This window comes from Bidens hawaiensis, unplaced genomic scaffold (genome assembly GCF_021521415.1).
Source record: "Bidens hawaiensis isolate Kalapana, Puna unplaced genomic scaffold, B.hawaiensis_p1.1 tig00015613_1, whole genome shotgun sequence".
Classification (NCBI taxonomy): domain Eukaryota; kingdom Viridiplantae; phylum Streptophyta; class Magnoliopsida; order Asterales; family Asteraceae; genus Bidens; species Bidens hawaiensis.
This window is the reverse complement of record NW_027492397.1, coordinates 179,844-251,932: the sequence shown is the minus strand read 5'-3', so window position 1 is coordinate 251,932 and position 72,089 is coordinate 179,844. Positions and strand designations below refer to the sequence as shown.

At 37.6% G+C, this 72,089-nt stretch overlaps 2 protein-coding genes across 2 annotated transcripts; one reads left to right on the top strand and one right to left on the bottom strand.

Annotated features, from left to right (window-relative positions):
- Positions 1 to 36,540: 36,540 nt before the first annotated feature.
- Positions 36,541 to 39,308, bottom strand: LOC143549508 (transmembrane 9 superfamily member 11-like). Its single transcript, XM_077040408.1, has 2 exons — positions 37,687 to 39,308; positions 36,541 to 37,487 (listed from the first exon to the last, which is right to left on the bottom strand). The coding sequence occupies exons 1-2, from the start codon at positions 38,855 to 38,857 to the stop codon at positions 36,694 to 36,696; spliced, it is 1,965 nt and encodes a 654-aa protein (XP_076896523.1). The 5' UTR covers positions 38,858 to 39,308; the 3' UTR covers positions 36,541 to 36,693.
- An 8,100-nt stretch (positions 39,309 to 47,408) lies between these two features.
- LOC143549507 (uncharacterized) lies at positions 47,409 to 50,091 on the top strand. Its single transcript, XM_077040407.1, has 3 exons — positions 47,409 to 47,855; positions 49,061 to 49,198; positions 49,630 to 50,091. Exons 1-3 carry the CDS (start codon positions 47,562 to 47,564, stop codon positions 49,822 to 49,824), a joined length of 627 nt encoding a protein of 208 aa, XP_076896522.1. The 5' UTR covers positions 47,409 to 47,561; the 3' UTR covers positions 49,825 to 50,091.
- Positions 50,092 to 72,089: the final 21,998 nt, after the last annotated feature.

Below are 72,089 nucleotides of genomic sequence, written 5' to 3'. Positions count from 1 at the left end.
ATCATCTTTTAGATTGTGATACATCTTGTCACTTCCCGGATGCATCATATACTTTGACTTGTTTGCTTCTTCTAAAATCTTGTCTCTTAAACTCCGACCATCGATACCCAAATTCTAGTACCGAGTCTAAGTATTTCATCACTTCCTTTGACTAACTGATCGATTGTACCATTCTCTTTTTCAGCTTTAATATTTCCTTCTTCCAGTGCCAAATTCTGAGCTTCTTTGATCGGACTAGCTAAATCAACTTTGAGTTCCAATCTAAGTGCTCGGGCTCTCTTTGGTTTCTCATGTTCTTTTATACTTAAGGAGTCAGCCACAAGATTCGCCTGTAACATCCTAAATATTCTAATAATAAATAGAGAATGTTGAGTTAAATTGTCGTGCGTTTAATATTACTAATTAACGTCTAACGAGGAAAAGATCATGGACTTGGACTAATTAAGATGGATTAAAGGGAATGAGCCTTAGGTCCATGGGCTTTAAGGGATATAAATATCCCCTTAAACCATCCTAAAACCCTAACTATCATTTCCATCTTTCATAAATCTCTACACACTCAAAACACACACATCCTACACCACCTCTTATACGGCCGAGAGAGAGAGAGAGACGTCCGAGGCCAAAATCAAGCCAACCATTATTAGACCTTCAATACACGAGCTAGTTACGAGATAACCGAGCAAACCGAACACATAAAGGTATGATTTCGATCTTAGAGTTCACGTCTTTATAAACGATTAGTCACGAAACTTGAACCTAGAGTAGATCGGGTATAAACGATTATTAAATTTGTAAACTTGATGCTAAAACAAAGCTAATGGATCCATAAACATGTGTGGCTCGATTAAATGAACCCTTAAACATAGTATCGAACGATTTTAAGCTTAAAGGTCCAAGCTTTATAGTATGTACGGGTTATATATGAACGAAAATGGTTCGGAAACGTTATTGGGCGATGTCGAGCCATAACAAGGGTATTAATAATCGAAAGATGCTTGTTGAGGGTGATGAAAATCATCCCGTCGCTGGATAACTTCGTTGTAAGCAAGTTCGCCAGTAGGCAACTTCGCTGTGAGCAAGTTCGCTAGAAGGCAACTTCGCCTAAGGCTAAGTTCGCTTAACACATAACTTCGCCGCAGCTATGTTCGCTGAACAAGTTCGCCACTTTAAGTTCGATGTGGTTCAAGTTCGCCTGCTACCAAGTTCGCATACTGTTAACTTCGCTGATGATAAGTTAGCCAAGTTAACTTCGCTGAACGTTAAATTAGCTTAAAATGATAAGTAAAAGTAATCCTGTAATAGACCAAGAATGAGTAGGTGAAGAAGATAATAACTTAAAATCCTAAGGGAAAATGCGTTAAGACAGTTATTGAAAATAAAATTTTTCCAAGCTGACCTGGCAGCTTTAACCAGTTCGTTAAAGGGTTCAATTCGCTGCATGGATCAGTTCGTTAAGATAACACAATTCGTCAAGAACCAAGTAACGAACCACAAGTTTGATGGAATGACAAAACAGTCCCTGGACTTAGAAAAGAATGATTTAATTACAAAGAAGCCCTTAAACTTTTAAGTAGCAAATTATTTAATGATTCAAAATCCTAATGGAAAATGTGTTAAGACGGTTAATGAAAATAAAATTTTTCCAAACTGACCTGGCAGCTTAACCCCAGCCAGGGGCTCTGCCCCTTGGACCCCGCTAGGGGCTGCCGCCCCTAGAACCCCGCTGCCAGGGGCGCTGCCCCCGGACCCCCGTTCGTTGCGGGTTATATAAAGATAGAAATACAATATACGAGTAGTAATAGTTAATTGATACGTGTAATTGTTATACAGTTAGTCGTGCACAGCTCAAGAAAGGGATTACCATAAACGGTGAACATAATCGCATTCAGGTGAGTTCCTAGCCCCATTTCCTTGTTATGTTTTCGGGGATGTGTGCATACTCGATGTGATAGTTAATACGCTTACCTCAAATGGTAAGTGTATGCCATGTATTATTTATGTGATAGATATTATGTAATGATTGTGAATGAAAGCTTGTCAATACATGAATGACCTTCGGATATTGCACGTGTTGACAAGGGAGGTATGTACATTGTGAATGAAAGCTTGTCAATACGTGAACGATCTTCGGATATTGCACGCGTTGACAAGGGAGGTATGTATATGAAAGATGAATGTGTATGATATAAATATATGAACGATATATGAGTATGTAATAATGATTAAAGAAAGTATATGTATGAGTATGTAAAGATGGAATGAACGAAGAAGAAGAAGAAAGAGGGATTAGACCCTAATAATATCTGAGATAGAGAAGATGGGATCAGACCCGTAATAATATCTGAGATAGAGAAGTAAAAAGGGATCAGACCCTAATAATATCTGAGATAGACAAGAAAGGGATCAGACCCTAATAATATCTGAGATAGACAAAGGAAAGAGGGATCAGACCCTAATAATATCTGAGATAGAAAAGGAAGGGATCAGACCCTAATAATATCTGAGATAGAATGGACAGTAAATATAAAATATGAATGAAATAAAGTATGTACGTGTATGAAAGTATGAAATAATGTAAATTAGTAAAGTAATTATTATGTATCTTCGGATGCATGATTGAAGGTAAGTGAATGTATTGTATGATGTATGATTAACTAGAACTCACTCAGCGTAGCTGAATTTTAGTATGCACGCAGGTGAGTAGGATGCGACAGCTGGCGTGAGCAGGACACATGGCAGAAGAATAAAAGCCTGGCATCTGAAGATCTGCTATGTTTTATAAGTTATGTTTTGATTTGAAAAGACAAGAAGAATGGTTTTAAGACCTGTTTATGATTTAATATCTAACGTTTATGAAAGTTTTATGTTCCGCGTCAGTTTTTAATTAACTCTGATTTTAGAACTGTGTTTATGAGTAAATCCAACATCCAAATGTAGGGCACCGGTAATGGGGCCTTACAAGTTGGTATCAGAGCAAAGTTCGAGAGATTTAAACATCCTACATGCTTAGACTCTAACAGAGAATGGGATTTAAATAGGAAAAGAAAGAAGATGTCAGTCCAAGAATGCCATGTTTCGCTCAAGCAAGCTCAGTAAATGCAAGATGTACGATCAAATGATGTATGATAACTGATAAAGAAAGGATATGTGAACATAGGGATAGGATTAATTGATTGTTTGGATTGACTAACTGTTTAAGTAGAATCAGCACAAATGGACTCATAAAAGGAAGTGTATAGGACATGGAAAGTAACGTGATTAGCTAATCACAGCTGGCCAATGTTATTACCTGTTAGCCTTACTATCCTTGTACTAAATAGTTCTTTGATTGATGATGTTTGTGTTTTCCCTTTTTAGAATACGATGGCTGGAACGGGAGGAAATGTGGGAGCTGGAGGTCGCACTGGACGTCGTGGCAGGCCTCGTCGTGTCCGACAACTTTAGGTTGAAACAGCTTCCAACACCGGAGATGAGGGAAGCGCAGCTGGAGGGAACCCTAACAACATTGAAGGGGTTCAACTGGATCCCGCAATCCAAGAAGCTATTGTTCAAGCTGTAGCCACTGCTTTGAAGAATATGACTCCTGGAGGGTCTGCTGGAAGCTGTGAAAGAACTGCTGAAGGGGGAGGAGGTGATGGTAGGAAAGACGAAGAAGAAGAGAGGGAGGCCTCGAGTGGGGTTAATTATGTGAAAGCCGATGACGGGAAAAGAGGCCGAGATGAGTGCAACTATAAGTCCTTCAAGGGTTGTGACCCGCCGAAGCTGACCGGTTTGGAAGACGCAATCGCTACTCTTCAATGGATAACCGCCATGGATAAGATTATCCGTGTTAGCGAGTGCCATCCCGACCAAGCTGTGGGTTATACCACTCAGTCATTCGGTGATGAGGCTATGTACTGGTGGGAATCTGTTGAACAGCGGAAGACCCGAGAGGAGATAAAAGCTATGCGGTGGGATGATTTAAAAGATCTGGTGATGAAGAAGTTTTGTGCGGATGCAGAGGTTGAAAGGGTTGAAATGAAGTTTTTGAGTCTGAAGGCGGGTAAGATGACACACCGTGAATACACCACTGAATTCAACCGCCTGTCTCGGTTGGTGCCAGACATGGTGAACACTGAAGCCAAGCGAATCAAGTGCTACCTGAGGGGACTGCCGCAGAATATTCGCGTCTTGGTCAAGGCGGGAAGACCAGGTACTTTTGATTCTGCTGTGGGGCTCGCAGAAACGGTTTATGAGGACTTGGCAGATGAGGTGGTTATGGAAGAGAAGAAATATAAGAAGTGGGTCGCTCCTGCCAAACGACCTGGTACTCAGTTATGGAACCCTAAGAACAAGCAACCAAGAGTTTGGGAGAAGAGATCGTGCAAGACGTGTGGAAAGATGCATGGGGATGAGTGTAAGTGGGGTAAAGGATCTGATGTGTGTCATAAGTGTGGTAAGGCTCATGGTGGGGAATGCAGGCTGGGATCGAATGCCTGTTATAAGTGTGGAAAGGTGGGGCATTATGCTCCCGATTGTACTGCAAAATCTGCATGTTACAAGTGCGGTAAGCCAGGATATTTTTCTAAGGAATGCACTGATGGTGGTGCCGGAGGGAGTGGGAAGAATGATGCTGATCTTACTAGGCCAAGAACTAGAGCCTACATGCTAACCCAGGAGCAAGCTAGGCAGATTCCTGATGTTGTGACCGGTACGTTCTTAGTAAATGGTATTTCTGCTTCAGTATTATTTGATTCGGGTGCGAATAGAAGTTTTGTAGCTATGACATTTAGTAAACTGGCTAAAATGAAATGTTGCGGAGTGTCTGAAACCTTCATAGTAGAAACTGCTAGCGACACTTCGGTGAAAATAATGAAAATGGTTAAGAATTGTAAGATAGAACTAGAGGGACACGAGTTTCCTGTTACTTTGTACGTTATGACCTTAGGGGGGTTCGATGTAGTTTTGGGAATGGATTGGTTGTCAGAATACGAAGATCAGATAGTATGTGAGAGTAGGATAATAAAGCTAAATTCCTTGGATGGTAGTGCCGTAAAGGTTTATGGTGATAAGGAAAGTTCAGGGCTTAACGTCATTTCAATGATAAAGGCCGAAGGGTTATTAAGACGAGGGTGCGGTGCCTACCTGGCGTATATTGTCAACGCTACGGCTGAGACGAAAGAAATGAAGGATGTTCCTATCGTGTGCGACTACCCAGAAGTATTCCCAGAGGATCTTCCGGGGTTGCAACCAGAGCGAGAGATAGAATTTCAGATAGATTTAGTACCAGGAGCCCAGCCCATCGCGAAAGCGCCTTACCGTCTAGCGTCGTCCGAAATGAAAGAACTGATGTCCCAACTGCAAGAACTCCTCGACAAAGGTTTCATTAGACCAAGTGTTTCCCCGTGGGGCGCGCCAGTGTTATTCGAAAAGAAAAAGGATTGGAGTATGAGAATGTGCATAGACTATTGCGAGCTGAATAAGCTTACGGTAAAGAATAGATATCCTTTGCCAAGGATCTATGATCTGTTTGACCAACTGCAAGGTTCAAGTTGGTTCTCACGGATAGATATCAGATCAGGCTATCACCAGTTGAAAGTGAAAGAGGCAGACATCCCTAAAACAGCGTTTCGGACGCGGTATGGACACTACGAGTTTCTCGTGATGTCATTCGGTCTAACGAATGCTCCTGTAGCATTTATGGACATGATGAACCGGGTGTGTCGACCAATGGGATAAGTCAGTTATCGTCTTCATCGATGATATATTAATTTATTCTAAGAGCGAGTCTGATCATGCTGAGCATCTGAAAGAGGTATTGGAGACTTTGAAGAAAGAGAAGTTGTAAGCTAAATTTTCGAAGTGCGCGTTCTGGTTGCGAGAAGTGAAATTCCTAGGAAACGTGATTAATCCGGAAGGGATTATGGTGGACCCAGCTAAGATTGAAGCGATAATGAATTGGAAGACACCGCAGAATCCGACTGATATACGAAGCTTCCTGGGGTTAGCTGGCTACTGTAGGAGATTCATCGAAGGTTTCTCCAAGATAGCCGCACTGTTGACCGGTACGACCCGAAAGTCGGTGGTATTCAGTTGGGGAAAGTTCCAAGAAGAAGCATTTGAAGAGTTAAAGAAAAGGCTCACACAAGCACCAATCCTTGCTCTGCCCGATGGCGACGAGGATTTAGTTGTTTGTGCTGATGCCTCGCATCAAGGATTAGGTTGCATGTTGATGCAACGAGGAAAAGTGATAGCTTATGCATCTAGACAGTTGAAAGTCCATGAGAGTACTTTTCCGACGCATGATTTGGAACTAGCGGCAGTTGTACATGCTCTCAAGATTTGGAGACACTACTTATATAGTACTAAGTGTACTATCTACATCGACCATAAGAGCTTGAAGTACTTCTTTGAGCAGAAGGAACTGAATATGAGGCAGAGAAGGTTGTTAGAGCTGATAAAAGATTACGATTGTGACATTAAGTATTACCCCAGTGAAGCTAATGTGGTCGCTGATGCGCTAAGTCGCAAGAATGAAGAAGTCATTGCAACAGTGAAGTCCTACCAGCTGATTATGAACTCAAGCATTTTTGAAGAAATCATCAAAGTGCAGACAGAAGTACTAGCTGAGGAAGGGTTAGTGAAAAAGGAAAGAATTTATGGCCAACAAGGTGAGTTGATGGAAAACACTCATGGCGTTAAGACTAGATTTGACCGCATGTGGATCCCATGCTATGGGGATCTCAGAGGTCGAATCTTAGATGAAGCTCATAAGTCAAGATACTCGATTCATCCAGGATCCAACAAAATGTACCAAGACCGGAAAAGAGACTATTGGTGGCCAGGAATGAAGAACGATGTGGTGGATTATGTTAGTAAGTGCTTAACTTGTTTACAAGTCAAGGCCGAACATCAGAAGCCTTATGGGAAGATGCAACCGCTAGAGATACCTGAATGGAAGTGGGAACACATCACCATGGATTTCATAACTAAGCTACCCCGTACAGCTAAGCATCATGATACCATCTGGGTGATTGTGGACCGTTTGACCAAGAGTGCTCACTTTCTGCCTATACGAGAGGCCATCTCGTCAGAAACGTTAGCAAGTTTGTTCATAAAAGAGGTAGTATCTAAGCATGGAGTACCGTTATCGATCGTGTCTGATAGAGATACTCGGTTTACTTCAAGGTTTTGGATGAAATTCCTCAAACCGATGGGCAGTCTGAACATCAGTACCTAGCAGAATTCTCCTACAACAACAGCTACCATTCAAGTATCTATGGGAACAAGATTGAACATCAATACGGCGTATCATCCTCAAACCGATGGGCAGTCTGAAAGGACGATCCAAACCCTTGAGGATATGCTATGTGCTTGTGTTTTAGACTTTGGAGGAAGTTGGGATGATCATCTGCACCTAGCAGAATTCTCCTACAACAACAGCTACCATTCAAGTATTGGTATGCCACCGTTTGAGATGCTTTACGGGAGACGATGTAGAACCCCGGTGTGTTGGGGAGAAATTGGTCAGAAGGAAATGGGAAGCCTAGAGGTTGTGCAAGAAACATCATCAAAGTTTGATCAGATCAAAGCAAGAATGAAAGCCGCTCAAGACAGACAGAAGTCGTATGCTGACAAGCGGCGACGACCGATTGAGTTTAACATGGGTGACAATGTGATGCTCAAGGAATCGCCTTGGAAGGGAATTATTCGTTTTAGAAAGAGAGGGAAGTTGAGTCCAAGGTACATTGGACCATTCAAGATTTTAGATCGTGTGGGTGAAGTAGCTTATAAGCTGGATTTACCTGATGAGTTAGAGGGAATTCATTCAACCTTCCATGTTTCTCATCTGAGGAAGTGTCTAGCTGATGACACGTCTCACGTGCCATTAATGGACATCGAGGTTGATAAACAGCTGAACTACATCGAGCAACCGATAGAGATAGTTGATCGCAAGGAGAAACAGCTTCGTCACAAGGTTATACCTTTGGTGAAAGTGATATGGAAACATCGCAAGGGATCGGATGCTACTTGGGAAGCTGAGGATGAGATGCGCAAGTTTTACCCCAATTTGTTTATGTAATAGTTAGGTTTCGGGGACGAAACCTCTTTATGGAAGGAAGACTTGTAAAATCCTAAATATTCTAATAATAAATAGAGAATGTTGAATTAAATTGTCGTGCGTTTAATATTACTAATTAACGTCTAATGAGGAAAAGATCGTGGACTTGGACTAATTAAGATGGATTAAAGGGAATGAGCCTTAGGTCCATGGGCTTTAAGGGATATAAATATCCCCTTAAACCATCCTAAAACCCTAACTATCATTTCCATCTTTCATAAATCTCTACACACTCAAAACACACACATCCTACACCACCTCTTATACGGCCGAGAGAGAGAGAGAGACGTCCGAGGCCAAAATCAAGCCAACCATTATTAGACCTTCAATACACGAGCTAGTTGCGAGATAACCGAGCAAACCGAACACATAAAGGTATGATTTCGATCTTAGAGTTCACGTCTTTATAAACGATTAGTCACGAAACTTGAACCTAGAGTAGATCGAGTATAAACGATTATTAAAGTTGTAAACTTGATGCTAAAACAAAGCTAATGGAACCATAAACATGTGCGGCTCGATTAAATGAACCCTTAAACATAGTATCGAACGATTTTAAGCTTAAAGGTCCAAGCTTTATAGTATGTATGGGTTATATATGAACGAAAATGGTTAGGAAACGTTATTGGGCGATGTCGAGCCATAACAAGGGTATTAATAATCGAAAGATGCTTGTTGAGGGTGATGAAAATCATCCCGTCGCTGGATAACTTCGTTGTAAGCAAGTTCGCCAGTAGGCAACTTCACTGTGAGCAAGTTCGCTAGATGGCAACTTCGCCTAAGGCTAAGTTCGCTTAACACGTAACTTCGCCGCAGCTATGTTCGCTGAACAAGTTCGCCACTTTATGTTCGATGTGGTTCAAGTTCGCCTGCTACCAAGTCCACATAGCTCTTTTTTCTATCTCTTGCCATTTTCAATCGTTCACGAATTTGTATAACTTGATCAGTAGTCCTTTGAACAATTTCTGGTCCTGACAACTGACTATCAACTGTTTCTGACCAACATACAGGTGTTCTACACTTACACCCATACAATGCTTCGAAAGGTGCTGCTTGGATGCTTGTATGATAACTGTTGTTGTACGAGAATTCCATCAGCGTGAGATGAGTGTCCCAACTTCCTCCTAAGTCGATAACACAGGTACGAAGCATGTCTTCTAAGGTTTGAATTGTACGTTCACTTTGGCCATCAGTTTGGGGATGGTATGCAGTACTTAAGTTTAATCGAGTCCCCATAGCCTTTTGAAAGCTTGACCAAAAATTTGAAGTGAAACGACTATCTCTATCCGAAATGATGGATAGCGGCACACCATGTAAGGATACTATGTTTTCGACATATAAGTGTGCTAACTTATCCATGCTAAATGTTTCTTGTATCGGAATAAAATGAGCAGACTTAGTAAGTCTATCTACAATAACCCAGATCGCATCATTTTGACGAGAAGTTTTTGGTAACTTCATGATGAAATCCATTGTTATCATATCGCATTTCCAAATCAGAATTTCCGGTTGTTGTAGTAATCCTAACGGCTTTTGATGTTCAGCTTTCACTTTAGAACACGTTTGGCACTTAGCTACATACAAAGCAATATCTTTCTTCATCACAATCCACCAATAATCATCTTTTAGATTGTGATACATCTTGTCACTTCCCGGATGCATCATATACTTTGACTTGTTTGCTTCTTCTAAAATCTTGTCTCTTAAACTCCGACCATCGGTACCCAAATTCTAGTACCGAGTCTAAGTATTTCATCACTTCCTTTGACTAACTGATCGATTGTACCATTCTCTTTTTCAGCTTTAATATTTCCTTCTTCCAGTGCCAAATTCTGAGCTTCTTTGATCTGACTAGCTAAATCAACTTTGAGTTCCAATCTAAGTGCTCGGGCTCTCTTTGGTTTCTCATGTTCTTTTATACTTAAGGAGTCAGCCACAAGATTCGCCTGTAACATCCTAAATATTCTAATAATAAATAGAGAATGTTGAGTTAAATTGTCGTGCGTTTAATATTACTAATTAACGTCTAACGAGGAAAAGATCATGGACTTGGACTAATTAAGATGGATTAAAGGGAATGGGCCTTAGGTCCATGGGCTTTAAGGGATATAAATATCCCCTTAAACCATCCTAAAACCCTAACTATCATTTCCATCTTTCATAAATCTCTACACACTCAAAACACACACATCCTACACCACCTCTTATACGGACGAGAGAGAGAGACGTCCGAGGCCAAAATCAAGCCAACCATTATTAGACCTTCAATACACGAGCTAATTACGAGATAACCGAGCAAACCGAACACATAAAGGTATGATTTCGATCTTAAAGTTCACGTCTTTATAAACGATTAGTCACGAAACTTGAACCTAGAGTAGATCGGGTATAAACGATTATTAAATTTGTAAACTTGATGCTAAAACAAAGCTAATGGATCCATAAACATGTGTGACTCGATTAAATGAACCCTTAAACATAGTATCGAACGATTTTAAGCTTAAAGGTCCAAGCTTTATAGTATGTACGGGTTATATATGAACGAAAATGGTTAGGAAACGTTATTGGGCGATGTCGAGCCATAACAAGGGTATTAATAATCGAAAGATGCTTGTTGAGGGTGATGAAAATCATCCCGTCGCTGGATAACTTCGTTGTAAGCAAGTTCGCCAGTAGGCAACTTCGCTGTGAGCAAGTTCGCTAGAAGGCAACTTCGCCTAAGGCTAAGTTCGCTTAACACGTAACTTCGCCGCAGCTATGTTCGCTGAACAAGTTCGCCACTTTAAGTTCGATGTGGTTCAAGTTCGCCTGCTACCAAGTTCGCATACTGTTAACTTCGCTGATGATAAGTTAGCCAAGTTAACTTCGCTGAACGTTAAATTAGCTTAAAATGATAAGTAAAAGTAATCCTGTAATAGACCAAGAATGAGTAGGTGAAGAAGATAATAACTTAAAATCCTAAGGGAAAATGCGTTAAGACAGTTATTGAAAATAAAATTTTTCCAAGCTGACCTGGCAGCTTTAACCAGTTCGTTAAAGGGTTCAATTCGCTGCATGGATCAGTTCGTTAAGATAACACAATTCGCCAAGAACCAAGTAACGAACCACAAGTTTGATGGAATGACAAAACAGTCCCTGGACTTAGAAAAGAATGATTTAATTACAAAGAAGCCCTTAAACTTTTAAGTAGCAAATTATTTAATGATTCAAAATCCTAATGGAAAATGTGTTAAGACGGTTAATGAAAATAAAATTTTTCCAAACTGACCTGGCAGCTTAACCCCAGCCAGGGGCTCTGCCCCTTGGACCCCGCTAGGGGCTGCCGCCCCTAGAACCCCGCTGCCAGGGGCGCTGCCCCCCGGACCCCCGTTCGTTGCGGGTTATATAAAGATAGAAATACAATATACGAGTAGTAATAGTTAATTGATACGTGTAATTGTTATACAGTTAGTCGTGCACAGCTTAAGAAAGGGATTACCATAAACGGTGAACATAATCGCATTCAGGTGAGTTCCTAGCCCCGTTTCCTTGTTATGTTTTCGGGGATGTGTGCATACTCGATGTGATAGTTAATACGCTTACCTCAAATGGTAAGTGTATGCCATGTATGATTTATGTGATAGATATTATGTAATGATTGTGAATGAAAGCTTGTCAATACATGAACGACCTTCGGATATTGCACGTGTTGACAAGGGAGGTATGTACATTGTGAATGAAAGCTTGTCAATACGTGAACGATCTTCGGATATTGCACGCGTTGACAAGGGAGGTATGTATATGAAAGATGAATGTGTATGATATAAATATATGAACGATATATGAGTATGTAATAATGATTAAAGAAAGTATATGTATGAGTATGTAAAGATGGAATGAACGAAGAAGAAGAAGAAAGAGGGATCAGACCCTAATAATATCTGAGATAGAGAAGATGGGATCATACCCGTAATAATATCTGAGATAGAGAAGTAAAAAGGGATCAGACCCTAATAATATCTGAGATAGACAAGAAAGGGATCAGACCCTAATAATATCTGAGATAGACAAAGGAAAGAGGGATCAGACCCTAATAATATCTGAGATAGAAAAGGAATGGATCAGACCCTAATAATATCTGAGATAGAATGGACAGTAAATATAAAATGTGAATGAAATAAAGTATCTACGTGTATGAAAGTATGAAATAAAGTAAATTAGTAAAGTAATTATTATGTATCTTCGGATGCATGATTGAAGGTAAGTGAATGTATTGTATGATGTATGATTAACTAGAACTCACTCAGCGTAGCTGACTTTTAGTATGCACGCAGGTGAGTAGGATGCGACAGCTAGCGTGAGCAGGACACATGGCAGAAGAATAAAAGCCTGGCATCTGAAGATCTGCTATGTTTTATAAGTTATGTTTTGATTTGAAAAGACAAGAAGAATGGTTTTAAGACCTGTTTATGATTTAATATGTAACGTTTATGAAAGTTTTATGTCCCGCGTAAGTTTTTAATTAACTCTGATTTTAGAACTGCGTTTATGAGTAAATCCAACGTCCAAATGTCGGGCACCTGTAACGGGGCTTTACATCGTCTTTCCTTCATGATATATGATCTCACAATCATAATCATTAATTGTTTCCATCCAACGCCTTTGCCTGATGTTTAATTCTTTTTGGTCGAATATATGCTTCAAACTTTTATGATCAGTGTATATAATGAACTTAACACCATACAAGTAATGTCGCCATAATTTCAACGTGAAAATTATAGCACCTAATTCAAAGTCGTGTGTGGTGTAATTCTTTTCATGAACCTTTAACTGTCTCGAAGCATAAGCAATTACTTTATTTCCTTGCATTAAAACACATCTCATTCCCGTATGCGAAGCATCACACTAAATGGTAAAGTTTTCCAGTCCTTCTGGTAAAGCCAAGATAGGTGCATTGGTTAACTTTTGTTTGAGTGTTTCAAATGCTTCTTCTTGTTTCGGTCCCTATTCAAACTTAATTGATTTTCTTGTGAGTGAAGTTAATGGAACAGCTATTCGGGAGAAGTTTTGAATAAACCTTCGATAATAACCGGCTAAGCCTAGGAAACTTCTGACTTGAGTTGGCGTTTTAGGTTTCTCCCATTTAAATATTGCTTCAATCTTTGCTGGATCTACTTGAATACCCTTTTCATTTATAACATGACCAAGAAATTGAACTTCGGTTAACCAAAATTCACACTTGGAGAATTTGGCGTACAATTTCTCGTTTCTTAGGGTTTCAAGTATGATCTTGAGATGAACTTGATGATCGTCTTTGGATTTTGAGTAAACAAGAATGTCATCAATGAAAACAATAACAAACTTGTCTAAGTATGGTTTGCAAATTCGATTCATCATGTCCGTGAAAGCTGTTGGAGCATTAGTGAGTCCGAAAGGCATCACGGTGAATTCATAATGTCCATATCGGGTTCTAAAGGCTGTTTTTGGTATATCTTCTTCTTGCACTTTCAACTGATGGTAACCCGATCTTAGATCAATCTTTGAAAAACAAGTCGCTCCTTGGAGCTGATCAAACAAATCGTCAATTCTTGGAAGTGGATACTTATTCTTGATTGTAACCTTATTCAGTTCTCTATAATCTATGCACATTCTCATCGATCCTTCCTTCTTCTTTACAAATAGAATTGGAGCTCCCCATGGTGACGAACTTGGTCGTATAAACCCTTTCTCCAAAAGCTCATCTAAATGCTTCTTTAGTTCTTTCATTTCCGTAAGTGCTAGACGATAAGGAGATTTAGCTATCGGTGAAGTTCCTGGTATAAGGTCGATTCTAAACTCTACTTCTCTATCTGGCGGGGCTCCTAGTAACTCGTCAGGAAATACATCTTGAAATTCGGACACAATTGGCACCTCCTCCATCTTCTTGGGTTCAGGTTCTTTAGTTACATAAGCCTGAATGCAAGGCATTCTTTACCTAAGCAACTATTTGCTTTTATTTTAGAAATGATTCCTACCCTTCCCGCTTCTTTGTCTCCAGTGATACGAATGGTTTTATTGTTAGACGTTCAAATGTCAATAGCCTTTTCATTACATAAGATACAGGCTTGATTAGACAATAACCAGTCCATACCTAAAATAACATCAAAACCTGCCAATGTCATGGGTAACAATCGCACAGGTATGATGGAATTGGCTAAAGAAATTGTGGCATTATCTAAGGCTTCGGTTATTCTACTTATATTTCCATCAGCAGTCTCGACTTCATAATATTTATCTAATTTAACTAAGGGCTCATTTAATAGACTACAAAATTTATAATCTATAAAGCTTTGGTTTGCACCTGAGTCAAATAATACTCTAGCATAAACATTATTAATAGGAAACGTACCGGTGATCACTTCCGGTATATCTGCTGCCTTCTGGGTGTCTAACATAAAGACACGTGCGTTTCCTTTCTTGGCATCGGTCTTGACACCGCCGCCACTTGCTCCAGCCACCATTGTCGTCGGCTTTTTCTTTGGGCACTCATTAATATAATGCCCCCTTTCCTTACAATCAAAACATACCACTGCTTTCCTCGTGCAGTCGGCTTCCACGTGACCAGGTCTCTTGCAGAAATTACATGTGACCGTGTTATTTGGCCGAAGACATCTTCCGAAGTGTCTCCTACCACATGACTTACACACAGGGCGATTATATACAAACTCCCCTTCCCTCTTTTTCTCAGTTTTCCTCACTTTTCCTCCAACTGGCGTCTTGCCATCATCCTTCTTTTTCTCATCCCAATTTCTTATCATCCCATCCATCAAATACCCGGCCAACTCCATAGCAGATTCCGTCGAATACGACATATGTGAAAGGACTAAGTCACGGATTTCTATTGGCAATCCGTAGATATAGCGCGTCACTTTATTGATTTCAGGAGTGACCAAATGAGGTACAATTCTGCAGTACTCAAGAAATTTGGTGTCATATTCCTTGAGATTGGTTCCACAACCTTGTGGTTCCACAACTTGGTTTGTATTTGATCTATTTCATTGATTGGGCAAAACTTCTTTAATACCCTGGCTTTAAACATTGCCCAGTCCAGATTGTATAAATTTTCTCTACCCTTGATTCCGATCAGGGTATTCCACCACTCTAATGCCTACCCCTTGAACATCTGGGAGGTATATTGCACCTTCTCACTTTCCGTACACTTGCTAATCAGCACAATCGATTCCATCTCCTCCAACCATCGGAGGGTGTGTATCGCTCCCTTATCCCCATGGAACTCTTTGGGGTTATACACTTTGAACACCTTGAAATCACAACCCTCGTGTATTTTTAACTTTTTGGTTTTATCACGGAGGTCATTTTCAGCAGTCGAACTTTCATCACTTACTTCTTTCTTTTGCTTACTTTCTTTCTTTTTACTTTATTTCTTTTCCGACTCCTTTTTAGATTCTTTCTTTGATTCTCTTTTTGAGGTAGCAGATTCGCTTTTACTTTGACTTGCCCTTTTATTAGAATGAGAGGCGGTTCGACTTTGATCATTTTTCATTAAGTCATAAAGTGGAGTTACAGGTTCTTTGATTAAATCGCGAATACCGAGCACGTAGTCTTTTGGTATCACTTGAATATTTGCTGCTACAGTCTTTTCTTTATCGTTGATTATGTTTTCTTCGACGTTCTTTTCATTATTTATTTCTTGATTAGCTTTAGACATGCTGTAACATGAATAAAAACAAGATTCAAAGAAAAGACAAACTTTCTTTATATTACATTATTTATTTTACAAAGAAACATAGCAGTATACACAGTACTTAACAACGATTTCTAATCCTTAATCCACTTTTTAACAAGATTCTTCATCTTGTCACATTTCTTAACTATTTTCTTTCTCGTTCTCTTTTTGTCCACTTTCTCATTCCTTAGCTCATCCATCACTGAATTTGGCGGGTTAGGATATCCCGTTGGTGCGGATGCAGCTGGGAAGAGAAGCGTTTTCCCGTGGATAGAGATGCGGGCAGGAAACATATGTATGCATTTCTTCATCGGGGATATTGGTAGTGTAAAATTCCTCGATGAGATTTGCTTCCTCGTGGATTTCATTAGCTTGTTGTGATATTGAAGGTCTTCGTCCATTATAAGGAGGAAAACAAAGATTCTTGTTCTCTTCATTTTCTTCCTCTGGATCCTCCTCTTCCTCGGGTTCTTCCTCTGATTCATAAGGATTCTTGATTGGTGATTGAACTAATCTCTTTTTGTAGGGTAAGATGACCCTCATCTTTGGCTTACGACTTGGTTCTGCAGTGGTAGGTGGAATTTGGTATTGATAACCTAATGGTGGTGATCCAAATTGCCATCTCATTTGATCAGAATGACAATTCATTCAGCTTGATGATTCTGATTCAGTCTCCTATTTGATCTTACTATGCACTTCCTGTTCCTCGGAAGGATGATACGTGGGAATATCAGATAGGTACTACTGAGGATTATTGTCAGCAGTGTTGTCAGAGATTTCGATTGGGCATTGCTGACTTCCTGGGAGATACACAGGTTGGCTCCCATATGGTAACATCGGAATGATCGGTTGATTGTGATTGAAAAAGCTAGTATAATAACTATTACTACTCTCCATATCAGATGGTTCGTAGTTGATTGTTGGTTTTGATTGGATTGCTACTCGTTGTCTATGACCAAGGTAATTAATATAAGACATCTGCACTTTAGTTAAATTTAGGGATAGGAAGTTTACCAATCCTATCTTATCCCTACGAATAATAATAATAATAATAATAATAATAATAATAATAATAATAAAAATAATAATAATAATAATAATAACTTTAATGTTCAAGCTTAGGTACCAATGTTTAAATACCTAATTTGCTGAAACCGATGGCTCTGTTACCAACCTGTCACACCCCGACTTAGGGCCTAGACGTGTGACCACAAGTTGGTACCTGTTTTGTAAATATATCAGAGTTTATGGGTTAATTTTAGCGGAAGACTTTAGGTTTGAATATAATATTAATCTACATTGAAAATTTATTCGGGAATTAAATACCCGAGCATTAGTTTACAAAAGATACGTATCATATTACAAGGATTTTTAGTTATAAAAAACGGAGCCATCTTGTACGCGCTTCTATCTTCATTAAGAATCCAATCCTTGTTAAAGCTACTTATACTTAATTACTTGCAATGGTTTGGAAAAATACGTCAGCTATATGCTGGTGAACACGTACGACTCTATAAAACATTTGAATGACATTACAATACAAATATAGTTTTCTCTACAAGCTCAGCAGAAGCATTTCTACTTCTGGTCTATGTACCACTGCCCTACACACACAATTATTCCCGAGCCACGTAGCCCTTAATGGGAAGCTAGTTATGACCATTAGCCCGCGTCCACGTAGCCTTTGAATGATTAGGCTGAACGGTTATGTTTGGATCCAGACACATGTGTATTCGGTCTGAGTTGCTTTTATTTTCTATCTTGTATTATAACGTTTTAGAGATCACATAATCTCATGTAAATATTGACTGACTCGTTAAGACAAACACCCGTTCATCTTATCGAGTATAAATATTTTTTGATTGATTAAAAAGGTTAACATATTCACATGTACCGTCGGTGTTGGAAACCTTGACTGATTGATTGATTGTGAATGGTATTTAACCTATACATAAATAGGTTCGTATGAATGTTTTGAATGATTAAGCTATGATTGTAAGCTTAACCTTGAAATCGTTTATCTTTGATTTGTGAATGAAAAACACTTAGTTTTTATGTGACGTTTGATGTAGCATGCTTTGGCTTATAGGTCATAACACATTGGTAAGTTTCTTCAGGTAAGTAAACGGGTACCTCGGTTGATTGGGATTTGTACGAATTACTTTTCCTTAGGCAAGAAACTTATTACCCTTACAGTTACTACATGCCCGTCAAAATATATCTTTGATTGACATTACTTAGTTATGAAGTAATGTTTATGAAAACTCGTTTATGAATGTTGATAAAACCTTTCAAGGTTAAAGGCCATAGCCTTGACTGATCGTTCTAAGCTATAATTCAAATAACTTAAACATAAATCCTACCTTAGATTGGATACTTAGATTATAATAAGAAAAAGGTAGGATCTTGATCTACTCGATTATACGATTGCTAGCTTGATTATAACTTCGTTCCTTGCACGAACTATGAGAAAATGGCACGTCGGCTTGTCACGGCTATTGGGCACGCTTCCCTAGGCTATGTGTGTGAAAATGAAGGTGAGTTTGGGATGAATGGAGCTCATACCCGTCTTCCCCTTTTATAGCCGTTTTTGGATCCCATCGCGATACGCGATGGGTTCCTGGTGACCCGTCGCGTATCGCGACGCCGCAAAAAGACGCCGCCTTATCTGCTCGTGACACGTGGCCTGTCATATCGTGCCACGTGTTAACACGTTGTTGGACACGTGTCCAGTGACTCATCAGGGTCATCGCGATACACGATGACCGTTGTGATTGGGCCGTAGCATATCGCTATGCCGCCCATTTCTGGGTTTGTGTGCAAGGCCATCGTGCTACGCGATGGGATTAATGCCTGCCACATTGCGTATCGCGATGGATGAAGATTTTCAGATTTTGCAAGATTGGTCCCCTATACTTTATAAGTTAGTATATTTAGGCTTAAATTTATAGAGTAAAAGACGCGGTGTTACAGTTATGCCTCAAATTGATTGCGTGCACGAGTGTTTATTTTAGTGTTGTTGTTGAGCCTCATTAAGTATGATCAAACGCTCTCCTAACTATTTTAGCATTGTGCTAACAAAATAGGGTCTCATTATCTGAGTATTTTGGGTGTTACAAAATAGAAAGGATCCTCAATTATTTACTTTACATTTACAATTATTGTTGCGTTATTCTATTTATACATATGAATTGTGATTTTTGCCTCATTATATACATATAACAAAAACTAGTGTATTGCTCGCCAACATTCGTGTTGATCAAATCTATTTTTATGTATGCTACAAGTTTAGTTTTAGGTTGATCATGAAGATTGAAGACTCATCACTTAGATTATACCTTTTGGATTTTAATGAGTGTTGTTGTGACAACTGCCAATTTTCAGGTTAACTACGTTAACTAAACCCAGTTAAATCTTGTTGACTATGTCTGTAAACCCAGTTAATTCTGTTAACTACGTTAATAAACACTCATGCATGTAGTGTCATGTATGCATACATTGAGTTAGTCGTATCGTTGGTGACCTAAGTACGAGTAACTAGTTGTTGGTAACTAGAATAATAAACTTGTCACACATGTTATAATAAATATGATATGCTATATGTATAATATATGATGGGTATAATTGTGTTACATGCTTAATATGTTATATGACTAGTTGTTATATGCTTATGTGATATTATAAGAAAGTTAGGTAATTAAAATGATACCATATATGGTGTGCTACATGTTAATTAGCTAGATGAACTATTAAACTTTAGACTAAAGAAATAATTAGAAAATGTTTTTAAAAGTTGTAACATGTCACACATGAAATGAAATACTTAGATTTTGTGATCTAGATTGTTAGTTGTATAACTTGTTGATACGATGGTATTTCTGATATATTCTTGATGCTAAGGTTAAGTACTTTGAGTCTATTTTTCAAAAAGTCAGAAATCATAATTTTTGGACTCTGTTTGACTACTGTTTATGAATTTACAAAATCGGGTATCAATTATGGTTGAACAGGTAATTTCTGGTCTTTCTTGTAAAGTGTATAACTTGTTATTGAAAATTAATATTTGAGTGATTCCACTTCTGGAGTGTTATATATAGAGTTATGAAACAAATCCAATTGGCCTTGCATTGATTGGACATACATGAAAATTTTAACAAATAATTACTTTCTGTTGCGTAGATAGAGTAGCTGAAGGTAGGTTGCTATAGTATATGAATTTTCTTGATTATTATTGTGAGTGTTGAAAAAATACAAGAAAATTTTTGGAGATACCTAATACTTGATAGTTTCGGTGGAAATTGTTTGGTAATTTAATTCCAAAATTTAGTTGGTTAGAAAAATGGACTATGGTGATTAGAAATCTGTCTGAATTTGTCTAGGTTGTTGTTTTGGTAAAATAGTTATAGTTTGTGCAAAGATTGTTGTGTTAACTTGGAATTTGACTTTAGTCAACTTGAAACCATTTTACTAAATGGTTATCTTACTTATGATTTATAAATATTGATTTAGTTATAGGACTTCATGAAAAGTGGTTAAGTGCAAGTTACATGATTGATTGATAAATCGAGATTAAGGATATTATACGACTAGGCTAAGTCTAGATAATTGGTCAAAAGTCACCAACGGGCCATCGGTCAATATTTTGGGTCAAAGGTCAATATTTTGGTCAACGGTCAACAAAACTCAACTTTAGACTTCGGTCATCGAGACTTGGACTTTTCAGTCAACGATTTGGACCTTTTTGGTCAAAGTCAATGAAAAGTCAAACTTTGGTCAAACTTTTAATAAACAATGGGGTTTTTTGAATACTAAGGGTTCTAGGGGTCGCTTAGCAAATACTTATAGTGCTTGTATGATTTAGGCACTAGAACAACTTTGACTTAAGTAGCTGACTCATTTGAATCGCATTCGAGGTGAGTTTCAATGCCCCTCTTTTACTTACTCCTTTTGGGAGAAAGCGTGCAAACAAAACTTTTTGGATATTGTAGACTTTTTTTAATACCACAAGTGTACATAGTGAACTTAAACTGAAGTCCCTCATACACATTGAACCGTTAACAATTGTACACTGGCTGGGTAATGAAAGGTAGTACTACTGGGTTTGACGAACCCCACCGGGGCTCTCGGGAGAGGGAGTCGCCGGGTGTCTTCATTACTAGAAACGCAATATGCACTAGTCGTATTAGACTCCGTGGGTGGCAACAAACTAACAAGTCAACCTCGGTCACTTACACTAATGTAACATGATTACTAGCGTAATTAACTGGTGGTATTACTGATGCATACATTATCCATACTTTATCCATTACAATGTTTACTTACTTATTGGTTTGTTTGACAAACTTGTTTTAAACTTAAACATGTGAACTCACCAACCGTTGTGTTGACCCGTTTTAACATGTCTTTCTCCGATCGCTAAAATCAAGTGCACGGATAGGAGTTGCATTTATGGTCACTCATAAACATTGCATCATAACTTAGAACTTTTTAATTAATAATGTTATGGCTTGTGCGTGTTTTGCGCCTTAGACTATTTGCTTTTGTTTAGAGATTTATTTTTCCCACTATGTTACACTTCATCTTTAAACAATAGACATTAACTCTGAAATGGTTTTCCCAAATATGGGACAATAAAGTCTTTTAAAATATTTAGACGTTGTTTAGTGTAACTAATGACTGAGATCCTGGTTTGTCATGCGTCTCGCGGTAAAACCCCGCATGTGGAAATTGAGGGTGTGACAGTTATAATTGTTTGTATTTAATCTTTGAACAAGTTGTACTTGAGTTATTGAATGAAATAATGAATTGAATAAATATTGTCACGTTAATAGCGTCATTGTGTTCTTAAATAATTTGTCGTGCTCCAGCACACCTTTGGTCGGGGCGTGACATAGACTCCATTGATTATTATAATTTCTTCAACAAATTTGATATATATGCAAGTGCTAAAGGAAACAATATTGACTCAAGCATTCAAAACAGAAAAATTCTATCAAGAACTATAAACTGAACTGTGTAGGCATATTTGTTCAACAAAAAGAGAATCAACCTAAATCAGTCCCAAATTATATGAAGAGCTTAGTAGACGTCGGGACCTTTTATACATGTCAAAATTCTTAACTTTTAATTTTGTCTTTACATGTGTATAAATTAGTCGGTTTCAGAAATTTTTTCTAGTGTAGGCATTTTCTATGGTGTAGACATAGCAAAATACAGCTTATGTATGATCAAATGTTGCGCCTTGAAGCGAGGGTAAATTTCTAGTTTATATTCTAATAGCTTAAAGATGAGGTGCATAAAAAAACCTGAACTCGAAATCGGACCCGAAAAAACGCGAAACCGGGTTTTTACACCCGGGTTTGTACTACTCGAACCAGTACCCAACCCTACCCGTATGGTACGGATAAAGGATGCACTTCAATACCAAAACCCGTACCGGAATCTGATTTGTACCCGGTAATACTGAAAAACCGGAAACGGGTTTTTCCGATACCCAAAACCGAGGTTTTCAAATACCCGATCTATACCCGAAAAATACCCCAAAAAAGTACAGCCCCATATAAAAACCCAATATATACCCGAAAAATACCCAAGAAAACAAAAAACAAATTCCTGAAAATAGGGTTTTTTTTTCAATAGCTGAAAATAGGGTATTCAAATACCCGTACCTATACCTAACACGAATCCGGTGCATTGAATGTCGTTTTTAGTAACAATACCCGGACCGGGTATGACCAATTCCCCGTTACATATCTGAAACCGTGGGTATTAGAAAAAACATGATTTGTGCACCTCTAACTTAAAGTCCAATACAAAAAGCAATTACTTGATGTGGCTAGACCCACTAGGGTCGGCCGATTAAGATAAAATGGGCTTGCCCCAATAACAATAATGTACTCTACCCGATATATATGATTTAAATCCATAACGATAGATGAATATTGTCAAAGAAATGCACACATCCAATTTAAATACTTGTATAAATTATACTTTATAAACAATTGGCCCTGTATTAGAAGTTGCATATCTTTTCTTGAGTGTTTGCTTATGATTAAATGGAGATGGTTTTATTTTCACTAACTAACATTAACTTGAGGGAGAGTGAAAACCTTTTTTTAGTAGAACTACTAAATAATAATCTTAAAAAAAATGGATAATTATTATGTTTCACGATGGAGCTGGGAAAGAAGAAGAAAAAGACAGCCGACCGACCTTGTCTTAGAGTGGGCCACGATTTTTGTCAAAATCTCTGTGGTCTATGTTGGCGTTCCTATTTTAACCATGCCAGCACACACTCCAACTAGATTTTTATAGAAAAATAATAATTGAACTTTAAACTTAAACCAATATATGGTTTTATCTTAATACAAAAATTATGAAACACAAGATATTGTTTCATTATTTATTAATAGTAATAATAATATTAATAACTAAAAGAACAATAATTCCTTTTCAAGTCAAACTATGAAGAAAAATATCGAATTACTCGTAATCAAGTTTCATAATTATTTTATTTAATTTTATCAATACCGAACCTTGAGTTTGCAAGCTACAAAATCTCCAAATCAAATTGCCTCATCGATTGAGTAGTTAAACTGAAGTATGACAAAAAGCGTTTACTCAAGGATATTATCATGACAACACGGTGGACACTTCCTAAGTAATTGTGTCTTCCATGTTAACACAATTGTGTCTTCCTAAGTAATTATTTGAGTGTGGTTTCAAACACTATTATATCTGATTGTTCAAAAAAAAATTATAAGATTTTATAGTTACATATAAAGGATATTTAAAAGGTATGTACCTCAATAGTACCATAGTGTTGAAATAATGTCCCGCAACTAGTGAAAGCCTATAAATAGATAAAATTATCCACATTGCATCTCCTTCATTAACGAGGCTACTACGGCATGTCTGACTTCCATCCCCTTCTCGTATTCTCCATTTTTTTTACCTGTCTACGGTTGATTTTTCTTATTCCCTCTTCTTGTCACATCATTCGCCCCTACTCTCCCGGGTTTTGAAATTTAAGAAAGAAAAGGAAAAAAAAATGAAGTTGTGCTTTCCGAATTTCATTAAAAGAAAAATAATAAAAAGAAAAGTAAGGAAGAGAAAGAAAAGGAAAAAATAAACAATAAATGTGGAAGGATTGTTCCTTTATTTTGCTGGTTAAATCATAAATGAACTCGGAAACACAATCGTATAAAAAAGTAAAACTTAACTACTAGTAATTACATATTTATCCTTTCATGACATACTTAACCCTGTAAAATTATAAGTCTTGGCTAATCCAAATTTTAACAAATTTAAACCATAAGTAATAATAGTAATTTGGGCAATTACATAAGAAACAAGTGAATTAATTTACACTCCCTTAACCTTTTGCCCTAATCTATAATTACTATCAACAACAACCTAATTAACTTGAGCTGGTTAAACCTAGCTTCCTTTAACTAATTAAACCAGGCATCAAGCTTATACAATCCTAAGACAAGCTCAAACCAAGGATCCTCCTAAGCTCAGTTGTCGGATCACTCTTCATAAAGAAACCGGGTATCGGAACCGAGCTTGGTGGAGGCGAGTCAACAAGCACAGACCCAGCAAAGAACTGATCATGACTCTTATCCAAGCCATTATTCTTCTTACGAATTCCTTTAGTGGGTCTTCGGGTATTGGTGAAACTAGGGTTTTGAGAATGAGAATGGTTGAATTTGTTGGGTGTGGGTAACTTATTATTATTATTATTGTTATTATTTGGATGATGGTTGTGGTTGTTGAGAGAGTCTTGTGGGTGAAGAATGGTAACGGATCCGAATGATTTCATTTCGGGTTAACAAATTTGAAATGAAATGGAATTAGGGTTTGTAGTTAGAGGTTAGAAGAGAGAGATGAATGAGGTTTGGAGTGGAGAGAGTGGGTTTTATAGGGTTGGAGACACGGTGGAAGGTGGAAAACACGAAGGCACGTAGAGTGGTTCGGTTGTTGTTTACTTGACTTGGTGTGGTCAAGTGTTTTGACCAATGATTTCATTTTAAGTTTGAACATATGTGACTTTTTTATGACTCTTAAGTTTTAACTTAAGAAATGTTTATGCTTTTGTATTATGTAAGTTTTTGTATTCTTTATCTACCTTATAGGATTCACATTCCTGTTTTTATATTTTTTCTTTCTATATGTAAAATAAGTTTAAAAATATATATATAAAATAATTAAACCGTCACTATGTTAAATTCTTCATAATAAAGAAAATTTAATTATAGTCAGCCTTTTTTTTTTGTCTGTGTGTGTAAACAAAGAGAAACAAATAATAAAAATGTGTTTGTGACTCAGATAGGGATATAGATGATGTGAAAGATTTTTGAAATGTAAACACAATTAAAGAAAAATATATATTTTTTTGTAGTGTATAAAGATAAAGATGAAGACTTTGATGACGCGATGCTCTTAAAAAAATTACTTAAAATGCCATAAACTTTATATTTTTTTTGAACGACCAACCAAGTAACGTCGGGTACTCCGTACATGGCCCCCATTGGCTAAAGGTAGCCCGAGCCGGCTACTAGTCCGGACGGACGGAGCCCCTAGTGGTCCACCTATTGAGGGATTCACCGGATAAAACCCGACCCTCACGCCCGTCAAATGGCATGACAGCGAGGAGCCGGTAAAACCGGGTGAGATCAGGACTCGAACCCTGGCTAGCCTGGATCATCCCTCATATCTCCCATATAAATTGGTGATAGTAAGGTTTGAACCCCTTACCTCTCGCTTATAAAGTGACTGCTCTACCATAAACTTTATATGATTCACGTTAAATAAAAAGTGATATTCTCGTTCTAAAAGTACCACGTATGTTGGTTCATTAATCATACTACTTTAGTGGTTAAAATTTAGTAGTTTAAGATTTGAAGGTAACATTATTAATACAAAAGTAAAAAAGAAGAAAACAGTTTTATCACCCTTTTGTTACAAATTTACTATCTTGTTTTTATTTTTATAAATAGTAACATCATAAAATCCATATTTTTATTATCTGTAACTTAATTATGCTATTGATATATTTTTATCTTCTAAAATGCCTTTAATTTAATATTAATACGTTGTTAAATATAACGATACATCTAACTATTGTAATGACATGTCAAAACGGTCCAGTTACAAAAATGCGTCTAATCTAAATATATGTGTGTAGCCTACGATACAAACTTCAATTTAATATGTATAGCATAAAGCCTGATTGAAAGATTCAATGTATTGTTTTTTATATATTAAATAGGAGCAATAACGTAGACAATAATACCGAGGACTTTAAGAAAGTAGTTGGTGATTCTTAAGTAAGGTTGGTTGTCTTTTTCTTCCTTCCTTCCTTCCTTCCTTCCTTCCATACTTGACTATTTATTTATAATCGTGATATTCAGCTTTCAATCATTAAGTTCACGAGTGTCGTGTGTAATGGGATAAAATTTAGTTTTTATATTTATTTATAGCATATATGAAGTATTATAGTTACTGTATGTCTTTATTTATTGTTGCGCTTATTTTATATCGATAAAACTACATAATATGTTGTTAATTGGTAATTGTACGTAGGGGTGTTAATCGGATAACGGATTATTCGGGTTATTCGGTTCGGGTTATTCGGATTTGAAATTTTTTGGACCCTATCCGAAATCCGATCCGATCCGATCTGAATTAAGAATATTCTCATCCGATCCGAATCTATCCGAATTCAATTCGGATCGGATTCGGATAATATCCGAATAATCCGATATTATCCGAATAATCCGAAATAAACCTATAAATTTTCCTATTTTTTTGTTCCTAACATTAATAGTTTAGAATCACAATAAACATACAAACCGGAAAATACGAATTACTCTTAACACAAATTTAAAGTTTAAACTTCAAATAATAGTCTAATAATATACCAAACCGGAAAATACCACTAAAAACATCTTTTTTATTTGGATTAAACGAATATCCGAATAATCCGAACAATCCAAATTTTTTAAAATTCCTTATCAGAATCCGATCCGAATCCGAATTAGTTATTCGGATATTCGAATTGATCCGATTCGAATATCCGAATAAGAATTCGAATCGGGTTATTTGGGTTTCGGTTTCGGTTCGGATTTCGGTTTTATTCGAATTTCGGATTTTTTGAACACCCCTAACTGTACGTAGCACTTTACTACGTGTGTTTTTAGTGATGTTTATTGAATTCTAAAGGATATGTTGGTGGTGGTGTTAAAAGTGGTTCCTTGGCATAATGGAGTGGTGAATACAAGTCTATGGTGATATAAATTGAGGCATGTGATGTGAATAGGATGATCAAGGTTCGGGCGAGAAAGGGGTTATGATAAATTCAGTTTATCACAAGGTCCAATCACTAAGAGGAGTAAGAGCATAGCTACCGAATTCGCCGAAAGACCCGAATTGCGAATTGGTTCGCGATGAACCGAAACAAAATTCGCCAGGTTCTGGTTCGCTCTGGTACGACGTACCAAATGAACGAATACAGTGTTCCAATTCGCTCTGGTACGCTATGCCAATTTATGATGTCGGTGCTGCCATTTTAGCCGGAAAATGAGGTAGGTGGAAGGAGGCGGCGTATATGAAGTGAAGAACGTGGTAGTTTTTTCCTTAGTAGTTTACATTTAGTACCTATAAGTTTATAAATATTTACATTAAAACAATTAAAAAAGTAAAAATTAGTTTGTGTATTTTAACAATTGACCCCTTCTAGTTTCACATGTTTACATTTGATCCATAAACTTATAAGTTTATACATAAAAAGTATAAAATTAACCTGATATATATACAAATATATATAAAATATAAATAGCTATTTTTTGATTTGGGTATATCGAACCAAACTATATGGTACATCGTACCGGTTCGTACCGAAATGAACCTACACCCTCCGTACCGAATATGTTAGCTTTAGCGAATTGCGCACCCGAACCACGTACCCGTACCGGAGTGAACCGCGAATTAGGTAATTATGAGTAAGAGTTTCCCCGATAGCTTGTCTTTAAATTTACCCATTTTTTACGCAAGTAGTGTAAATTTACCCGTTTTTAACAAGCTCAATACGTTTTAATGGATGATTACTTCTCTGGTACCCCAAAATACGATGAAACAACATTTCGAGCAAGGTTTCATATGTCGAAGGCATTATTTTCTAAAAGTTATTGGAGATGGAGAAGCAAGATTCGAATGGTTTCATGAGGGCCTATATGAGAGGTACAAAATTGTTTTTACGACCTTACAAAATGCGAATCTACGATCAAACAACTCGCAATCGGTAATTCTCTCAATAAATTCGATAAGTATTTTATATGGACGAAAGACTTTATGTAATTGCCTATAATCTCTATATTATCAATGTTATATCATATGGTAATGAGTTTTGCGTAAACCAACTAGCCACGGCATTACATTCTGTATAAGGAACATGAAGAAAAAACATTGACTTCTAGAGATGCTCGGTAGCATCAACTACACACATTGGGCTTAACGGATGTGTCCGGTATGTTTGCGTGGCTAGTATATGTGAGGTGATTACCAATACCCGACAATCATGCCCGAAATGGTGGCTACATATGATTTATGGTTTTGGCTTATTTGGTTTTGACTGGTTCAAACATCAATGTTGTCAAACAATCTACAATATTTACTACCGGGTTGCTTGGAACCACCGAAATGTCCATTTTCATGTAAAGGGGCTTCAATACCGACGTGGCTACTATCTTACCGATGAGATCTACGTTGTTTGGTTTATGTTTGTGAAGGTGATCCCATATCTAATCAAGAAAGGAAGAGATATTCAAGAATGTGCAACAAAAGTTAGCAAAAAAGACGTCGAGCGCGTTGTCGATGCATTAAAAGCAAAACTGGGGCATACATAGGTGACTCACCTAGTCTCATAAGAAGGTGAGCTACAAGAACCAGATGTATGTGAAAACAAATAGATTTCAAGTCTAAACTTCAATTGTATTGATTCTTTATGTTGTGTTTAGTTGATTACAAATAGCCCTATTTATAACCATATAATTACTTGTTAGACAAGAATAGAAGAAAAAATAACTCAAACTCCCTAGGTTTGTAAGTACGACAACTTGGTCCCCTCACTTACGCAAGATTATACTAACAATCACCCCTAATCTTGTGACACCGATGAAGCTTCGCATCTCGTTAACTTAAACTGTGGCAACGCTTTTGTAAGGACGTCTGCTCTTTGTGAATCTCCACTGACATGCTTCACCTTGATTTATTCTCTCTCGATGCACTCTCGAATGAAATGGTAACGCGTGTTGATGTGTTTACTTCTCCGGTGAAAAACCGAGTTAGGGTTCATCAAGAGATACACGGGATGTAACCGAGTTAAGGTTAATCTAGATGCAGCCAAGTTAGAATTCATCAAGAGTCAACCCGAGTTAGGGTTTGAGATATTGTAATCAGTTTATTCAAGCCCCGGTTGATAAATGACTAACTCTCGTTTATATTAATAAGAAAATCTCACTCAAAAAATCGATTACAATATCTCAAACCCTAAGTCGGTTTGACTCTTAATAAACCTTAACTTGGTTGCATCTAGATGACCCTAACTTGGTTAAATCTCGTGTGTCTCTAGATGAACCCTAACTCGGTTGCATCTTACACGTTTTATAATGTCTAACCATAAATTGGTTTATATAGGCGACCTTACTTGCTAGTCAAGACATTATCAAGTATAATAAAACCTATTACATCATTATGAATCACACGGGTCTAACAGGTCTAACACGGTCACCAATATGTGACGAGCCTATGAAGTTGGAAATTACGTCTAAAATATTGTTTCCGCCTCTAGAGTAAGTAATACCAAGGGCGTGGAATACTAAACTACACTGGTCGTTAAAGGAACTCGGCTTCACTTGATATAAACAAGAACAAGCGGTTTACAAAAGGTGTTCTGATCAAAGGCTACTACTCGTTGGAGTTTATGTGGATGTTTTGATAGTCATGGGTACAAGTGTGCAAGAAATTGCAAATTTCAAAAACAAATGAAGTCAAGGTTCAAGATGAGTGACCTCGGGTTGTTGCATTATTATCTCGGGATCGAAGTGAAGCAAAGAGATCGTGGGATAACGTTAAAGAAAAGTAGTTATGCAACGAAGATCCTAAAAAAAGCAAATCTTTGGGAGTGCAACTTGACTCAATTTCCTATGGAACCGAGCTTAAAGTTGTCTAAAGAATATGATAATCCGAAGGTAGATCCAACTGGTTATAGAAACATAATCGGAAGTTTGCGGTATTTAACTTATACGAGACCTGATTCGAAGTACTCGGTTTGTTATGCGAGTCTGTTCATGCAATCACCACCTCAAACTCATGCTCAAGTGGTTAAATATATTCTCCAATGTCTAAGAGGTTCACTAGATTTTGGTATTACTTACTCTAGAGGCGGAAACAATATGTTTCACGGGTATAGTGATAGTAGTCATGCGGTGGGTATGGATGATGGTCGGAGCACATCAGGTTTGATTTTCTACTATGGCACATCACAAAAATCATGGGTTTCTCAGAAACAAGGAACTGTGGCGTTATCATCATGTGAGGCTGAATAAATTTAAGGCAGCTACATCGGCTGCATGTCAAGCCTTATGGCTTCGTGGTTTGTTGTCAAAGATGACCAGAGAAAATGAGGAAATTGTGACGTTGAAGGTAGATAATTCATCGACTATTGCCTAGATGAAGAACTTGGTTTATCATGAGAGAAGTAAACACATCAACACATGGTACCATTTCATTCGATAGTGCACCAAGAGAGAACAAATCGAGGTGAAGTATGTCAATGGAGAATTACAAAGACAAGACATCCTTAAAAAAGCGTTGCCACGATTGAAGTTAAACGAGATGCAAAGCTTCATCGGTGTCACAATATTAGGGGTCATTGTTAGTGTATTTATGCATAAGTGAGGGGACCTAGTTGTCGTACTTACAAACCTATGGTGTTTTTAATTTAGTTTTTCTTGTTGAAGACAACTATGTTTCAAGTCTAAAACTCAATTGTATTGATTCTTAATGTTGTGTTTACTTGATTACAAATAGCCCTATTTATAACCATACAACTACTTGTTAGACAAGAATATGAGAAAAACTAACTAAAAACCCTCGTAGGTTTGTAAGTACGACAACTAGGTCAACTCATGTCACACCCCGACCAAAGGCGAAACATGCCGGGGGTGCAACGTGATTGGACAAATACACAAGACACTATTTAAAGTGACAATATTCATTTAACTCATTTTATTTCAACAAATCGATAAACAACACTTCTCGTCTACACAAACAAACTGAATACAAGTAATAATTATATTGTTCGTTTTGCTAATATCCTAAAGGTCTTGGTAATGTTTTCCGTCAAGCACTCGAGTCAACAAAAGTCAAACCTGTAACATTTCATAAAATAAAGTTTGTCAACACAAAGGTTGGTGAGCAATTCATAAGTTTGAGCATATAAGTGTATAGTATGAAAATCCACAAAACTTGTATACAAAACAATAAATAAGAGCTATAAACTGGAATAAATAGTTATCGCTAAACAAGTTAGCAACACCTAGCTATTGGCAATTAGTCTAGGATTTTATGACAGTTGCTAATAAGCTTACATTAGCACCACCTAGCTACAAGGGGATGCCGAGTAGTCTAGGATTTATAGTTATCGTTAATAGCATACGTTAACGACACATTGCCATTGCCAAATGGTATAGGATTTATAGTTTCACCATCCAAAAGCTGTAAACACATAGTCAAATAAGCATACAACACCAAATCGAGCAATTATTCAAGTAAGGTATACAATCACGTTTATGGGTTTAAGATGCAAGAAATTAAAGCATTTAGTTTGATAAGTATGAAATGTCACCCCAAAACGAAAGATGGAAAAAGAGGTATGAAAGTACTCACCTCGATTGATGAACCGAGAAATAAATAGATAAATAAATGAAGCTCGAACGGTAAACGAACAGATCCGACTTGAAACGATAAACACCTTAGCTAAAATAAATAATGTAATATACATTAGTGAACTTGAAACCATAATGAAACTATATTTGAAACATTGGACGAGAAGGTTCGGTTGTTTATCGGGTTACCGGTTAGTTTGTTAACGATTAGGGACTCATACATAATTAATAATTATAATAAAAATAATATTATTTTATTGGGCTTTTAAATAGCTAAACTAATATTAAAAGAGACAATACGGGTTTTAAATCAAGGGTTCGGTTTTATAAAGATGAATTGATAATAAAGTTTATAATAATATTATTAGTGATAAGATAGTAATGATAATAATAATGTTAAAGATATGTTGGATATATATATATATATATATAAGATAATGATGTTAAAAATAATAACAATAATTATTTTAATAATGCTAATATAGTATAATAATTATAACAATAATTATTATTAATAAATACTAATATTAATAGTTAAAGAATAAAGATCTTAGTATAAATTATAATGTGGTTGATAAAAATGATAATAGTAGTATGTAATATTGATAGTAAATAATGATATCATACTCGATGTCGGGTTGATTTCTAAACGAATTCATAAAATAAATATAATAATATTATTGTTAATAATAATTGATAAAAACATGATTTTACTAAATAATAATAATATGATCTTTATTAATAATAATATTAACAACTTTAATATTTATACGAATAATAATAATAACAATCATAATAATAAAAATTCATTTATTATGTAAATAATGGTAAAAATAATTGTTTTGGTTAATGATAATAACAATAACAATAATAATAATAATAATAATAATAATAATAATAATCGTTTAAAACTAATGAGTTTTATATATTTTAATAGTTTTATACTAAATATACAACTTTTAACAATGATAACACGAACTCGGTTTTAACGTGGGACTCGAACCCGGGTCTTGACGAGACGACTCATAAATCAAATTTCCGAAACACAATCCAATTCTATATTTATATAACAAATTATAACCAAACTTTTTCCCACAACATAAACACCCGATAACCCTTTCCTTAATCCATTTATTTAAATCCGAAAACAAACTCGATAATGAAATCTTAAAATCCAACATCAGGTATTATGTTAAGCCGAGCAAAAACCTTAAATTAACAATACCTACTCGAAGCCGGAGAGGAGGAAGGCACGGGTTCGCCGGAACCGATTCCGGCCGTCGGAAAAAGAATCGGAGAGAGATAGAGTGAGAGAGAGAGAGAGTGACGTAGAGAGAGAGAGTGTGTGAGAGTGAGAGATACGAGAAAGAGAGATAGAGAGGGACGGCTGAGAGAGACCACGGCGGCAGGAATTCCGGTCGCCGGAAAAACGAGGGAAGAAGGTGTGGTGATTTCCGGAGGTCGAAAAATGGGAAGGAGGGGTGGGCTGTGTTCGGTGGTAACCGGAGGTGGTGGCCGAAGTTGGTGGCCGAAGGTGGTGCGGCGGAAATGGAGGTTTGCCGGAAAAAGGCAGGGGGTGGGTGGCGGCTGGGTGAAGGTGTTCGGTGGTGGTGTTGGCCGGCAGGGGTGGCGTCGGCTGTGGCGGCGGCGGCCGGAAAACAAAGAGAGGAAGAAGATGAGTGGATGGTGGTTATATGTTGTTAGGGTTAGGGTATTTTAGATCATATATGTATATACATATTTTCACAACAAGCCCCTCAAGTTTGATATTTTGTTTAAAACGAGTTAAAAGGTTTTTAAAGCTTATAAATAGTTTATGAAAATCATTTTAAACCCTTTATGTTTTTTTTAACACATTATAATATGACAAAACATCGATTATTGATGATCGAAGTATGTAATAATAATTAAATAAGGAAACAAATGTTGAGTCGGGTTTGTATAACAAGAGTTTACAACATGAATACAAATCGAGATCCGAAATTTTGACGAATGTCACAACTCACTTACGCAAGATTACACTAACGATATGTATACATTATATTACACAATATGATCATTGAAAATGACAGAATTGCAATATCACGTGCACATAAAGGATTCTCCCACCAAGCCAGTCATTGACGATGGTTCAATGTTGTGGAACATCTTGTAATTCTAAACATCCTTGAATGGGGACTAAATTGATTTGATGTTTATGTATTTTTTTTTAATAAAAAGGACTGTTTTTTTTCTTTAAAAAAGTGTGTTGAATTAATGAAATTTATGTACTTTTATTTATTTATTATTTTTTTTTTTTGTGTTTTCTAATATATTAATTTAATTTTATATTAAAAAATGAAAAAGTACCTTAATGAATTTTCATACATCCTAATAAATCTTTATAAGCTCCTTAACTTTTAGGTAACAATCTCTCATTGTTGTATGTCATTCTTAGAACATTCTCAGCTCGTCCTCCATCCTAATGTATATAATTACGTTACAAAACACTATATTTCTCTATCATGTTCAATCAAATAATTTTTTTATACATTTATTATAATAGTTTTCTCTTTTTTCTATTCACAACCAATTCAATAAATATTAAAAAATAAATATGCACAAACAAAGTTTCTCAAAATTTACAATAAACAACTACCTTTTCACTCTCCACCCTATAATTCACACTCACAACCGTTCAAAACCTCACTTTATAATTTACAAACTCTCCTCAAATAAATTTAAGAACTGGGATGGGAATGCTCTTATCCCTCGACTAGGGCTGTAAACGAACCGAACATCCGGCGGACGTCCAGGTGTCCGTTCGGCAAGAAGTTCGTTTATGTTCGTCCGTTTAATAAACGAATCGGACATGGACACAAAAAATTCGTTCGGTAAGCTTAACGGACGAACACGGACAAGGGCCAAGTCCGTTCGATAGTGTTCGTGAACGTCCGGTAACGTTCGTCCGATTACGTCCGGTAATGTCCGTCAGGTATCGTTAGTGTTTACATCTATCCAGTATTGTAATTTAACTGCGGAATTTCTAGTTTTATTAATAACACTTTTATATTACTACACATGTTTGATGTCTCTTATATTATAGTGATCCACTTTATGTTAATATATAAAGTGTTAAGTATATTTGGATGTTATATGGTGTAATTCCTAATTTGTATGTGAAGTTGTTTAGATATATGCTTGGTGTTAGTATGTAACCGTTTATATTTGTCCATTAGTGTTCGCTGTCCATTAATGTTCACATGTTTGTTTGTCCATTAGTGACCGTTTGCCCATTATTGTCCGTTAACGTCCGTTTAAAATATTAACGGACGGACATGGACGGACACGAACAAACTCAATTTCTTAATGGACGGAGACGAACATGAATTTTCGTTTGGTAGAGTGTTCGTGAACCGTCCGTTTGTCCGTCAAAAGCTTAACGGACGAACACAGACATGCTCTCGTCCGGTTCGGTCCGGTCCGTGTACACCCCTACCCTCGACTCTTAACACCCTTATGAAAATCTATTCAAACGCGTGTCAAACTCAAGATAGTTATTACTTATTTCTTAATCAAGTTAAGAGTTCAATTTTTTCTTCTCGACTCATCAAATAAACTACAAATTTCTATTTTCAGTTCACGTATACTCTATTTAAAATTTTAGACAAAAGGCCGACAACAAATCATAAAAAGAGGCAAAGAACCTTAGATGATGAGTTTGATCCCCAATCATGTTACTTTTACTTTTCAAACCCCACAACAATTATTTATATATGTTCATGCTTTTGGCTTTCGCCGAAAGACCAACATTTCACATAATAATTTCTTCGAATTCAGGCACATATATTGTCACAATATGGTTGCATGCTTGCATAGTTGCATTTCCATGTTGGACGGCCAGACTGGAACAAAATTGGCTAGCATAAACAAAAAACAGCCCCGTGCAATGGTATCAACGTATCGAAAAAATCCTCCCAAGTGATGGCTATGTTTTAAGAGCATGTTTGGGATTAAGTTTGGAAAATGTGTTTACTGGCTTATTAGTGTTTTCAAAAAGCCAAAAAGTTTAAATGTGTTTGACAGTCATAAAAAACTTTCTGATTTTAGCTTTTTAAAATGGTTAAAAAACAGTTTTTCAAAAGTCCCAAATCATGGTTTTTCAAAATGGCTTTTTAAAAAACACACATAAACCAATAAGCATTTTTTAAATTGAATCCCAAACATGCGCTAAATGTCAACCGGTTTACTTGTTAAGGGTGTGAGGAGTGGTTATGAGTGGGTTCAGGACCCACCAGAAACACCGCCTCGGGTGGTTATGGCCTGACAAAAAAGCTCCCTGAATGCGGTAGATAAATCAACCGCCGCACTCCTCTTCAACATCATAATAATGGTCTAATATTTGATTTTAAAACCGTGTTGTTTAGTGCTGGATAATTTTCCTGTCTCGTACTGCCTTAATCCGCCAGTCTTTTAAAACTTATCCGTTATGATTCCCAGCTACATTTTTACTATTTAATTTTTATTTTGATTTTTATGTATGTTTATTACAAAAATCAATTAGCATATTCTTTTATTCCAATGACAGGAAAGAATGCTATTATACAAATAAGAAAATGTTTACACGTATAATTCGGGTAAATAGGTATGTTTATGCTGGTAATCGGGTTAGATATCATTTAATACCATACCATTAATTTCTCATACTGGTGGAAAATTTCTAAAGCTAATCTCATATCTGGTCACGTACCCGAATGCCTTAGTTTCAAGTTTCATGTTTATTGTCGGGTTTAAGTTAGTTTACTGTTCCTAAAATTGATAAAATCTTTCTACTAATTTATATCCACCTCATCATAGCGTGTAAACACATCTAAAAACAGGTCATATGAATCAAATCTTTGTTCATTATTAAACTACACAACTCAGTCACTGGAGTTCCCTAGATCCTCAAACAATCAATCTATTTTAACCGAAGAAAATAGACGATGAACAAAGAACAATGATGTCAAGAACCCAACGGCTCCCGTCGCCAGCATAACCGTTATAACCATAAACAACGAATAACCCAAGTAGATTATCGTGGACACGGGTCCACTCAAGCTCTTGAGATCGAAAACCAGATAGTTAATCGAATACAAAAAGATATAAAATGCAACCGAACCCGAAGCAAAGAAAGATTTCCACCACCATTTCCAATCCTCAACACAAAGATGCATGTAAGTGAGAACAAGTGACACCTCAGCACAAACCGTCACGAGTAAAAGAAGAACCACAAAAAGAAACCCGAACACATAATAAACACGCCCGAGCCATATGCTAGACATGATAAAAAATAACTCAATGAATAGTGTCCCAAATGGGAGGGTCCCGGCTCCAAGAACCAATAACCATGAAGGGAACTTGTGAGCCGGGATCTCTCTAGGGATTTGATTTGTACGGACTGGGTACTCCAGGTACCTGGCCCGTGTGGCCACAAGCCCACCGAGTAGGGTTAAAGGGACGGAGATGCAAAACCAAAGTAAAATTAGTATGATGAAGGTTGAGAAGGGGATAGCCCCGGTACTTTGACTCGCCCATAAAAGAGAGTTTAGGATTGTTAGAATGAGGAACGAGATACCCGGGAAAAAACATGCGACTCGTGCTGACACCGAAAACCATCTTCGTGAGTTTCCGGCTACAAGTGTTCTTTGTAACCAAACCGCAACAAAACCGGCTACTACTCCCAACAGTAAGTAGAACATAAGCATACCTGCAAAACAAGCATGCCTCACTTATGACTATTTATATTATTAGCAAAACTCAAGCTCTAGCAAGTTAAACGAGCCAAACTCGGGTTATGCTCGACTCAGCCCGTTTACACCCCTAAATTTGAGTGGCCAGGTCCTTGACCCGCCTTGTTTCGCCCGAAATATTTATCAAAAAGAACTGTTCTTGACACACGAGTATACCTGAGATGAGGGCTCCACGTGAAGCTGGGGACATAAACCCGAGAGCAGCGAAGAATATCGTAGCAACAGCCATTCCAAGAATCCGACAACCATCAGCCACCATAACACACAAAAGCTCGGGGCGATTTGGAGCTCGAAAAACGTCAGAAACGACAAGTTTCCACCCCGATAACTCTTCATTCATTTGACTACGACCCTCATCCAACTCCTCATACCGAGCCAAATCTCTACGAATTGTCCTCAACATTATAACAAAAACAACACCCGCGAGAAAAGTGATCACCGTCAACGAATTCAAGATCGAAAACCAATGAACCTTTGCACCTTCCATTTTCAAATATGCATCCCATCTTGAAGGCCACTTTATGTCACTTTTAATAAACATAACCTCATAAGTATAAGTAACCGATCGACCCTCGGTCACAGCCATTGCAACTGAAGCAGGGTCACATCTAATCGGCTTCAAGTACTTCCCATACGGTTCAACGTTCTTTAACAAACTATCATCATGGTTCACACTACATGGTTGAACCTCAAATCCAACAACCATGTAACCATCAAGATTAGTTTCATTTCTTTGTGTGATCAATTCGGCCCCATCCCCCGTCCCAATCACACCAACAACATTGTTATGCTCGTACTTATGAACCAAAACCGTAAACTTTAAATGATTAAACACATAATAAACATCATTAACCTTAATTCCAACAGGGTAACCAGTCCATCGAAGATAGTATCCATCTTTCTTAGTGTACCTAATTGCGGGTAGATTATCAAGATTCAAGTTAACTTGATACATTTCATCAATTCTATCTTTGAAAATCTTGAAGTCATCACTAGATAACGGGTTCGTTTTGCACAAAACTATCTCGGTTTCGTTGTTGAACATTCTAAACCGGTATGGTGAGTTTTCGATTCGATCTCCCATCAAAAGCTCACCTATGTTTTCAGCTTTGTCTTTAATGCCTTCAAGAGGCTTGCATAAGGGTAAAGTGTAATATCCATATGGGATTTCGGTATCTATGGATGTTAATGAATTAACTTTTACGGTTAATCGATCACCAACGTTGTATTTGTGAGGGAAACTACCGGGAAGATAATATCCATGAACAATTTTAATGAAATAAGATGAGATCACAAGCAAAATCTTGAATTTATGAAAAGCATCCATCAAGATTAATCACTAGATCGAACCGGGATGCGATGTGGATCTAATTTGTCAAAGATGGAAACTAAACCTTGAATTTGAATTGGGGATGTTGTGAACATAAGAAAAAAAAGAGTGATCTTTGATGGAGTTGTTGAAGGCGTTAAAGTATGATGGAATGTGAAAATGGAAGGTGTTGTGAAGAGGGGAAAAAGTATTTATATCTTTGCATTTTGGGGTTGGTATGGAACCACTTTCTAACATGTTGCACGTGTGATTTCTTTTTATGAACCCATGTGAAGCTTTTGGTCACATGGGGTGCTAATGTATGATTATCTAGACCAATGTGGGTATTAATAAAAATGAGAGAACTTGAAGGGTTCGTAGTGTACTTCCACAAAGTTTTGTTACGTGTCAATATCGCATAGGCAGCTAGACTAGCATCCCATTTTCATTACATACGACTATACGAGGGTATTTCTAGTTCCGTTCCAATAACGTGAAGAGCGATCCTGAACTTATTTGTAAACGGTTGGACATAAATCAACAACTCGGGTCACTCAAAAGTTGCAACCGAATTTTAACTGGTTCACTAAAAGCTCTAATCAAGTCGAGTTTAAGTGAGCTAGAAATCGAGCCTAACTTTGTTCTTAATCCTGACTTTGTTCCCACATGCCTTTAAACGTGTCTTTTCGAGTTTAAGGTTAGCAGCCCAATCCACGATCCACAACACCAATGGCCCAACCAAATATTTTGATCACATAGATATAAAATAACTAGAAGTATTAGGGCCTTGCTTCACCCCACATCAATATGGAGCGGCCCAATGGCCCATGAGTTAGCTATGCTAGACGACTAGACGAGTCCCACTTTAAGTTTCATAAACCAAGCTTGGCCAGCCTAATGAGCTTAAAACATATTTTGATATATAGATAACTAGGTTAGATCCAATGTTACACACGAGTAAATATATATATATATGTATGTATGTATGTATGTATGTGTTATACATTTTAATGAATTGTAAACGTCAGATAATCTAACATTATTAATATAAGGTATCACATTTATACTATTTAATAAATAAAAGTTTTTTATGTCACGTGTCATCCTTTTAGTCCATCCCTCATCTCAAATTCCCGCCTCCCACACAAGTCTTTTACAAACCTGGCTCTTATCATCTATTAACCTGCACCACAACATTGGCGATAAACCCTAAATCATTATTCCTTCTTTCCTAATGATTAAGGTCCCTCAAAGATCAATACTCGAAATCGATATTTCTTCTCCTCTATCCGGTAATCTTTATCACCCCTTCTCATCATCATCATCATCATCATCATCATCATCATCATCCATGTCTCAATGATCTGCTGACCAGAATCTTCTATTCCGATCAGAAAACCAATTTCTTATATCTTTGTTCGGCGATTCAGCTACTTAGGTATATAATTTCTTTTTAATTGTTTCTTTCTATGTGTTTTACATACTATTAGATGTCTATAGTTTCATCATTTCGCTATGGATCATGCTTGATTTTGATTTTAATATTTCAATTTTGTCTGGTTATTTACATCGTTTCAATCAATTTGTTAGGGATTTTGTTTTTTGTTTGGCTTAGGGCTTTAATTGCTGGTCTGTTACGGGTTAGGTTTTCATTATTTTGCCCTCTTTTTTAGCGATTGACGTGTTGTAACTTAGGTTTATTTGATTAATTAGAAAATGCATATTTGCTGCTATGACAAAATTGCATCTCATATAGGTCATTTCATGAACGCATGTTGAGATCTATAGATATTCTACTTTGGGAATATTGTGGATGAACTTTATATTAATGTTAGCATGGGTGATGTGGTTGAAACTGAGAGTTTGTGTCAATAGATTTATGGATACGGGATATGTTTTTTTTAACCTCTGCTTCTGTTTAATAGATTATGGGATTTTGACCATGCATAATTTTTGTTCAATTCTAATGGTTGATTGGGATTTGATTATGTTATTCATTATTAGGTTAAGCTGTAAGAATTGAAGTTTTTTCTATGTAAATTACATTACCTCTAGATACCTGCATATTAATAACTCAGATGTTAAGAGGTCAAGTTTTCTTTCCAATATTGCTTTGTGCTTTTAGTATCCTCTTTTATTTATTTTTTATAGATCTAATTTACTATCATTATTTGTTCTAAATATTTGTAGGTTGGCAAAGTTTTTATGTTTGTAGAAAGTTCACCTGTTAAGAAAGCTTAAAAGTTGGTGTTTGATTCTCCAGTAAGACATCTGAAATCTTTTTTTATTTTGTTTGATGCTTTGTTTTTCTAGGCTATACTTTTAGTGATTTGTCATGCTTCTAAATACATTTTGTTTAATAGTCAATCAGAAATGAGCACTTTAGCTTTACAGTTTAATTAGTGCATATCCAAGCATACTTCTGGTTAACCATGAAATTCTAAATCATGTCCCACAACTTAAATCTGCTAGGCATGACACTGTAAGCTTCTTACGCTTATATGCTTTTATATTAGGTCATTGATATGTCCTGGTTTCTTTTTCTTTTTTTAAGTTTAAAGATAATAGAGTTTTGTTTATTACTTTATTATTTCTTAATAACAATTAACATTTACCAAAAAATCTTATCATAAATATAAGAAACGATTACGAAAATGCTACATCTTTGCTTATTGGTTTTCATGTATAATTAGAATTACCGTAACATACGTAGTTTATATTTTTCCATAATATATGCAGTTGACTATTTACCATTTTTAAACAAATCTCAATTTTTTGAATTTTTAAACTATTTATTAGGGATTGATTTGCTCTCTTCATCATTTATTTAACCATTTGGAGCACCCCGTCACAATTATACTTCTTTTATATAATCTCTAACTATAATCACTATTTTCGTATACTATCTCCAATGTCAGGTGGACGTGGATCCGATCACAAGACAAGGTTATCAGTTTGTTTTGGTTAACATAAGATGGCATAAAAAGCTTGGTTTATTACAGAATGGATGTGCATCATCTGATTATTTAGGAGAGAACTAACTACAAGTAGTTTAAACACTGCCTCAAAGATGAGCTTTACAAATAAGATGTTGCGGAGCATGCTGAACATTCATCTGCCGAAGTTTAAGAATTACATTCAATTTAATAGTAATGTTACCAATACAACTCCTGATGTTAAACGTGTAGGCTAGCTAATGGGTTTGCTCCTTTTTTGTTATATTGGTAAAGAGATATATTGTTGGTTTTGTAATTCCTACTAATGTTACTATCTTATTTTTCTATCAAACATTAATTTGATATGTATTTTGCTGTTATATTAATCCATCAAGATTAGTTGATTTTGTGTATCCTTCAATTCTGCAACATACAACATATCAAAAATCAGATATTCTTTAGTAAAAGACAATACTTACACCTAAAAATGAAGTTGTTAATGAAATCGATGATTGATTGTTACAACAAAATTAACATAATTTATTTTAACTTGGCTACCTTAAGAGTAAAGTGTTTACACAATGTTGTCAGACGTACATTGTCATCATCCTAATATTATAAATTTATGTATTGTATTCGTAATTTACGTTTATATTTTATTTATTTAGGAACTTATTTATCAACTCTCTTCGTTATTTGTATTTTGAGTTTTTTGGACTTGTAAAATGTATTTTTTTCCAACCCATGATGGACACATTTTGACTTATAAAATTAATTTTTTTAATCCGTGTTGTACACGGGTACCTAACCTAGTTATATATATACACTAAATAGAGGATTTTCTTTCCCTCACATATCTACTATTCATTTTACTATTCAATATTTTAATATTTTATTAATTATTATAAATACTAAATCATTAACCATAATAAATTGGATGTGGCTCAATGGTAGAGCACTCACTTTATAAGTGAGAGGTAAGGGGTTCAAACCTCACTATCACCAATTTATATGGGAGATATGAGGGATGACTCTGCCTTGCCAGGGTTCGAGTCCTGATCTCACCTGGTTTTACCGGCTCCTCGCTGTCGTGCCATTTGGCGAGCGTGGGGTCGGGTTTTATCCGGTGAACCCCTCAATAAGTGGACCGCTAGGGGCTCCGTCCGTCCGGACTAGTGGTCGGCTCGGGCTACCTTTAGCCAATGAGGGCCGCGTACGGAGTACCCGACGTTACTTAGTTGGTTGTTCAAAAAAAAAATCATTAACCAAAATTCCATAAATAAAAATGGTTTCTATTTTCTTTATTTTTTTCAACTAATTAAAATCTTTAGCAAACTATATTTTTAAACACAGAACTTGGGCAAGTGTGGGCTTACATGTTTTATTTGTCGTTTAAATAATTTTCTTAAACTTTGTTTTCATATTTTATATAGTTCGTCTTTATAATGACTGATACTTTTTTTACGATTGATATTGTATATCAGTAGGGGTGACCCACCATTGGTTTTCATATGGTACCCTAAAGTTCTATATGGTTACACAAACAACCACTCACTCAAAGGGAACACAAAAAACCCATCAATTTTTCATAAAGTCACACAAACAATCGTGTGTAATTATAAAGATTAATCAGGGATGATGAACATTATTGCAATGAACTTCATAGTCAAATCACATTAATATGGGTTTAAAACATTGCTTTGTTTTTTGGTTATGTCGTCGTAACGAACCGAAACGATATTTTAACATACTGAGCCAATACCGATCGGTTCCAGCGGGTTTTCACGCAAGACACATGTTGATTTTAGTTGAAATAAATAAATAAGAAATCTCGTTACATTGTCATATAATATTGCACACTGATCTTTATGTTTACACGTATTAGATTCAAAACCAACGACTACGATCAAATATCAGCGTAACAAGTTAACAACTTTTATGAGATCAACCAAATACCACTACATGGACATACATGGCCAATGTCCTAAATCAGTCGAACTACCTAAGGATGTAAAGAACTTCAGTCATATCATCCTATCTTTATTGATCGATGAGCTTATTGGCTCAGCTTGACAACACACTTGCTGGGACATGTCTCGAAAAACTGCGTAAACAATCACCTTTTGAAAACTCAAACCAAAACAGTCCTCTTTTTGTAGAGGATCCTTAGAGCATTCTCATCCTATCCCCTAAAATTATGTGAGGGGAGTTTGCAAATTATAGGGTGAGGTTGTGAGTGTAAATTATATAGTGAAAAGAGAAAATATAGTGATTTTTTGTAAATTTGGAGAAATAAAGTTTACCCCTATTTATTTTTTAATTTTTGTTAAATTGGTTGTGAGTAGAAGCCAGAGAAAACTGTAATAATAAAAATAAAAAAAATATTATTTAATTTAATTGAGCAGGAGAGAGAATTGCAGTATTTTTAGTGTAATTATAGAGATATGAATGAGGGATATGTTCGGAATGCCCCTATATGAGAGTAACATAGAGTATATTGATTGTAAGAACTCGGACCAAAACAATACTGGCATCTCCTTCCGGATCTACACCTATTGTGTCTCCTTTCTCCGGTGAGTCTTACATTGTAGTAGAATTGATTAGCCGAAGCGTAGTGATCTACAAAGGTGCGTTGTTATTCTAAATTTTGGGGAAAAAAAGCTTTTTTTTTTTTTGTTTGTATATTCATATACTGCCATGAAATGGCCATTGGTTACATTAATGGCAACCTTCTTTTAACATAATTAACTGGATTTATATATTTCATTTGAAGTTTTATTGTCGATTATGCATTTAGGCTTCAAAGAGAATCTACATCAAAAGATTTTGAGAAAGCAGGTGGGATTGAAAGAAGAAGCCCTCACGCTCCTTTCGACCTATGAAATGTGATAGAACTGAGCATTGCAAGTTTAGTTTTGATTTTAGTTTAGGTCAAAATATCATGCACGTACGAACGTATGCATGCACGTATGTATGTATGTAGGTATGTATGTATGTATGTATGAGTGCACCCATGCATATATTTGTGTATGATATGTGGTATGTAGGAAGTTTGGTGAAGTTTGAGCGACTTTGTTTTCTTAAGAGAGCATGATTGCCACGTTAAACTCGATTTCTATCAGCATATACACAAAACGAACTTGACTGCGTCTGATGTTAAAGCATATATCAAATGCTATGAACATATGATTCACAGGCGAATACGTTAACCTTTTACAACCAGTCAATAAGATAAACAGTTTGTTTATTTTAAAAAATCAGTCAAATATTTATAAGAGATTACGCGATCTCTCACATACAAGAAAGAAAATAAAAGCAACTCAGACTGATTACACATGTGTTTGGATCTAAACATAATTGAACAAGCAGTCATAACCAGTTCTTCAAAAGTGCTACATGGCTTAGAGAACTTTTGAATTGTGTGTGCATGGCAAGTGGTACAAATCCCAGGATAAATATATATTCCCGCTGAGTTTATTCAAGAAAACTATCTTGTCATTTAAAGATTTACTAAATGTTTATAGAGTCAACGATTCACCAGCATATCGTTGACATATTTTCCCCACATTTCAGAAAATCAAGTTTAACATACGTAGCAAGGAATTAGAGTTACTCATAAAGTTAGATGCTCGTTATATGAAGATGGATAAGTTTTTAATTATTATTATATTGTTGACAACTTAACAAAAATTGTAAATCAAACACTAGGGTATTTAATATCCGAAAAATTTTCAAAATAAATAAACATTTTATTACAAACGAAGTCTTCTGCTAAAACAACCCTCAACTATGATATATTTACAAAATATGTACAAACTATTGGTCACACTTCTAGACCCTTAGTCGGGGTGTGACAATTTTAGTGGTTTATTAAAGCATATGTAACACCACGAAAACAAATTATGTGCAATATACGAGTGTATCTACGATTTTTTGGGTTTTGAATATGTTTCAGGTTGATTTTTGGGTTTTTATAAGTCAAGGGACTAACTCTGTGAATTCTAAAAGATTAAAGTTTAAGGGCTGAACATGTAATTTTTTGAAAAGTTGGTTAGATGGTCCGTGCAATGTTCAGTTAAATAACCCTAGTGAAATGAGTTTGTGACGAACCATCAAATAGATTAGACGGTCCTTCTGATGCCTGACTCAGACGTGTCACTTTTTGACACCTTGCATGCATGATGTGTGGCTGCCTCTCCAAAGTCGAGCACGCTATCATTTTGTCAAGTTAACACCTATTAAAAGAATTAGAGACCTCTTTCATCATCCTCTACACCTCTTCAAGCTTTCTCTTTACAACTATGGTGTGTTATTGAGTTTTTATATTGTTCTTCAAGCTTTTGGTGGATTTCAAGCATCATGGGTGTTGTTGGAAGCTTTAGTTCATGCTCAAGGTCTATTTATGGTAGTCATCAAAAGATGTTGTTCATCTTTGAAGCTATGAATAATCTGAATTTGGTATTTGTTGGTCAATTGTGATAAGAAATCCATCCTAGACTCGATTCCACAAGTTCTAATGATTTGAAATGAGGTTTCATGCCATATATCCTTTATGGTGAATTAGCAAGCTTGTAATATTGATTCTTGTGATTTAGATGCAAGATTAGGTACATTACTTATTCCATTTGTGTTCTGTATTTCGAATTACCCTTTTTTAAGCCCGACACCTTAAATGCATTTGTAATTATAGAGACAGTCTTAACAAAGTTGGATTAAAAAAGGATACAAAATAATGGATTTGTGTAAGTAATTGCTAGAATTAAAAATCTAACTGAAACATTAGATGGGCCATTTAGTGCATGTACTTAGAGGTCCGTCTAATGCCAAATTTTTAGGTAATCAGGGATTTGACAAAATTGGGGACTATGACCTTGATAGGAATTTAAATTTTAAAGGCAACATCTCAAACAAGGTTTAAGGGGCATACTCCCTGCTAGAGATCTCACTACCAGTCGACGAGTGACACCCACTCTGTAAAAAATTTCTTACATTATTGGAATGCTACGTGAACTTTGGAACTCACTTCGGACTTGCATGATTGACGAAACATTGTATTGAAAAGAATATCAGTCGTAACTGAGTATTAGTAGCAGTCATCATAAGGAAGTTAACACCGATTAGTTCCAATTTGGAAATGTTATTAACAAATAGTCGTTTGTGTAATTGATCATCAATGGTATCTGGATTAGGAATGACAACTAAGTTACCATCGATAAAGTTTTAATCTCAAAATTTTCACTAATATAACTATGAATTTGTTAACAGGTATGACTGCTAACTGAAATGTTGTGATGGTTCGTCCTATAAAGAAACGTCATTGGTCAATATTCTTGTGCAAGTTTCCATAACGAATTTGTGTATTCGTTCTCATGTTACTTTTTAAATCATCTAAGTAAAATTTGAAATTACCATAAAACATTACAAGTCTAGAGGTGGTGAATAAAAAGATGGAGTTGGTGAATAAAAAATTATATAAAACTAGTACTCTCTAAACCTAACCAACATTGTACGTAACGAATGGAGTATTATGACTTTCTTAAACATAGATAATAATAATAATAATTTTATTTCATTATTAACTTTTAATGATATATAACCAAATACAAAACTTCTAACATTAATTAAATAATAATAATAATAATAATAATAATAATAAGTCATCTCCACTGCTCCTATAAAATCCTTTCCCATCTTCCGCCACCCCACTTTCTTCCTTTTCCTTTCATTTCCCCAATCTCTTCTCATCTCATCTTCCTCTCTCCGTAACGGCGCCGTTTACTTCTCCGATGACAGACCACTGGCTCAAAACGGCGTTAACTAACGACGTTCCGGTGGCTGAGCTTCTAATACATCTCAAACACTCTTCAGATTCAGACTCAAATTCAACACCAATTACAAAAACTCTTCCACCTCGTTGGGGCCATCGAAAGTACCGATCAAAAACCACTGCTCCGACCGCCGCCGTCACAAAGGGTGGCAAAGAACACCGAGGTAGTCCGACCACACATCTGTCTTGGAGCGGCGGTGGGTCAAGTAGCGATGGGTACGATGAATCTTGTCGGCGGTCAGATCTGGTTAAGGTTTGTGTTTTTACCGGTTTATTTTTTAATTTGTTGCCGGAGAACTGTGACACGTCAGATTTTTACGGCGGGTTATTGGCCTATGCCTGTCTCTGTCACAAAAAAGTTTATAAAGATCTATTTTTACTATTTTACTAATTTACCCTTCTTTTTTTTCTTATTTATCGTCACTGAAGTTTGACTTTTTAGTTTTTTTACTGTTTTCCGTCGGTATATTCCGATGGTGAAAGCGTTGGAACTCGGGGGTGAGTTAATTACCGAAATGCCCCCGAAAAGGGCGTAACTTATTTTTTCTGCTGCTTTACGTGACGTGATTTTCAAGGGTATTTATGTAAATAAGATGTTTGGTTGTGACATTTTTAAGTGTTTACTCTTTACTGACCAAAACATATCAAAGATCCGTGAAAATGAAGCTTCTTTTAGACGAGTTAATTCTTATTATGGACTTGCCTAAAAATGAGTTAAGAGGGCAATTTTGTCTTTTTCTACAACTTTTTCATCTGTTTTTGCCGGCGGTATATCGCCGACGGTAAAACTTTGGAGTCAGTTAATTACGGAAATACCCTGCATGTTGTTAAGAAAGTTATAGAAAGGGCGAAAGTTATTTATTTCACCTGTTTATTGTGACGTGATTTTCAAGGGTATTTTTGTAAATAAAGGAGGTTTAACATTGTCTACTTGTGACTCTTTTTTAAGTCTTTACTGACTAAAACTTATCAAGATCCATGAAAAATGAAACTTGCTTTAGACGAGTTAGTTATATTCCTGGACAAAGTTACCCTTATGTTTATAATTATTTCTTAAAACAAGAATGAGTTGGAGGTGGTCCACCCCATACGCGGAGGGCAATTTTGTCTTTTTATGTTATTTGTCTGGATCTAAATGATTCGTTTCGTGGTTTGGTTTTGACGGTTTTTAAATTGAAGTTTTTTGTTTTTATTTTTAAACCGGTAAATAGGTATCCGGTTTGATTTGTTGTGTTGAAAGTAACTTTTTAAATCGGCTTTAACCGAAACGTAAAGAAACCGATTGGAATATATAATGATAAAAATGCGATATGTTTTGGTGCGTGAAAGTTTGTCGGCTATATCTTTACGACTTTTCCATATATCCCACTTGAAAGAATAGCGCTTTTATCTTTTATTTATTTATTTTATTTAAAATTATATTAATAAGAAACTAATATTATATTAATTTGTTTGCAGGTAAATGAAGGTGCATCTACCTCCAACTACCATAAATTCGAAAAAAGAAAAGTGTCTCGAAACGAACAAGAGTTGACATCGATGCGAGTCTCATTAAATCAACAATTGTCTAAGTGTGAGAATCTCAAGAGAATTAAGGTATAATTCCTTTATCACACCCGTCGTTAACGAAATCTCAAGGATTTAGTGACGTAAACAAGCCGAGCTTGATTTTGGCTTTTGAGAGCTCGAGCTTGGCTCATTTAGAGCTTCTTTTGTAGCTCGAGTGAGTCGTTGTTTAAGCTCGAGCTCGGCTTGCACTCAGCTTGTTTGTTAATTATTAATTATTTTATGTACATTTTTTAAAAATTATTTTTGTATGTTGAGCAAAGCCTTAAACAAGCCTAAGTTGGGCTCAACTCGAGCTTGGAAATCCAAAATGGTGAACTTCACAGTTGGGCTCAGGCTCAAGCTTGGGCTTGATAACTAAACGAGCTTTATTTAAGGCTCGGCCGCTTTCTATCTATTCGATCTACAGAAGATGCCATACCAAGTCAATTGATTCGATTCGTTTTTGTTTTGTTTTACAGATTGATTTAGATCAAAATCAGAGAAACAAGATGACGGTAATCAAAGCGCATGAGCGACAAATAAAATTGCCTACCCAGTCTATTAAGAAATCGTGTAGAGTAGAGGCCGAAACGATGAATCCGCAAAAGGGTTTTGTTTTGCCGGATCTAAATATGATGCCGAATGAAGACGACATGGGGATGATGATGAGTTGAGAATGAATGTGAATGGTATATTATTATATGTATCGGCAAGTCTTCTAGTGATTTTAGTATAGAGATAGGATTGCTAGAATATAAAGAAAAGATTATGATAACTTTTGCAGGTTTTGATTTTCATCATCAATTTATTTTTTGATTGTGGTGTTTGGATGTTATTTACCTGTTGGAAGAAAAATTCAGAGTTGGTGGTTTATGATGTTGACTGGCTTCATTTGTTGGGAATCCAAAATTCGTATGGGCCATCGAATTGTTGTTGATAATTGTTACCCCTATATTATTAATAGAAATAGAAATACGTGAATAATATGTTCTAGTTTTTTAAATATTTATAAATAAATATAAAATAATAAGTTTTGCCTTTTGAATTACTTTTCTTTGTTAACTTTTAATAAGATTAAAATATTTTGTAAGAGCTTAAATTGCATATAAAAAAAGTAGTTCAATTAAATGACACGTGTTTAAAAGATGGTCGTTAACATCTTCCACGAGTAGTTTTGTTCCTAACTTCTGGATAATAGTGCAATGGTGATTGGTGATAAGACTTTTGTTATATAAATATTTTTGTGAGTTTGCAGTTTAGTGTGTTTCAAATTCTATAACATATTTTATGTTATTTAGTTAAGGGACTGTTTGATAAGTGTTGAGCCATTAAGTGCTGAATTAGTTAGAAGTTTGAATGGTTAAGAGACTCTGAGCTAATAAGTGCTGAGCCAGTAAGTGTTGTTTGGTTGGACATCTGAATGATAATGTAGAATGACTGTTTTTTCCCCTCTGACTATTTCGTATTGAATAAAATATACTGTTTAATCAAATCTCTAAATAAAACACGTTTTTTGTTGTTTTTAAGCAGGCCTGCTGCAATATTTTTAATCAAACTCTATTTCTTGCATTAAAACTTCAAATAAGAAAGGGTTTTAAATTTTACATAGATATAAAATAAAAAACACATAAAAATGTAGATTTATAAACCACTATATTGTCTTCGATTAACTTGATCATTTTCATTGAGTGAACTTGTTCATTTATAAACCCAACGGTTATACCCGGTTTTCGGATATTTACAAAACCCGGTATAGAGTATTAAAAAACCTGGTCTGGCCTGCAGTGCAGAAACTGTCTAGTGCTGTTGCCTTTTGGGGCTGCACAATTTATTGACTTTAAACTCCATATTTTTTGCATTAAAACAAGATGGTAATATATGAACAAATAACATGAAAGTTCATATATATTATAAACTTAAAAATATTACAAAGATCCGTCATAAAAACTAGAAAAAAATAGATAAAAACATAAATAAAAACAAAGATAGTTCCCTTCCAAAATTTTATTTTCAACCACTTAAGGACTTAAGGCATTAAATACTTCATTTTCATTGTCTTCATTTAGCCTTCCTCTTGTGGGCTCGACATTCCCGTTTCGACCTCTTCACTCGTGCATTTTCGTCCAACGGATTTTCTCTTTAAGTGACAAAATGTTTTGTATATAGAGAGGCAAACTTAAATCTTTAGTAGCATATAATTGCAGTGAGCTAGTTATCACCAATTTAAGTGAAACCTGCACAAAGTTATATAAGTTACATTACATAGATATGATTAATAACTATAATGTACTACTTGTCAAATGCCAATGTTATCATAAGAAGGGTTTACATTGCAAATCATTAAAAGAGTATGCAGAGAGAACCAAAGCGACTGTAGCCGGAAAAAAGCATAATATTCAGTGGTTATTTACATCAAGAATTGCTAATGTGATTATAAATAGCTACAATGGGACCAAAATTATAGTGTTCAAAAAGCACAAGACCCATCACCATCAAGTTAATTTTAAATTAACATGTTGAATGTTGAAATTTCATAGAGGAACAATTGAACTTTAGCCAAAATTGATATGGTGAAGGTTTAAATTTCTTCTCTGATCATATTTGATTATTAGGTTTGAAAACCTCAAATTGTTTTAACTTGAACTAAAAGTAGAATAATCTGAAATAACCTAATTACCAGTTACCATAAACATAAACATTCAATTCAAGGATTAGAAATCAAACAAAAACCTAAACACATCCTGAAGCTTAGCAATTAGCAACAACTCACCTCGTTATCAACAAGCTGCCCTGGTTGCCGTTCTTTGCTCTTCTCACGACATCTCAAACAGCCCAAACCCTACAAAAGAAGCCGTAAATCAATGAACAACTTAACGAATCTAGAAAGGAAAAACAAAAGAATCAGTAGGAATTACCAGTTAGATTTTATTGGTCAGGGCGAGGAAAGAAAAACAAGTCCGGAGGAAGAAGATAGTTGGGATACGATGTGTCAACGGTGGTCGAAGGGATGCTGCGACGGTGGTTGGTGGGTAGTCGCATGGACGAGGAGGATGGCAGGGGAAGGGGCATCAGGACTTATTATTCATTCAGCGTGGTTTTCAATTTGAATGGGTAAGAGGCCCGTTCAGCCATTCAGACCTACACTTTTGTTGAACCAAACGCCTTTAAGTCTGACCGAATCAGACCTGAATCATTAAGAGGCCTATTCAGATTTAAACAAACAGGCCCTAAGTTTGAATTAGTTTGACGGATTACAAAATTTAATATCATGTTCAGATACTTTAGATAAAATGATTGTGTTTAGAACTTTAGATTATGCTTCTATATTATGCAAAGTAAATTATTTTATGATTCTTATCTTCAAATACCAAATTGATCCCTTTGAACCTATGTATCTAGAGGTGCACAAAATCGGGTTTTGTTAAAACCCGGAACCGGGTAGGAACCGATTTTTTTGTCATCGGGTACAGAATAGAACCGGTTCCACTCAGGAACCGGGTAGGAACCGACCCGACCTAATGGAGAAATATGGGAACCCAGTGGAACCGGGTAGGGTATAAACCGGAACCAGGTTTTACGTAATAACCGGGTACACCGGTTTTTTCAATTTAAACATTTTTGTGCATGTCTATATGTACCACTATGACTAAGTGCCGGTGTGCCACAACCAGTGCCTACATCGCTCATTGCCACTCACTACACTCGTTTCTCACTATGACAATCACCATGTCCACTTACCATCGCCACCTATCCACAACCATTGCTTGACATCGCCATCATCACCGCTGAAGAAACACTAACCGGACCCCGGGCAGATTACTGGTAACCTGGGGGTTAGATAGATGTTTCCCACGAGGGGTTAGACCCTTGGAAGATGGTTCTTCTGATAACCTGCAAAACAGACACCGTGAGCTCGTCACTGAGAAGGGGGGGTTCCTCCTTGTGACCACCCTCCGGCGTGAGAATCAGACTAGATTGCTCTTTAAATATAAAAGTATATTAAGAGATTGCTAGAGCAGATATCAGGTATATTATGATGATAATGTGATAATGTAATGATAAGATGAGATGGTCATACCATTTGTGGTATTTATAGCCGAAGGTAGGTTTCCAAAGAGGTATGGCCGGCTGCAACAGTGTTCCTGTTCCACCAACAGTAGCCTACGCACGTGCCCTGCTGGTAGTTGGTGGGTAGGTAGCGGCTGATAGCGACCAGGCCTGCTGTATACTATTCCTGTTCCACCAACTGACGGCTACGCACGTGGTATGGCAGTAGTTGGTGAGTAGGCAGCGGCTAATAGTGACGTACAGTGCAGGAGCATGCTGCTCGCCATACTGTTGTCAATAAGCTGTCGTATCTTTAGTCAGATCCTTTTCCCATACCTCGTCAGGTACAGTACAGAAGATCTTCCTGTATCGTACGGACTGGCTTATTTGGGCGGGAGTATTCCCCCTCCCGCCCTTGTGCGGGATAGTTCCCGGCTTCGCTCATTCCTTCAGGTGACACTGAGTGATTGAGAGCTAAGTGCCTTGTGCGTGTAGCCCTGCTGCGCGGGTGGCCTTCCCTGATGGCTTGTATCAGAGGCTGCGGGGACAGGCGGAGTCCTTCACCATCGGGAGGCATTTCCTGCGGGACCAGCTTGCGTACTGCGCGTAAGGACGTCACGTCTCTGAGCATGGTTGGTCCTGCGGATCCAGTTGGTTTCTGCGCAGACGTCCCTCTTCAAGGTGAGTCTTGCGGGTCCAACTAGGCTCTGCTGGGACCTACCTCTTCAAGTCCCCCCAGTCCAATGTTCTTCTCATGAGTGTTTAATAAAGTGAGGTGAACTTTTGGACTTTAAGCAGAGGGTTTTGAAAAGGGTTTTTTAAGGTTTTCCATGGGGATTCTTCCCGCGGAAGTCCTTGTCACTTGCAGAAATTCCCGAGTTTCCTGCTTGGTCTTTGGGTATGATACGGGTAGGCTGTAACCTCCTCGCAAGTCAGGAGCGTTGAGTCCCACTTGTGGATTCTCCATGAGGTTTTGGTAGTTTTGAACATAGTGATCAATTATGTTAAAACCACCAATTCCATCCTGGAGCTTCAAACAACGTAGTTCTCGACGTTCCCGCTATGCGGGGATGTTATTTCCGTTTCCGCAAGCATTGCCCAGAAGATCCTTCTTGGTTTCAATTCCCAGCGGAGCGCTGGGTATGTGAAGGGTTTTGCCTTAACACTGTACCTGCGCTCGTCTTACGGTTACTTTACTTCCAAGGTATTCCTGGCGTCAATTCCCTGCGGGTGCTAGGTATGTGAAGGGTTTTGCCTTTACACTGTACCCGCACCCGTCTTATAGTTACTTGGTTGCCGAGGTACTTGGCTTTAATTCCCTGCGGGTGCTAGGTATGTGAAGGGTTTTGCCTCAACACTGTACCCGCATCCGTCTTACGGTTACTTGTTGGCCAAGGTTTTCTTGGCTTCAATTCCCTGCGGGTGCTAGGTATGTGAAGGGTTTTGCCTTAACACTGTACCCGCATCCGTCTTACGGTTACTTGTTCGCCAAGGTTTTCTTGGCTTCAATTCCCTGCGGGTGCTAGGTATGTGAAGGGTTTTGCCTTTACTCTGTACCCGCATCCGTCTTACGGTTACTTGTTCGCCAAGGTAAGGGGGTATTTTCCCGCTTACTTTTTAATATTTTTAAATTTTGAATTTTGAAATTCGAAAGGTTGGTGGAAAGATAGGAACAGTCCAAACCTCTGAAACGTCGTGCGACGGTTTCTTCTGACTGTGTCAGGACGTGCAGGAAGTTATGGTGACGTGACAGAACATGGTCATTCCAGTCGCTTTTTCAGGCGCGTGGGCGCGATTTTTCGGGCGCGTGGCCGCGAAATTACTGGCACACGTCCTTTCAACAGCTGTTGCCAGCTTGCTTTTTGCCACGTGTCATAGTTTCATTGTACATTCGATTTCTCTCTCCTCCGCATTAAATTCACCGCATTAATTGCGATTAGTATATAAAGGGGGAGAGGCCTCTTTGTAATCCACACTTTCACCTCTCTTCTTCTTCTTCTTAGTGATTTCCGGCAAATACTCCCCTTTTTCAGGCAAGCATTTTCCCGAAATCACTCTTCTTTCTGCAAAAATGTCTTCTCATGATGCTGAAGCTGTAGCCGACGATAGGAGTACTGCTGGCGAGTGCCAGTGTGCTCTACCTGTCGATCAGTACCAGTACATCGTCAGGAAGTTCATGCTCGAGTCTCTCGAGCCTGAGTTTCCTGAATCCCACCAGACTGTGTACGATGCCCCCAGTGGCAAGATCGGGGTATATGCTGCATTCTTTGTGTATGGGAACCTTAGGTTCCCATTGACAAAGTTTGTGTACCGTGTCCTGGAGAGGCACGGGGTGCACCTGACCGAGGTGCATCCGATGGCGATTGCCAAGGTCCGGCACTTCGAGTGGGTGTGCCGGATTCTGGGTATTGAGCCCTACGTGGACCGCCTGATGACCTTCTATACTTGGAGGTGCGTCCAGGGGTGGTACACCCTGACAACCCGTATTAAGGGTTTGAAGATCTGCGTGACCGAGCGCAGTCTCCGATCTTGGAAGCGGGAGTTCTTCTACATCTCTGCCCGCGCCATCCCCATTGCTATGAAGTTCAAGAAGGGTCAAGCGCTTCCGAGCCTTCACGCTTCCAGCTACCAGGAGGCGGAATGGTTCGCGAAGATATCCCGGGTCCAATCTCCGGTTTACCGGTTTGCGGAGTCCGGGATGGTGCTGCTGGGGATGAGCCGGGTATGGAAGGAGGCGTCTCGGTTTCCTATCCTTCTCGAATACGGTTTGAACTCTATTCCTTATGGTATGTCTTGTCTTTCTTGCTGATATTAGTTTATTTTCTAACTGTTTCTTCTTTCAGAGGGGAATAATTTGGAGTCGCTCCTGTTCCCGCGGGAAGCTGACAGTCCCGTGCGGGTGGGCACTCGTGCTCTGGACGACAATGAGTTGCCCATCCTGGAGCAAACGGCGGATAGGTTTGTGGAGGTCTATCCGCCGGGCCAAGAGATCCTGAGCCACCGGCGGCCAGGTAAGGAGATATTCTATCCTGAACCCCTCAATGCTGTACCCGCTGTTGGAAATCCTTACATCCTATCTTCTTCTGAGGAATCCGCAGATGGTCCTCCCCTTGTGCGGAAGAAGAAGGCTGCTGCCGGCGTGAAGGGGAAGGAGAAGGCGTCCACAGTTGACCCAGTGGTTCTATCTGACTCGGAGTCAGATAGTGAAGAGGTGGCGGGGAAGCCCGGTGGTGAGAAGACCACTGCTCCGGAGGCTACGACCGTTACCTCCGGAGAACCATCGAAGACGACGGTGACCGGTACCAAGAGGCCGGCTCCATCGGGTTCCTCCCCGCTCGTCCGTACGTTCAGGGTCAAGAAAACCCGTAAGTACAATAATAGTTCGTAGATTTATTACTTCATGAATTTATCTAACACTTTCTTCTTTGTGCAGGCGTGGATGTTGACGCATTCCGGGGTGAAACGCAGGGGAGTACCTCCCCGCCCATGACGGTAGGCTCGGTCAGCCCTCCTGAGGCGTCGACCCAGGCGCCTGCGCCTGCATCCGCTGGTCCAGTTGCTCGTTCCTTCGAGCCAACTGTTCCGGCCGAGATGACGTCACCGCCGGCCGTGAGTGCGATTTTTACAGCATCCTTCACGGAGCCGGCGGTTACTGCTGCTGCTGAGGAGGCGGCGACCGCGGCGGCGACCACAACGGCGACCACGGCGGCTGCCACCATGCCCGCGCCACCGGCACCGACGGCCGGACCATCAGGTACGCGCAGGGCTTCCCGCCGATCTTTGCCACCTTCCCGTCTGCCTGACCTGTTGGATGGATTTCCTTTAGGTTCAGGTGATGGGTTTGGCGGCTATCGGCCTGTCATTGACCCTACAGGTGCGTAGGGTTCCTTTCTTTTTCCCTTATGTTTTTTATCATCTTTTCCTTACTGCCTTTGCTTCTTTTGCAGTGTCGGATTCCAATGAAGTGTATGTTCCACGATGGAACATCCGCCGAGGAACAACCCTTCGCACACCTGTGGAGTGCGTGGACTGGGCTCACCACGCTGCTCCCCCGGGTGCGTTGGGGGAAGCCATGGTTAGCTACCAGGAGGGTAGGCTAACCAATGAGCTTCGGGTTCTCCAGGCCCGGATGCAGCCGCGCGTCGAGCTGCTTTGTCGTGAAAACGACAAGTTGAAAGCAGCTCGCGCCAAAGACGTATCTGAGGCGCGTGCTCTCCGGGAGGAGAACCAACAGCTGGCGGCAGCTGCCGCCGCCAAGGAGAAGGCCTTCAAGGCCCTCGAGGTTGAAGTTCAGGCGCGACTCGAGGCCCGTTCCAAGGCTGCCCAAGCTGTGAATGAACAGCTTCGGCTGGCCAGGGAGACTGCGCGAAACGCAACCGAGAGGGCTGCCCAGGCTGAAGCCGTTGCTGAGCCTTTGCGTGTGGAGAATGAGGAGCTGAAAGGCAAATTAGAGGCTCTCCAACGCGCTCATGATGCCTTGGCAATGGAAGATGCCAAGAAACTCCAGGAAATCCTGGACCAGAGGGGGGTGCTTGACCAGACCGAGCGGAAGCTTAAGGGCGTCGAAGAGGCTGCCGCTAAGGAAGTTTTACTTGCCAACCTTAACAAGAGCGAAGCCGAACGCGCCCATAACGAAGCTCAAGCTGCCCTCCAATGGCTTCTTCGAGAAGCGTTGCCTCAGGTATGTTTAGCTTTATCTTCACGCTTTTCTTTTGTAAGAAAAGGTTCTAATACTTGTATTTTTTTTTTCTTTGTAGGTTGTGCGTCGGGTCTTTTCAGAGACCTCTTACGATGATGCTATGACCGCAGCCCTCAACGCTTCTCATGAGGATGGGGAAAAGGCCGGCTTCCTGCTTGGTCTAGGGTTTGTTGAGAAAGGCGTCCCGCCTTCCAACTTCCCTTTGTTCGATGTGGATACCGAAGCCATTTATGACCAAGCATTGAACCAATACGCCGCCTTCCCGCATCCAGTGGTGGAAAAGGTGGACGAAGTAGCTGCTGCTGATGATGGGTTAGCTGTCCTCAAAGCGTTCCTCGAACCACCCCGTTCTTCTGACGGAGCGGGTCCAAGTGGAAGCGGCCCTGAAGCTTGATCCTGAAGATCCCTTCCCATTGCTAAGACTTGTATAGTTTTATTCTTTTAGGCGGGTAGTTACCCGGCCATTCTTGTAATAATTAATTTGTGAAATATAAATCTTTTTGCGTATAAGATTGTTATTTCCTTCTTTGGGTTCCTTGCTTTATAAACTTATGACTTGCATACTTAGTTTAAATTAGCAATTTTCCAAATGTTTAGAATAAGAACCTTTGAACGTGGTTGATAATGGGTTAAAGTTTCGCTTCCTCCTTCGTGATTGTGCGGGTAGAACCGTCACTTGCACTTGGTAGGATGGCTAAACTTTAACCTTCATCTGACCTGCGTGTAGGTTTTCCTTTTCGAAATTTCTAAGGCATTAAGATAAGTTAACCTTTGAACGTGGTTGATAATAGGAAGTCTTGCTTCCTCTTTCGTGATTGTGCGGGTAGAACCGTCACTTGCACTTAGTAGGATGGCAAAACTTTACCCTTATCTGACCTGCGTGTAGGTTTTTCTCACCTTTTGAGGATAAGTTAACCTTTGAACGTGGTTGATAACAGGAAGTCTTGCTTCCTCTTTCGTGATTGTGCGGGTAGAACCGTCACTTGCACTTAGTAGGATGGCAAGACTTTACCCTTATCTGACCTGCGTGTAGGTTTTCCTTATCCTTTTTAAGAATTTTGTTTTGAACCGTTCGACGCGCGGTTGTCGATAGGTTAGTGTTCGGTTTCCTTTCATGATTCATGCGGATAGACTGGCACTTTCATTAATAGGATAATTGAACTCTTCCCCTTCAACTGACCTGCGTGAAGGTTTGTCAAGTTATTGGGTTCGTGCGGGTAGGACCGCCTTCCCACGCAACGACTTCACGTAATGTGAACGCCGTCACCAGTGTTGCATAGTTTAACCGTTCGACGCGCGGTTGTTGATAGGTTATTATTCAGTTTCCTTTAATGATTCATGCGGATAGACCGGCACTTTCATTTTTGGGTGCTGAACTTTTTCCCAAACTGACCTGCGTGAAGGTTTGTCACGTTATTGGGTTCGTGCGGGTAGGACCGCCTTCCCATGCAATGACTTCACGTAATTATGCGGTGAAAACCGGCATATTAGTGTTCAGAAAAGTATGAATGTAAAATCATCAGCTTCGATGTTCTTAAAGAGAATCATTTCCATTAGAAGTGGCTCTTGGCCTTTTCTTTACAAATTGGAATTGATTTACATGCAAACTGTGTAAATGAGCTCCCTTCCATGTTGGGATGGGAGTGCCATCGAGCCGATACGCACCTGGTTCGGGATCTCGTTCTTTACGCAGCATGTAGTCTCGATTTTGAAGCTGGAATTGATTCGTGTCTTCCCCAACTGAGGTTCTATACGCACCCGCCTGCTCAGCCTTTATTGTGCCACGAGGTGCGCGAGCGTCCATCTCTGACAAATGCTTCGACCATGTCCTTTACGTCTATGCATTCTTCAGTGTTGTGGCCTTTTGTCTTGTGGAAGTCACAGTATTTGCTCCGATCAGCATCGTGACGATGTCGGATTATTGGAGGCTTTGGCCATGGGAGCTCTTCAGTGGCGAATATCTCAGTGACGCTTTTGGTGAGTGGCGTCCATCTGGAGTTCCGGTGCGACTGTACATTATCCCTTTCGCCCACTCGATGTTGCAAGCCGGATGAGGTGTCAAAGTTTACCCTTGACTGCCAAATGCCTAGCTTTCGCTTTTTATTTAGTCTGGCGGTGAGGACGTTGTCTTCTCTCGTCTTCTGAGTGTAGAGGTTTGTGCTCTGTGGGAGATCTCTACCCAGTTGCTTCTCTGTTTCCGCATAGCGTTTTGCTGCTGTCATGATGCCATCCCATGTGGATGGCATGCCATCTTTACCCGTTAGGGTGCAGATGAGCTCTGGGTCATGTGCGCCCTGGATGAAGGCAGCGCGAACAAGATCTTCGCTGATATTGCCCAAACTTAGCTTCTTTGAGTTGAAGCGAGTGATGAAGTTTGGCAGAGATTCATCTTCCTCTCGTATGCATTTGAGGATTGTCCATTGCTCCTCGGTATACTTCCGTTGCTGGCTGAAGTGTTGGCTAAACTTCTGCTGGAAGTCTGCCCAGTCGTAGATGTGGTTGACCGGTAGGCGATCAAACCAAGCTCTAGCAGCCCCCACCAGCGTCATTTGGAACATGTAACACCACGTGGGTTCCGTCCAGTTGCTGACGGTTGCCCCCGCTATGAACCTGTTCAAATGATCGTCTGGATCAGATATACCGTCATATGTGCCTATGTTGGGCATTTGTTTGGCACTCTTTGGGGCGATTGCTTCAGCAATGTCCCTTGCAAATTTGGACGTTCCTGCATTTGCAACGTTTGGTCTGAACGTTTTAGAGAAGTCTCGTGGACTTCCACCTGTGCTTTTTGGTTTGAAGGCTTGTCCAAAATGCCTTTTCGGTTGGGATTCCGTTTCCTTACGCTTCCCTTTTGCCCTATGGCGAGGGTTCGCGTCGGAGTCGGATTCCTCCGAGTCATCCTCCCAGTATTCGAATTCGTCGGCCTGTTGCACGGAACGCAAGCGTTCGTTCAACTCAGCCTGGAATTCCTTTTGTCGTGCCTCCGCCCATGCCTTAACTTCATCGAGAGTCTGGCGGGGGAGTCTTCGTTTCTCAAACTGGATATCGGTGGATCCCAGTAGGTGATCATTTACTGCACTTGCCCCAGCGTTGGTAAGTGAGGTAGTGTTCGTAAAATTTACTTCACTTGCCCCGGCTTCGGTAGCCGGGGTAGTGTTTGTAAAAACTGTGTTGCCGGTATTCCCTCCAGTAGCTGGGGTTGTGGTTACCGGAATTTCTCTAACCATCTTTGTAAAAGTTTGAAAAAACTGGAGAAAATTGTAGTTCTAGCTTTATGCACGGATGGCGCCAATGAAGAAACACTAACCGGACCCCGGGCAGATTACTGGTAACCTGGGGGTTAGATAGATGTTTCCCACGAGGGGTTAGACCCTTGGAAGATGGTTCTTCTGATAACCTGCAAAACAGACACCGTGAGCTCGTCACTGAGAAGGGGGGGTTCCTCCTTGTGACCACCCTCCGGCGTGAGAATCAGACTAGATTGCTCTTTAAATATAAAAGTATATTAAGAGATTGCTAGAGCAGATATCAGGTATATTATGATGATAATGTGATAATGTAATGATAAGATGAGATGGTCATACCATTTGTGGTATTTATTGCCGAATGTAGGTTTCCAAAGAGGTATGGCCGGCTGCAACAGTGTTCCTGTTCCACCAACAGTAGCCTACGCACGTGCCCTGCTGGTAGTTGGTGGGTAGGTAGCGGCTGATAGCGACCAGGCCTGCTGTATACTATTCCTGTTCCACCAACTGACGGCTACGCACGTGGTATGGCAGTAGTTGGTGAGTAGGCAGCGGCTAATAGTGACGTACAGTGCAGGAGCATGCTGCTCGCCATACTGTTGTCAATAAGCTGTCGTATCTTTAGTCAGATCCTTTTCCCATACCTCGTCAGGTACAGTACAGAAGATCTTCCTGTATCGTACGGACTGGCTTATTTGGGCGGGAGTATTCCCCCTCCCGCCCTTGTGCGGGATAGTTCCCGGCTTCGCTCATTCCTTCAGGTGACACTGAGTGATTGAGAGCTAAGTGCCTTGTGCGTGTAGCCCTGCTGCGCGGGTGGCCTTCCCTGATGGCTTGTATCCGAGGCTGCGGGGACAGGCGGAGTCCTTCACCATCGGGAGGCATTTCCTGCGGGACCAGCTTGCGTACTGCGCGTAAGGACGTCACGTCTCTGAGCATGGTTGGTCCTGCGGATCCAGTTGGTTTCTGCGCAGACGTCCCTCTTCAAGGTGAGTCTTGCGGGTCCAACTAGGCTCTGCTGGGACCTACCTCTTCAACCGCCAACTAAAACAAGGCGTTTTGTGTTTGAGAAATGAGGACCGAAATATTTTTGGAATATTTTAAGTCAAAAGGTGAATGTCAGAAAAGTTCAAGCGTTGTCATAACTCACAACTTCCTCACCTACAACAAGGTCATTGTTATAGGCGTCTGGTCATTCTAAACATCACGACCAGATGATGACATAAACTACATGGTAGAATTAGTTACAGGTTTGTAACGTATGCGGAGCATGTTGCAAGCAATGAATGGTCCGAATGGTGTAGACAAAGGAATTATACTAGTAATTTTATCATCAAAGTCAAGGTAGTACGCTACTCATTGTAAATTTGTAAGTAGATTTGAAGAATTAGATAGACAGTGACACCATGAGAGACATTATCTATTAATTAAGTGTTAAGTTTGTTGATTTACGTTTGGACTCTTGATAACATTGTTCGGTTAATTACAATATAGATACCTTTTGTTAGCAATCCTGACAACATGTTACATAAATCTCACGGCGACACATAGATTAAAACTTGCACAGACAAAGAGATCAAAGCACAGAAGCTGGAGGTCGATGTGTGGTTCGGATCTCATGAAACCATCGCTCATCGGTGTCACTCAAGGCTCGGCTACAAGATGCGTCTTGCACACGTCCACTTTCCCATCAACGGCAAAATTACAAACAAAAAGATAGTGTATAATTACTAACTATGCGACCTTTGGTGAAAATAGGTGTACAAAGTTTTCGATATCGGATTCATTGCTTTTCGTATATACCTACCTTGATAATTTTCGTTTACAATGTGGATATTTAAATGTTTCGCGTGTTGCACTTCATCTCAATGGCCATATGATCAAATGCTCAATCATTTTTTTATGTTGACATTTGCGTCCGATCTTTCTTTTTGGCCTTTTGTTTTATAAAAAACTAGTTTATTACCCGGCGCGTTGCGCCAGGCAGGCTGGTAAAACTCAAACGGTGTTAAAACTCAAGCGTTGAGTTGGTAAGTCGACGTGAATTTAGTCGGTTTCGGTGACGTGCGTTATTGTATCAGAAATAAAACCAGAAATAAAACCAAAAAATTATAAAATTTGAGATATACCAATGTGGTGACATCGGTCGGTAAAACTCGAGCGTTGGTAAAACCTGACAGTTGTCGATCCCGGGCGTTACGGGAATTCAGTCGGTTTCAGTCATGTTTGTTATGATACCGAAACTAAAAAAATGGCGTTCGATCAGTTTCCGTTACGCTCGTTATGGTGACTGAACTAAAAAACAAAAAATAAAATTTGCGGACCAGTTCGGTGCCGCCAAGTGGCCCAATAAGGCACTTGCGGCACCAAACTTGTTATTGTTTATTATATAGTAATAATAATGTTTATACAATACCCACCCCTGCCGCCAGTAATAATGCTGTGAAATGATAATATTGTTTAATACATTTGGGGCTGGACAGGCCCATTCAGTTCAACCCACTACTTTCCCTAAAATGGAAGTAACATTTTTAGGCTGAGATTCTTCTGACAAGTTTGGATGGTGAAAGAATGACCCAACACACTATAGGAAAGATTCTAACCCAACACGCTCCAATTTCATCACACCTATACAAACATATGTGTAATGTGTATGTGAGTTTTGCCGTAGCCCAATGGGGAGAGCCCTTCAAATTTGGATTAATGAACATAAGGTTTCACATGTCATGAGCAGCATTACCTGAGACACAAGCTTCGAGTATTACTCTCCGGTGTCGAAGTTTGGACATATACTTCGAGGGGGCCGGACTTAATATTTATAAGATAAAAATCATAAACTAAAGGGGGGTAGCTCAAAAATTTCGGTCAAGAACAGGTAAATGTACACTATGTATAAAAAATTTCGGCCGAAAATGGATAAATTTACACTACCGAGCGAAAAAACGGAGGGGCCGGGCACAAAATTTCAGTTGGAAACGGGTAAATTTACACCTTGTATACAAATTTTCGGCTGAAAAGGGATAAATTTACACTACCGAGCAAAAAAACGGAGGGGACCGGACTCAAAATTTCGATCAGAAACGGGTAAATTTATACCATGCATAAAATTTTCGACTGTAAAAAGATAAATTTACACTATCGAGCGAGAAAACGGAGAGGGGGGGGGGACCCCTGGCCCCAAGTAACCTACGCCCCTGCTCTCACCGTCAAGTCAACATACATAATTACGTATACTCGATGTATTATATACCGAAGCATCAACAGGTTTGAGATTGGTAATCCAAGACTCATACTTATTATCAATGTTGACGCATACCCATCGAGTACCGGTTACTTATTACACATTCATATATATAGGTATCTGGTTTTCGCGTTTATTGTCTTATGTGTTTGGAAATTAGCTGTGAGGAAGCCCATTACCCAAAGCACTATCCTAACTAGGGATAACAAAACGGGTACTGATACTGGTATCAAACCGATACCAAGTTTTGAGTTTCGATACCGGTATTTTCCGAAATTTTCAAATTTTACCTTCAATACCGGTACCAAGAATTTTGAAAAATCAAATAAACAATTTCAAATGTTGAATTAGTAACAACTTCTTTATATTGTTTATTATATTTTTTAAGATTATGAATTATATTTGTATATTTGGTTCTAATGTGACTAAACGGTTCTGCTAATCATGACGGATATCACTTAATATCTTACCATAATAAGGTTCATGCTCTTTGCTATCCCTAAGTATGAGCTCAATATTACTGAGAGCGATGTAAAGATATAATGGTTGGGCAAAAAAGATTCTTTGAGAATGAGAGAGGTGTTTAGGGCCTTCCAAACCGCTCGTCGCTCGAACTCGCTCGCCGCTCGCTCGGAAATTGCTCGGAAAATGCTCGTTCGTTTTTTCGCTCGATTGTAAACGAGCCGCTCTGCTCGGTTCGGTTTGCAAACGAGCCAAGCAACGAGCAAAGGTCTGCTCGATTCGGTTCGGCTCGAATATTTTTAATTTATTTTATATATAATTATATATGAACAAATATATAAATATATAGACAAAACACATAAATATAAGCTTACAATTTTTTTAACCCCTTTAAATTTTTCCTATTCCGTCAAATTTATAGTCTTATTTGTTCATTTTAAGTTTTTAGAAAAATAAAGCTTGTTTACATGATCATTTTATCTCACTTCAAACTTACTTTTAATAAAAATGTACATTATATTATGCGTTTGTCTAAAAACTACTAATTTATTTATAAAATATATAATTTACCACCTTTAAACTTATTTCTTATTGAAAATTTTAAAGTGAAAAAGAAATAAATAATGCTCGAAATCGCTCGATGTTCGATCGAAAAATGCTCGATTCGATTTTGGCTCGTTTCGGTTTTCGCTCGGTTCGAATTTCAGCCGCTTGGTTCGGTTTGGTTGTAAACGAGTCAAGCAACGAGCAAGCCTTCGCTCGATTCGGCTCGACTCGTGAACAGCACTAGAGGTATTTCATCTCATGTCATAGAATAGAAATGGGCTAACCCGAGTGGGCTAAACTGAATTTGGCCCAAAGCTAATGGGTCGGGTCTAATGTGAACACTATGATATAAATTTACATATTTGATAAGAGAGATGAATCAAATATTAGTTATAGGACAAGAAGAGTAGGGGTGTTTATCGGTTCGGCTATTAATTTATTTAACTTGTTTAGTCATGAGATCCTTTACCTCTAATCGAAATCGAATCTAACCGAATTCGAAAAGGGAATAATCGAACTCTAAACAATCCAAATTTAATTATGTTTGATTTTGGTTAAAATCAAACAAATCGATTCTATCCATATTAATCAAATTCATCCAAAACAAAAAATAATTATGTATGTGTTCCAGATTTGGACAACCGTTTGGGTTTCGTAATACATCAAAATATTCAAACAAACCCAACATATACATCCAAAAGCTAAAAGTTAAAGACCATAATAAAAATCCAAACCGACAAATCGTCAAGTCTTAAACACACAACCATCAAACATAAAGTAATCATCCTAAAACATCCAAAATGAAAAATCGATTACGGTTATAGATATGGACTATCCGACTACATCTTAGACACGGTCTTAAATAATATTGCCTTATACAAAGTAATTAATATAGTCTACATTTTAATCGATTAATTTGGTTAAACCAAATAAATCGAACTAGTCACATTAAATAAAAAAAGTAGATCTGCAAATCGAATCAGTATTCGGTTAAAATCAAATCAATAATCGAATTCTGGATTCGGATTTGGTTTTTTTCGGTTTACAGTTTTTTGAACACCCCTAAAGAAGGGGTACGTGCACTGTGCAGGGTCTTAGGGTGTGTTTGGGATTGCTTATATAAGAGAAAAAAAAGATTTTTTTGTTAAAATGACTTATTAACTTATGAATTTATAAAATGAGTTTAAAAAAAATGTTTGGATTAACTTATGTGTTGGGGAAAACCAAAATGACACACTTTTTTAAAAGGAATGTAATAGGTTTTGAGGGTTAGAGGGATGTAATAGGTAAATCAACCCATTAAGTTAATAAGTTACATATTCATTACTTTTCAAAACCCTTTTATTTTGTCTTCTTCATAAGTTAATATCTATAAGGCCTTATGGTTTACAATCACTTTATTAACTTTTCAAAAAGTTTATAAATTATAAGTAAACACCCCCTTAATTTGACTCATTAATTAGCTAACTCAAGTGTTAGTTTATATATTTGCATAAATGTACCCGGAGCAGAGTTTTTTCTTTATCGTGTTCAACTTGGTAAATCAAATTGAATCTTGGCCGATCAAACTTCTTTATTAAATAAAAAGGAACTTGTTTCATTTCTTGCTTCTAAATTATTCCTAGTCACGTGCCACGTTTGGGGCTTATGCATACGTTTGAGTTAACAAATTAAATAACATGAACTTGCATAGTTACATAATGGTTTGTAACATATTTTCATCATCTTAACCCACTTCTTCATAATTGTAACATCTTCTTCAACGGTTGTCAAAGAAATATACTATTAGCCTCATCACAAGCAGATGATATGTTATAATTAAACTTGGGCATGAGAGTTGGTATGTGTTTTGATAATTCAACGAGCTATACATCAAACCGGGCTGTTGGATTTATTTATAGTGGTGCAAGTTGTATCAATTAACACATTAATTGCTCATGCTACTCGTGACATGGTTGGCCATGGTTTTTCCTTGATCCAGCCGTTAATCAGAATATACTTCGAGTAATATAATAAGTCACTCGCAAAATATAACAAGTGATCTATGTAGTTGGTTCAGATTGTTGGTCTAGACTATTCGTTTTGTTATTTATAACTAATGATCCAGGACTGACTCGTTTTGACAACATGTGAGATGAGTCAAGTGCTTTTATTGTTTTATCGTGTTTTGTTCGTGCATGTTTGGATGGTTGTTTGTGGAATGCAATTACAAACAAATGAACTATGTGTATTTGGGTAAACAAGTACATCAAGGAAAATTCAATGAAGCATTTCAAAATCCAAAATTATTGCAGACAAAAGTTGGTATTCTTCTTTCATGCCGACCAATTCAATCAAACATTTAGTCAAAGTTCAGCAAGGAGAAAGGGCCCACAATCTTTCAAAAGAACACCAACCCACCCTCATCAATGAAGTGTTTGTTAAGTTATTAAATTCTCTTAGCTTGTTCTCTACGATTAAATTCTCTTAGGTTGTTCTCTACGGCGGGGGCATCGAAACCCTCCCACAGTGTCACGTGAGCACTAGGGGCATCGAAGTCCCAACCTAACGTTTCGCCGTGGTTTAAAGCCTCTTTACCTCCCCTGTACACACACATGTATATGAGAGAGAGATAGAGTGAAAAGGAGGAGGGGCCCACCTCTTTTCACCATCCGCGCCCATCGGCCCCTTAGCGGTGTTCCGCGCCTTCGGCGCTTCTAGGCAACCCCCAAGGACGCCCATAGCGTTGAGTCTTGTGAGCCAATAATATGTTAGGATACTTAAACTTTAGGGTTGGCCAAGATCCCATTCTAGGCTCGACGGGTGTTTAGGGCATGACTTCGGTGGGGGCATAAAATTTTATTTATTTATATATAATTTTTTTTAAACATTAACAAGTAAAACTAGACCAAATATATATGCAAAATTAGGCTTATTAATTTAGTAATCACTTTGTTTATGCTTAATTGTGCCAAAAAAACCTGGAAAAAAAGATGGCCTAGTAATTGAATTATGTTTATGTTTATTTGGGCAAAAAAAATTTAAAGAAAATAATATATATAAAGCCCGACGTTTATATTCGTTCTTGGTACTCGAAATTTCTAAGAGAACCATGTAGAACTCTATAATACCACTTACATGTTGTTTTGCATATAATACATAAGAAAGTTAATACACTCATACGCTTCTCACTCTTATAGTTTTTGATTATCTTTTATTTACTACTTAAAAGTTAAATATGGGTTTTCGATTCTCTTAACATATTAGGCTATGTGTAGTGGAGAGGCTACAAAATGGGGCGTTTTGTGTCATATGGCGTCCACTCAACAAATGGTGGGTTTTTGTTTTAGAGATGTAGTGGTGTTATAAAACTATATATATATATATATATATATATACCACACACACAAAAATATAATAATAATATTAATCAATAACCCGACGACAAAAAAACACTCCCCCCTATCACCCCATTTATCGCCTGGGGGCGGTGTTCAAACAAAAATCGCCCCAATCTTGAGTAATTCATCGCCCACTACACATGCCCTTAGAGCATCCACAATGGGCTACAAATCCCAAAGTTTGAATCTATGTGGCACCAAACAAACTTAGGGAGAGTTTAAATCAACCATTGTGGAGCTTTGAAGTTTGTGACAAGTTTGTCTATTCAAACTTGCAACAAACTTGCATTGTGGCCCCCCATCTTTTATACACACACATACTATATGTACATATACATATATATACACATTTAATATTTTTTTAATAGGTTTGTGAAAGTTTGTTGTTGTGGAAGAGAGTGAGGGTTTTTAAAAAAAGTTTGGAATTTGATATGGCGATGATATGTCGGTTTATATAAGTTTGTTGTTGTGGATGCTCTTAGTGGTTAGTAAACAAATATGTTAGAAACGTGTGTTTTTGTTTTGAATTTGTCTACTCTAACAATGAAAAGTACAACAAAACAAAACACTTTTTTACTTATATTTTAAGAGCATGATTGCAAAAGCATCTTCTACATCTTACAAAGATGGTTGTGTAAATTATGTACATCTAAAGATTTAATCTTAAAAAAATAATTAAGCGGCTACTGTGGTCTGTGTAACATATTACCAAATCCAAAATAAATGTCCAAAAGTAACTTGTATGTTATATCATATAAAAGCTAGGTTATACTAGTCTAATTAATTACATCAAAAACATATAATGTTATACCAACGAGTGTGTTTGGTTTGTGTACTTTCTTTTGTAAGGAACTTCATTTGAAATTGAAATTTGTAAAATAAAAATCTACATGTTCTAATAAAGTAAAATAATTGTGACACATGTCAATTTATAATTAATTCTCACAATTTTTCCCCAAAAACTAATATATAACATATATAAATAATTATACACTTTCCTTTTACACTCCATTTATATTATATATAATTAAATTATTTACTTTTCTTTAAACTTTCTTTGTATTATATCTGTACACTTTTATACAAATAAATATTTACATATCATACTAATGTACATTATTAGAAGATATTTCATAACATATTTGATGAAATCCAAAAATCTACAACAAACCATGTTTATTAAATATTGAAAAGAATACAATTTTAAATGTTACTATTAACATGTTATATTATGTATATTGTTGAAAATTGTAAATTAAGAAAAAACACTAATATGCTTTCAATTTATAAAGTAATTTTTTTAATCATTAAATTATAAATATATGCTTAAAAGTTGGTCCATTTTTAAAAAATACATTCATTTATCTATTGGTTTTTTTGTACATTGTCGTATAAATTTGTAAATTAAAAATATATGATTTAAATCTATCTATTTAATTTTTCGGTTAATTTAGTAAACTATACATATATGTGTTAAATTATAAGTATAGGATATACCAATCACTTTCAAATATAATAAAGTTTATCGTATTTAGTTTCTTGGGTTTTTTTTTATCAAGAATTGCTTCGAGTTTTTGGTGAAACTTAAATTTGATTGTTATGGGTTAAATGTTGATAAATAATTCGTTTGGTACAAGTTAACAACATCTGGCTCAAATTTGTTACGTGTAAGAAAGGGGTAATCTAAATACTTTTAAAATTTTGAGAATCCAAATAAATTTATCGTCAAACTTGTTACGGTTTCAAAGTTTTGACTTGAAAATGTAAAACAAATGAAAGTTAGAATATTAAATGTGACTGTGTTTTAAATTTATTTTTAGTGACATTTTTGGAAACAGTGAAAAGATTCGAGATTTTACCCATTGAGTATTTTTCGCATGACTATTAGAAATTTAAGAAAAAATGACAACCACTTCTGACATGTCATCTCCAGGCCTATCAATACTTCTAACTTTTATCAAATTAGAAATATTTGTGTCAGCATTGACTTTTTCTTGAATAGTGATCAGAATGTTGTACGTAAAGCATGTCGTACAAATTTATGCTCAAGTAAAGCAAAACATTCACAAAATTGGACGGGTTAACCTGTTATTTTTTTTTGTCAATTAGCAAAGTCGAGAAATCTCTCAAACTTATCAAAATCTTTTTAATGGTGTAGCCCAAAACTATAATTATATGAGAAGTCTTCTCCGAAATTGGTTGATAACCAAATTTCTTTCAATTATACATACATGATATTGAGAATAAATTTTTCAATAGATAGAGTGTTCTTTTATATATTTTTGCACGTGCATTATTTTTTTTTATCAAGCTCATTTTTTAAAAAAAATAATTTTGTGATATAAATAAAATCAATTTATGTATAATGATACAAGTATAGATGTAATACATTTTTCTATATACATATGTATTGCTTTATTTGTAACTTAATTATTAAAATCATCCAGTGTGTTACACGGGATTTAAAGCTAGTTCAAATAATATTTGGACATTTAAATGAACCGAAGTATATTAGATTTTGGATTTGTAATGCTTTTGGTTAAGTAAACAGTTGTTAATGAATCATAGGCTATCATCTTGACCATCACCACCACCAAATAACGGCGGGGGTGGTGGTATGGTGTAGGTACCGGTGGTGGTGGCAACTACACTGAGTGGTCGGTGACATGCTAAAAATGGCGGCTGCGACAACGCTATGGCGGGGGTGGCTAAATTTATTAAATATGGCAAAGTTTAATGAGAGTTTCTGTAAAAAGGCATAAAACTCGCTTTAATAAAAAGAGATTGTTTTGTAAAATATATTTTGTTTTGAATACAAAATATAGATGATAAAAATTTTCGTGACCAAGAAATACCAAAAAAGTCACACTTTTGACGGTGTTATGATTCGGTTTTGACTATTTCTTTTTTTCTATTTTATTTTTGATATTAGTTTGTTACTTTGTAATATAAAAAGTTTTACTATAAAGATGATTACCCATTCAAAAATGGAAAGTTACAAAATTTTCAAGGTTAAATAGCAAGTTCGGTTTACAAGACCAAATACACATTCCAAACTGGACCAAACAATTAAATCAGCAACACTAAATCGTTTGGATTCATTTTAACCGGTTCAATTAGTTTCATCAATTATGAACAACCCTAACTTTATAGTTGTTGTATGTTGTTTTGATACATATGATAATTACTTTAACCAGACTTACTAATACTTTATAAATAATAGCCTATCATCGTATAAAGAAAATAACATTTTTGTGAGACACCCATGACAAATTTGAGTAAACATATAGAGTTGTTGCGTTGCATATATTCATATAAC

Excerpts from the sequence above, each read along its gene's own strand:
- LOC143549507 (XM_077040407.1), top strand. The coding sequence starts at position 47,562 with ATGACAGACCACTGGCTCAAAACGGCGTTAACTAACGACGTTCCGGTG. Across the intron at positions 47,856-49,060 it reads GGCGGTCAGATCTGGTTAAG|GTAAATGAAGGTGCATCTAC; the intron begins GTTTGTGTTTTT and ends ATTTGTTTGCAG. Across the intron at positions 49,199-49,629 it reads AGAATCTCAAGAGAATTAAG|ATTGATTTAGATCAAAATCA; the intron begins GTATAATTCCTT and ends TTTGTTTTACAG.
- LOC143549508 (XM_077040408.1), bottom strand. The coding sequence starts at position 38,857 with ATGGATGCTTTTCATAAATTCAAGATTTTGCTTGTGATCTCATCTTAT. Across the intron at positions 37,488-37,686 it reads ACGTGGAGCCCTCATCTCAG|GTATGCTTATGTTCTACTTA; the intron begins GTATACTCGTGT and ends CTTGTTTTGCAG.